At 40.2% G+C, this 71,489-nt stretch overlaps 5 protein-coding genes across 6 annotated transcripts in view; 3 read left to right on the forward strand and 2 right to left on the reverse strand.

Annotated features, from left to right (window-relative positions):
* Window positions 1-10,161: 10,161 nt before the first annotated feature.
* On the forward strand, window positions 10,162-12,905 carry LOC121939706 (urotensin-2 receptor-like). Its single transcript, XM_042482687.1, has 2 exons — window positions 10,162-10,247; window positions 11,670-12,905. Exon 2 carries the CDS (start codon window positions 11,718-11,720, stop codon window positions 12,849-12,851), a length of 1,134 nt encoding a protein of 377 aa, XP_042338621.1. The 5' UTR covers window positions 10,162-10,247; window positions 11,670-11,717; the 3' UTR covers window positions 12,852-12,905.
* An 11,807-nt stretch (window positions 12,906-24,712) lies between these two features.
* On the forward strand, window positions 24,713-34,345 carry LOC121939704 (KH homology domain-containing protein 4-like). Of its 2 annotated transcripts, none has more exons than XR_006105512.1 (14): window positions 24,713-24,848; window positions 25,247-25,430; window positions 26,732-26,857; window positions 26,961-27,040; window positions 27,136-27,188; window positions 27,278-27,456; window positions 27,899-28,110; window positions 28,264-28,324; window positions 29,536-29,596; window positions 29,729-30,060; window positions 30,137-30,280; window positions 30,849-30,930; window positions 31,836-31,921; window positions 33,557-33,569. XR_006105512.1 is itself a non-coding variant. In XM_042482685.1 (14 exons), the coding sequence occupies exons 1-14, from the start codon at window positions 24,820-24,822 to the stop codon at window positions 33,787-33,789; spliced, it is 1,890 nt and encodes a 629-aa protein (XP_042338619.1). In that variant the 5' UTR covers window positions 24,713-24,819; the 3' UTR covers window positions 33,790-34,345. The 2 variants fall into 2 exon arrangements, 1 of the variants encoding a protein (XP_042338619.1); XM_042482685.1 differs by having other exon boundaries at window positions 30,821-30,930; window positions 33,557-34,345.
* LOC121939705 (NADH dehydrogenase [ubiquinone] flavoprotein 1, mitochondrial-like) lies at window positions 33,890-40,006 on the reverse strand. Its single transcript, XM_042482686.1, has 10 exons — window positions 39,781-40,006; window positions 38,873-38,955; window positions 38,616-38,786; window positions 38,330-38,513; window positions 38,059-38,248; window positions 36,112-36,324; window positions 35,851-36,017; window positions 35,669-35,750; window positions 34,970-35,115; window positions 33,890-34,841 (listed from the first exon to the last, which is right to left on the reverse strand). Exons 1-10 carry the CDS (start codon window positions 39,862-39,864, stop codon window positions 34,746-34,748), a joined length of 1,416 nt encoding a protein of 471 aa, XP_042338620.1. The 5' UTR covers window positions 39,865-40,006; the 3' UTR covers window positions 33,890-34,745.
* A 6,579-nt stretch (window positions 40,007-46,585) lies between these two features.
* Window positions 46,586-52,609, reverse strand: LOC121939697 (zinc finger and BTB domain-containing protein 7B-like). The gene is made up of 3 exons (XM_042482679.1): window positions 52,379-52,609; window positions 49,030-50,060; window positions 46,586-47,273 (listed from the first exon to the last, which is right to left on the reverse strand). Exons 1-3 carry the CDS (start codon window positions 52,445-52,447, stop codon window positions 46,643-46,645), a joined length of 1,731 nt encoding a protein of 576 aa, XP_042338613.1. The 5' UTR covers window positions 52,448-52,609; the 3' UTR covers window positions 46,586-46,642.
* Window positions 52,610-71,013: 18,404 nt separating this feature from the next.
* The window catches only part of LOC121939696 (zinc finger and BTB domain-containing protein 7B-like), a 6,024-nt gene continuing 5,548 nt past the window's right edge, over window positions 71,014-71,489 (forward strand). Inside the window, exon 1 of the mRNA XM_042482677.1 lies at window positions 71,014-71,244. Within this exon, the coding sequence (XP_042338611.1) occupies window positions 71,176-71,244 (69 nt within the window). The 5' untranslated portion in view covers window positions 71,014-71,175. The remainder of the gene's footprint in view (window positions 71,245-71,489) is intronic.

A 71,489-nucleotide genomic window follows, 5' to 3' on the forward strand; every position in this document is an offset into this window, starting at 1 on the left:
GGAAGGGGCAGAGAGAAAGTGAGGGAGAAAGTGATGTGGGGAGGGACGATGATGTCATTCACTTAGAGGATGAACAGAAAGACATGAGCTTTAAAAACAGTACCTGCAAATTATATTTTGTTGTTCAATGCACAGAGAATCAGTTTAAACATGGCAGGAAAGTATTCGAATAATGTTTTAAGTGTTTTTGATGATATCAACATGACAACTTAATTTTATTGCTATTTTTTTTAAATGAAAATTTTAGTAGAGTCGCCAGTAGCCAGAATAAAATGCCGGTATCATGTGTTTCAGCAAACCACGGATATGTTACATGTGTTACATTTACACTACTCACTTAACGTAGTTTAGATTAAATGTATATTAGATGAGTTCTGCAGACCGCTGTTTCGAGACCAACAACGACAAAACCGGGTACGGGATGTTGAGAAATTTCTAGCCATGTTTGTGGTGACAAAACTGGGCATTTTTAACAAGACGTCAGGACCTTTCCAACCATGGTCATGGTGACAAAACCAGATTTTTAACGAGACATCAGGACATTTACAGCTTTGATTGTGGCAACAAAACCAGATATTTTTAACCAGATGCTGGGACCTCTCCAACTGTTTTCGTGTGCAAAACTGGATATTTTAAGCCAGAAGTTAAGGTATTTCCAACCGTGTTTGTGGTGACAAAACCAATTTTAATTTTTTTTATAACTATCAATATTTATTGTCATTTTGCCTTTATTTGATAGGAAAGGATGTGCGCTTGAAAGGGGCAAGAGAGAGGGGATAACGCAGCAAAGGGCCACGAGCCGGAAGCAAACTCGCAGCCACTGCAACAAGGACATTGCCTTTGTACATGGGGCACCCACTCTACCCACTGAGCCACCTGGCGCCCCAAAACCAGGTATTTTTAATAAGACATCAGGCATCTCAAACCATGTTTGTGGCAATAAAACAGGGCATTTTTAAAGAGATGTCAGGCGTTTCTGGTCGGTTTTTGGGTTTAAACAAAACAAGTACTTTAACTCATCTGCTACATACGAATCAAATTTAACATATTAAACGTACAAATGTATATTTGTGGTTTAAGAACCAGGCAATGCCAACAATTATTCTGGCGATTTGTCGTTACCAGAGTCGTCCCTTTAGGGGTTTAAGGTGCTGACCATGAACTGTAATGTCCCTTGTTCAAATGCAGTCTGAGACCCTTGTTTCATGTCCCTCTCCATCTAAAGTAACCTGTACTGGCATACAAATGTATACTTTTATACTTTTTTTACTTCCAGATTTTATTACCATCTCTCTCTTTCTGTTCTTTCTGCCTTTCTCTCTGCTATAAATCCTCCAACGAAAGGCAAAAAAACATTTAAAATGTGGTCATCTGTGTTTACCGTGACTGGATGTTCTTGTCTTATTTAAACAGTGTTTGACTTGATTTGATTGTGGTAAACCGTTGGAGCCAATGCAGCTTAAAATAAACAATGAGAAATGTTCATCTGGGACCAAACGTTCCTTTTTACTTATTTGACTGGTAATGAAGCATAAAAACACCAGCGGCGCTCGTTTCTAACAGCTCAACAGTGAGCCCACATTTCCACTATTTAGCTTCAGTCGTGGCTTCTTTACAGAGTGGCATTTACAATGAATCATTTAATGTGCTGCAGTCATTTGGAAACTTGATATGAAGCTTTCTTGACTTTGGTTTCATCATTTAACAGGAATATTTGCAGCAGGGTGGCAAAGTGAGGAAGGGGATTATCCTTGCAGACTCTAGATTCAAGCCAGTGTGTGGCCTCACTTGAGCACTGCAGTAATTAGTTCATTGTTATTACTGGATGAGTATGTGGGGATGCAATACTGATGCTGAGCCACCAGTGGGCAGATTAAAACAATTTTTGGCATCCGTGAGTGAGCCAGCAGTTAATGTTAAGGACTTAAAAGTTTTCATTCTAAACTGGTGATTAGCTAATCTGCAGATTGACCTGAGGCTACACACCTGGTTACTGAGGGCCTAATTACAAGCCAAGATTTGAAACCAGCAGCTGTGCAGACATTAAAGGACCACAACTTCACACCTTAGGGTGTTTTACGACTTAAAAGATGCTAAACAGGGACGACATGAGAGAAACAATGCCTGCTTGCACATTTGGTTTTATAGACGAGGTTAAAGTGGTTCGTGAAGCATGCAACACGTGTCTTTAGTGTTAATGGGAGTTTCTTATGAATAAAAGAAGTGTTTTAAGATTTAAAAGTTGATTTCATTACTTAGTTTTGACAAGTATTCAGAATAAAACATGGGAAGAGCATTACTAAACTGTCCTGCTTAGTGAGCAGAGTCGATTCCCCTGCTGGCTGCAGTGATAACGTTTCATGTGCCGCCTGTGGAAGGCTGATATGATTTCTGCAGATGGAGCAGCAAAGTCAGGCTCAGTGTCCTGTAACAGGTTCCAGATTTTGTCATGGTCACACGAGGTCCAAATCTAATGCACCGTGATTTCAGGGATAAGCGCATATTGGTTCAATGTGTGGTGCCTGCCCTCTGCAGACTCACTTCAGGGACCGACGCAGATCACAGATCCCCTGCACATCAGACGAGGCGTCAGGAGACTTGCACTCGCTAAAAACTAGATATCAAGCTCAAAGTGTGCGCAGGTCAACAGATCCTCTCAGGTCAAGAATACTGCTGAATCAAAGGAAAAGGGCCAACCGGACCTAAAATGAGATCAGTTGTTTTTGTCATTATTGATTTCAACTGCTGATTATTTTCTTGAATAATCATTTAAATATTTGTTTGATCGATAGAATACCGCCAAATAGCAAAAAATGCCCATCACAATTTTTTAAAAGCCTGTGGCAACATCCCAATATGTCCTATTTTATTCAAACCACAGTCTAAAACCCACAGATATTCACTTCACTGTATTCACTGTCATTTAAAACTCAGAGAACGAGAAAATATTTACATCTGAGAAGCTTGAAACAGTTACTCTTCTTGAAAATTAAGCTGTGATTATCAAAATAGCTGACAATTTTCTCTGTCGACTAATCATTTAAAGCTGGGGTTGGCAGAACTCTGGAAATATAACCTCCTCCTGCAGTTCTCCCTTCTCCGTCCTAAGCCCCTCCCACCAGACGACCACGGTAATATGCACATGCTTCATACAGTAAGCCAGTGTTTCCCATACAGTGATTTATTCAATCTTATTTCACTGATTTTTTTAATCTTATTTCATTAGGCTGGTTTCAATGAACCCTCAAATGGTGCAAATTGAAACTGCGGATATAAAATATGCCTAGTGAAAACAGTCTGGCTGCGTCATACGCGTTCTTGTATTTATACTTGCCTCTGCGTGATGTGTGTTACTGGAGAATACCTCTAGAGGGCACACAAGAGAGCTCAGGCCATATACAAGTGCCGGATGTGTGGGATTTAAACAACAGGTGTTGCAAACACTAGAGGAGGTTACTATCATGTTAACGCTGAGATCAAGGCTGAAAAAGTGGCATCATTGTCAGTGGTACTGACAGGACTTTAAATCAATGGGACAATGGGGAGTACGTGTCTCTCGTGTTGTTTACTATGTCATATCCGCTCGGCGTCCACACTGCCCCTGCTGTTTACATACATACTGCATCTCGCGTTCACGTTGCGTTACTCTTGAGGACGTACAGAGCCGACGCACCAAACCAACGCAGGGGACGCATGGCAGCCATCAAGCATAGTCAACAGCAACCATATCTCCAGCCTAATGAGTCCAAAAACCCGCAAATAAGTTTGCATTTCAGCACCAATTTCTTCGTCTCAAAGTCGGTGAGTTTTTCGAATGGGTTTTTGGTTAGAAGCCTTAAATAAGGGCTGTGATTAACACAAGCTGAATGGACTTTCGCGTTTTGTTCTGCGACATAAAATACGTCAGGAAATACCCCTACTCGCGAAATTTGACACTTTTATGTGTCCTTAAAAAAGCTAACAAGCAGCTAAATGAGACTACAGAACGTCATCACACCAAACACGGCTTTACTGCCTCGAAGCGGTGGCATCGTGCCCAAAGTGTAGTTCGCTTTACTCTAGCATTAGCTTTTTACTTCTGGTGATTACATTACGGCTTAAAAAATCCTGAAGATGGTTTTGTTAAGATTATCTAGCTGAACCAAATGTGCGAGTATGAGAATTGTTGGTTTGCCGCAGAGCTTATTTTCTGCAAGAATCCAAAATCCAATGGAAATCCCGTAGGCTTTTTCACGAAGGAACCAGGGCGACAGTAGCCTCCAGGTCCTTCCTTCATAAAAACACCTCTCCTTCGGCACTCTGTAGGACAGCCCTCTCTCTGAAATAAGCTGCGATTGGCCAAAGTCTCCCTTACAGCCTACAGTTTACAAAGCCTGAAAACAGAACCAAAAGGAGCTGCATAAGTTGAATTTGACCACTTGAAACTACAATATGGTCAAAGTTTGTCATGAGATGTTTGCCCAATGATACCTAGAATAAAACTGCTTAAAATCACCATTCAAACAATCACATTTTACTTATTTTACTTCAAAAAGCAGATGGAAGCATGTAAATTATGTCTTAAATATATTTGTTACAAAGCAATGTATGAAAAAAAAGGACAGGACGAATGACTTGAGGTAAATGTGGGTGCATAACCACCTTAAATCTCTCCATGTACTCACACAGTACAAACTCTTGGCTTGAGGGAGGAGGGGGATCAATAACTCATCACAAGTTGTGAATCAGCCTGGTCCAACAACCATTTGTCACACACGAGAAAATGTCCGCCCATTTAATCAAGACAACGATACCGAGGACGAAATTGGGTAAGTTAATTAATGAAATGAATGGAGAAAGCAAGGACGGCCAGGAAAAGGTTAGGGAGCTGTTAATGTTTACGCGTTGGGGCATTCGTCAAGCTGTGACTACCCACTGATTGGACATGTTACGGCCCCTTCATTTGGGTGGGCTGCATAAATAGATGAAGATATACAGAATAATAAAGACTGTTTTTTTGGGGGAGTGTGAGTGTGATCTCAAGCTCCATTTTGTTTTTACAAGCTCAACCTCTTGTGAACTCCCAGTAGCACAAAGACACCTCAGGGAAGCTTTGGCCTCATGATGTCCTGACAGTTCAAGTGCAGAAACCACAGAATTCACAATATGTGGTATAAAACATTTCTATCTGACAAGAACACAATTAGTATAATGAAATGCGCCAATTAGACTCCGGTGTAATCCATTCACTGTCATAGTCACGTTGTTACAGGTTTCAACTGCGATACTGCAGCTGCTGCTGTCTATATAACGAGGCTGAATTGATTCATTGATTAGTTGATCAACAGAAAAATAACTGTCATTGTCAAAGTCATTTTCCAAGCAGGAATGCTTCGGCTATGTGTGTTTTGTCAAAGTAAACAGAGTAATTGAGGGTTTTAGACTGTTGTTTTGACAATTGTAAATGGATATTGGGTTTTTTAAAAACTATTTTCTTACATGTTATAAACTAAACAAATAATAAAGAAAATAATCAGAAGTTAATTGCCAATAGATATTTATAGTCCCTGTATGTAGTGAATATCTGATGGGGCTGATTATATTTTGCAGAGTAGAAACACACAGATCGTCACACCAAGTAGCTCCTGTTGAAAGGCTTTTAAAGCTGTGATGTCTTTTGTGAGCTCTTCCTCACACTAATGAAAAAATCACCAAAATGTCGACTCGAAATCCTTTAAACTGAAGCTACTTATGTGCAGATCTATTTGTTTCTTCTCTGCATGATATTTCATCTATCAAGCACCCACTTCATTGGATTCTGGGATGTATGCGTTTTTCTGCTGATGATATCTTAGCAAACAAATATTAAAGGGGCTCTAAATTCAGAGCGTATGAGTTGTCGGCACACAACACGGAGGTGGCTGGGTTTGCAGCTAGCAGCCAATGGTGCTAACTCCATAAACAGAGCTAACATGGTTAATCAGGAACTCGAGGGTGGATGCTATGCTTCCAAAATGACGCCATCCCGATACTGACGATAACCACTGTATGAGCATAGTGCAAATTGGAGGCACAGTCAGTGCCAGTCACATGCAGCCTGATCAGATTACCACAACAAACCACAGAGAAGCTCCAATTACAACACACACAGACATAGCATGATTTCATTCTCTGCTCAAGATGTCTCACACACCACTATACCTTTACATAGCAGACAGTGTTTTGCAGGTAATAATGGTCTGAATGTCACATACAGACATAGGCATATACTTTCTATAGAAAGAACATGTGCATTTGACCTCCAGGAAAAACTTAAAAACAGGGGACTTTTATTTTGACAAAATTAAGGACAATTACACCATAAATTGATGCAGAAAAGGTACAAATGTGTGCACATACTTTCACCAGAGTGCAGGAAATTAGGTTTTTAATGCTGAAAATCTTTCTGTTGGAGGTGACTCAAACGTACCATTTCATGTGTCCCTGCAATGTTGAAATAAAACCTACAGCCTTGCATACAGAACCGTAAATAATAGTTACAGTCAGTGATATAATCAGTTATAAGCCTGGTTATATTTTTAAAAAATGACTACATACACAAAATTAACCATACTGCACTTAAGGGCAGACTATTGGCAGGAAATACTCATTTAACAACCTAAAATGCAAACAAAAAATTGAATTAATCAAATAAACCACCAATACTGTTATAGCAATACAGTTTATCATGTTGGCAATTAATAAACTACACAGCCGATCCTTTTGAATACAAGTATAATCACCGACTATGTCCTCATTTTAAAAGTCATTCATAATCACCACAGGAAAGTGAATGAGTAATTTTTCTATGCTTTCATCTCCTATATTTGCATACTAAAGATGGATGCAGAATAATTAAGTGGGAAAACACAAGCAGTGCAGGTCAGAGCGCCACAACAAAGCCCATAGCTCAGGTAAATGTAATTAGAAATTATATAAAGTGTCTGCACGGACTGAGATTGATGTGTTCTGACAAAGACAAATAAACAGCACAGCGCTCAGACTTCTTTCAGTCTCTGTTCCACTCCACTCCTGTTTTTCCATGTTAAAGTTAAGCAATATCCGTTCCCAAATGTCACGGTACATACTGTTTCTCCTTTTTTCCACTCCTATAAATGTGAGACGTACAGAGCACCTGATATCACTTCATCAAATCTTTTTTTGCCACCTTGGCACTAAAGCCTCCCTCTCAATTTCCATCTAATAAGTTGTTCTACCTGTCTGTGTCCTTGTGCGAGGGAGCCTCGGCTCCTAATACCTCCACGCTCCTCTCCCCCCTCTCCTATTTTGGCATGCCTGTGCCAGGTATTTGTTCAAATTCCTCACACCCCGTGGGGATAGGTATGTCCCCCCCTTCCACCCGTCCCTCTCTCATCTTTACAGCCTGTCTCTGTCTATCTTATGTACGCCAGCACATGTATGAAGCAGACAACGTGGACTCCCCGCCACCAACATGAGGCGTACAGCCGACACATTTTACTGGCTAGTCACAACTGAATCATTTCCAAGTTGTTCAGCCCCTTGAAGCTGGCAAACCGCAGCTGTGGGTTTGACGACGGCCGGGCCAAAAACAACTCGGCGGATAACAGGCAACTGTAAGTTGCTTTTGATAACTGCTGAAAGACCCGTTTATGTTGTCAGAGCTTTAAGTCAGAGCACTTATTAGATCTACCAGTTAGACTTTTCTCTGACATGGAAAAATGTTGATACAGGCAAGTGTGCTGGATAATTAATTTCCTCTATAATTTAAACACCAAATCATCGTATAAATCCCCGGTGGGGGTGCGAGGCGCCTTGTGTTTGAACATGAGCTGATGTGGTATTGACATTGGGTCAAAGTTGAAGTGCATTAGTTATTGCAGTGCGTCATGAAAGGACAGCAAACCAGTGATATGCTGGCTCGGTCCGTTCGTCTCTCTGCCCGTCCCACAGAGAGTCTAAACTCTGCAGAGTCAAACTCAATCTCACTGTTAGACTAAACGGTGCAGTTTCATATTCGTGCTTACATTTTTCGGGTATCAAACAGAAATCGAGATCTCTGTACACACAAGGTCATGTCCAAGACAATCTGCCATGGCTCTTGACTGACCTGTTTCTCTTACGGGGGAGTAACCTCACGACCTTCGGGTGACAGAGGTGGTTTCTATTACCACTAATCCAATAAATATTCCCTGACCCACTCTTTGTGTTTATCAAGAATTTAGGTTGTAGATTAAAGAAAAACACTCCAGAGTCCAAAAGGGAACCACAGATCACGTGTTATTCTTTTACTGATAGAACCGTTCAGGTTTTAACCCATTAAGGGGAATACCAAATAAAGGCTGAGGAAAGTCAGTATTTGTGAACATGCGCTTCTCTCTCCCAAAGCTAGAAACCATAAAAATATGTCTCAAAACTGTGATGTCATAGGGTAAAAATCTGGAACTGCTTCATAGAAAATCAGAGCGTTTACAACGACATGAATAACCCGTTTATGATCCGGTTTTTGGAGTACTCTGTTTATGTGTTTAAGCATGTAAACGGCAAATTCTGTTTATGAGAGACAAAGCTTGGGCGAAGTGCTCTGAAAGAAACGGAGATGTATACGCGGATGTGAATAACTCAATTTCTCTGTCCTCATATAAACACCATATCCCAAATATGATCATAACCAGAATAAGCCTCAGAAACAGATTAATCGTGTCCATATAACCGCAGTCAATGAATGGGAGACTGCTGTCGTGGACGCAGCTGAAATCAATTGCCAGTTGTCTACCCAGAAGTAATTGTAATTAGCGCAATGTAACGGTAATTCATCAATCGTTCTCAGTTATGAAAGAGAAAAAACACCCATAAACTCACAAAACTCACCTGTGTGCTCTGAGGGTTATCTACAACATCTTTCCCCATTCACTGTCTACGGAGCAGCTCTATACTTTATACACCACAACAACAGAAATTTAAATTACAGTTCTCTAGGTTATGAATTTCAGATTTGTTCATGTGTGCTAATACTATTTGAATGTTTTTGACCACAGGAAGAACAAACATAGCTTTTGAAAATAGGTGAACTTTCCCTTTAAATGGCCCTTTATCCACTTTCGCACTATTATCAAGGGTCACAGGAGCTCAGAGTGTGATTCTTTAAATCGCCATTTGGATCTGCATTATGGACGACCATAAACACGTCATTTTGATTTTAATGCCACTGGCAATAACAACAAGGTTTACCTTATTGCTGAGCGACTAAAAAAGAAGCAATAGAAGTCATTTAAAAAAAAGACTTTCATTTACTTATGTATTCTATAGTTTATCTTTTACATTCTTTAAAGTATACATAAAAGTACATTAACAGTGTTGTTACTGAATAAAGCAAAGTTTTGTAAATCCATCATAATAAATTTTAAATGGCAGTGGCCATGTCTTTGACTTATACAGCAATGGATTATTTGCCAAAAAAATGATGTTACAATACCATTTATGGGCTTGACTTTGGTGGAAGTGAGTTCACTGGGAGATTTATGCCTGGCTCAAAGGTATTATAACCATTACAGAGTCATCAAAGTGTGATCAAACTTACTGTAAATCCCCTCAAACATGGCTATAAACTATAAGAATTTAAAAACACACACTAATATTAGCTTTATCTGCATGTTAAATTCTTCTGCCGCTAGTCAGAGCAGCTGCGGGCTGAGCAGTGGTCATAAATTAAAGCAATGGAAAGGGGCTGTAATTATGATAAGTTTTAAATGCCTTTAACATTGATTCTGTATTATTTTAATGACAAGCTGATTTCAACCGCAAACCTCATTTAAAATGGCAAAATAGACTCTTCCTGTTATTGCTCCCTACATCAATTGCTGAAGAGTGAAATACATGATTAGGGAGGTCATTGTCATATATTCTGTTGCTGCTCTGTACTAAATGAATGTAAACTTGGGGTCTCCCTGGACCCCTGTTCATATTAATATTCATTACCCCTCACTCAGCACCACATCCCACCCCCTTTCCACTCACACACACTCCTCTCCCCCTTCACGCAGACACATGAAAGACTGCAGTGAGCAGGGCAGACAGCAGAGAAGTTTGCAGGCTGAATGTCACCATATATTCTCCTCCTGATGCAGATAAATAATCCTCATCTAAAGACTCAAGAATTCAGAGGATCTTTCAAAATGGGAACTGAGTTTTTCCACCAAACAAATCCATGGGATGTTATTTTTACAGCGCCTGGAATCAAACTCTTTTAGGTAAGTTTTTATAAAATAATGACAATAAAAATAAAAGATTATTGTGCGGTCATGCATGTGATTAGATCTATAGAAATATGGATTATTGTCTATATTGCAGGTTTTTCTTTAGCGCCGATTAGGGCCAAAACATAGGCCGATATGAAACAATAAAGTGTTTCTCATGCATTAAAATATGAATAACGAATCGCAGTATTTACAGCGTGAAACTATTCTATTTCTAATCGCCTAAAACTGTTTATTGCTTACAGCGCGGTCTAGCCAAATTTATGCTGAATCGGCTTTCCTGTGGATTTATGTAGCTCTTGGGTTGCAAGGTTTTTTTTAAGGAAAATATTCAATAAAAATGCATGCAAACAGTTGCATTTAGCAGTTTAAAGACAATCTGATTTAATGTTAATGCCCTGTCCTGAATGGGCCTCTAGCACAGCTGTTATTTAAAGAGAGCCGGTAACGTATGGAGGCGCGCGACTCCGCGGGGGTTCGGCTGCTCCTCCGCAGTTCAACAGTAGCTCTTAACCCCGGTGCAGGCCGGGTCACCATGTGTCAAAAAGGCCGTTTCTGTCAGGCACCCCGCGTCTGCTTTGATCTCTCTGATTGCATTTCTGCAGAAAATCATCAGTCATCGTCTAAAAGTATGAAGCATGTCTCAAAACTGACAAAATCATATCACAAAAAGGCATCGTAAGATACAATCCCGCTGTCATCTTCTGGGGCAAACGGAAACTGTCAAAAATGTGAGTTTCCTTTGAAATTAAAATATAGAAAATAAAGTTAAAACTTGTCCGTCCGCCTCGTTGTACCATCCACTGACTCGGCAGATTTTCACGCACCGCTCCACATCCAAACCACCGGTGCGCAAATACGCACAACATGAACCCAGATATATAAACTAAAACATAACCATTTAAGATTTGTTTACACGGGAAAAAAAGTCACTCTTCAGTGTTTCTCAATTATCCTAATTGTTGTCCAAATGCTGACCTCCAGGAGGAACAGGCTTCTGAGGTTTGAAGATTTACAGCCTTCAGTTGGAGCCCTCCTCCTCTGAAAATCCAATTATTTTACTAAAACCATGACAGCCTCGCCTGGCTCCCTGTGAAACTATAAAACTGTAAAGGCTGTGCCAACCGGAGCAGGTTTCTGCTAAAACATAAACCATCCTGGTTTTGCTGACATTTTCATTTCGGCTACATGTTTATATGACTTTATTTTCTTTATCTGGTGTCATGATTCACGTTAAAATCCCTCAGAGATCCACATCAGTTTTAGCTTTGCTTTGCTTATTTAACAAATAAAAAATCTACAAAGAAGAAGAGAAAAGTATTGATGAAACTAACAAAATATCTTTTTGTTCTTACTTTTGACCCACCCCACCTCCCTTCTCTCTATCTCCACATCTTTCTCTTTGCACTTTAAAAGACAATATTCACTGACTGCAAATTTTCAAAACTTTTAACAATTCACATCATGGAGCTCTCAGGCTCTTTGCCCCCACCCTCCCCATACACCTTCCCTATCATCCCCAATTTCTCTGCTCCCTCCTCCTCTCCCTCCGTCTCTCCGTCACCCAGCGTGGCGTCCACAGCTCTCTTCTGCTCCTTCCTCTCCCTCCTCTCCTTGCTGGGCATCACAGGAAATCTGTACACTCTGGGCCTCCTCCTGAGGCGCAGGAGAAGCAGGAGAAGACGAGCAGGACCAACCTGCTGCCTAATGACAGTACCCGTACCATCCTGCCTCGCCAACTCCTCCTCCCCTTCCTCCTCTCCCATCTCCTCTTCCTCCCCCTCCTCCTCTCTCTACCTCCAGGTGCTGAGCCTCGCTCTCGCTGATCTGCTCTACCTTTTCACCGCCCCCTTCATCGTGTACGATAGCCTGGCGTCCGGCTGGGCCTTCGGTGAGCTCGGCTGCCGCCTCCTCCTGAGCCTCGACCTCCTCACCATGCACGCCTCTATCTTCACTCTCACCATCATGAGTCTGGACCGCTACCGAGCTGTGGCCCATCCTCTGCACACCTCCTCTTCTAACTCCTCTGGCCTGCTGCGAGTGGGCCTGGCCTGGGGCCTGGCTGTGGCTCTCAGTCTGCCCATGATGATCACGCTGCACCTGGAGGATGGGGAGAACCAGGAGGGCCAGCTGTGTGTGCCCGCGTGGGACGAGCAGAGCTCCAAAGCGTACCTGAGCGTGCTCTTCTGCACCAGCATTCTTGGTCCCGGGCTGGCCATCGGAGCACTTTATGCAACTCTCGGTCGCCTTTACTGGGTGTCTCAGACCAGGCCGGCTTGGGCCAGCGGGAGCAGCACTGCTCCCCGAGCCCCCAAACCCAAAGTCCTGCTCCTCATCCTGGGTATCGTCCTGGCCTTCTGGGCCTGCTTCCTCCCTTTTTGGATCTGGCAGCTGCTGCCTCTCTACCAGCCCGACCTGCTGCGGACAGTTCCAGTGGGGACGCAGGTGACAGTGAATCGTATCCTCACAGGACTGACATATGGAAACTCTTGCGTGAATCCGTTCTTTTACACACTATTGACTGGAAAACGAAAACGCAGCCGGCAGACGCTGACATCAGCAAATCAGCTCAGCCGCAAGAGCAGTCCGCTGCAGTAGTGTTTCTGTCTCCAACAGTCGAGACAATGTTAGTGTGTACATATATGTGTGAAAAGGTACTGTATATGAACGTTTCATGATTTCTATAATAGGCACCAAAGATCATCGATTTAGACTTTGCCTGCAAACTAAGGTCAGAGAACAATGCTAAGCTAATGATAGCACTTTGTATAAATGCGTTGTGACAGAGCTTCCTGTTCAGAGACAATCAAAAAGACAATCTCTGTAAGACGTGTCATCTAATTAACGCTTGAACTAAAAATCTTTCCCAAACTTAAGTGGTCATATCAAAAAGTGTTCCTTTTATTGCCAAGTTTACATATCGATAATTTGATTTTAGATTTTTTTTCAGTATTTCAATGATATAAAGAGAGTCTTCACATTAAACTAGGCCGTCTCTGTGAAGAAAGACACAAATGCTTTGAAATTTGTGCTACATGATCAGAGAAAACAGAGAAAAGGGACACTTGCTTAATAAGTAGAAAACCTACAACTACCAGAATGCATTGCTCCTGCTGATGGATGACATCACAAACAATGGCGGCGGATCTCGTATTACAGTTAAACAGAAAGCTCAAACATGTTTTTAAAAACATCTGAGGTGAGAAATAGGCAACTTTGTAACAAAATCTTGGTTTATATTTTATCAGCTCTGCTTAGTTTGACCGATTGTTCTCCATTTTTTCAGCCGCTGCGTTCACTGTGCATGACGCAGTGTGGCGCCCACTTCCTGTTCCCAAAGTCTTGCTATTACAGCTAAACACATCAATCATATTAGGAAAGAAACAGGCAGTACAGCAACAGAATCTTGATTTATATTCGATCAGCACTGCCTAATTTTATTGTCTGATCGTATTTCAGTCTTAGTTTGACAGAGAGGGGCGGGTAACTCTCTTGATCGGCTGTATACTCTTTGTTTCTGCTGCAGCAGCAGGGTGGTGGGCAATACAAAAATTCAGAATTACAGCCTGTAGGTCGAGCAACAGCGCGAGAGCCAGGAAAATACCATCATTTGGGGGGATATGTAGGCTATGATTAGACTGAGGGAAGTTTACCACAGTTCATCTCCACACACGAAAATCTGCAAAGTATCCTGTTAATGATAGTGTCCGTCACCATGGATAAAATTTGTGTCTATGGTAAATCAATACAATGGCATTTTTTAAAATGAGCAGTTACAACAGTCATTAACCCAAATCAAATAAAAAAAAAATTGTTAAAAAAAACAAAACAACAATATCTCAAATCAATCAAGTCTTTGGCTTCTTTGTGGTTTGAGCATTTTGATTGGCTGTTAAACACTACAGGAAACAGTGATGTCACCACAAAAATAAGACAACAAATCACCCTCTCTGTCTCAGTGAAACAGATGCAGTAAAAACTGAATCAGACGTTTTCTAAAAATCCAAAGCTGTAGTTGTATAACTTGTGCTGTCTTCTGGGATTTTGTTGCCATTTTGTTGCCATGATACTCATTTGAGTCATTGCACTGTAAAACGAGATTATTTGTTGAAGTTAAAAAAGTTAGTGTCCAGGCTGCCATTTTTTTTATTTGACTGAATTTGAGAAGACAAGTTGACATTATAAAAATTACCTCAACTTGTCTTCCCAAATTCAAGAAACTTCAAATTTTAAGGCAGCTTCGTCTCTAACTTCTTTAAGCTAAAAAAAATTAGTTTCTTTTTACACTGTGTGCTTTTAAATTCCTATAAAATCAAATCAAAAATCAAATTAATGGAGAGGAATGATGCATACAGTCAGCAGAGAACCTGTACTGTTTACAGTATTATGAGGAGAGTAGAGTTTATGCCGTATTTTGCGCATACATGAGCATTTCCAGTAAAAACCCTGATGCACTTCTGCTTGTTTTCCAAGAACTATCAAAGAAAATGTTTGTTTTTGAACAACCGGCTGTATCTGGTTGGGCCCACGTCGGGACATTTTTCTGAGGCATTGTTTATTGACTTAATGAATTATGTTTGAACGAGTCAACAGTCTTTTGTTTGCTTCCCCTGAACCCTAAAATATCCAAAACAACTGACTTTTTTATAATCATGACCTGCATGTTGGGTTTGAAAATGTACTTATTATTTTTGAATCATGCATCGCTCTGCATGGCGTCAGCGTGTGTTGATGATGTTTATAATGATTACATAATATATAGCCTTGAATAAAGAGTATGCTTTGTGTATTTCACTGTGTGATTGGATCTTTAACTGGGGTGAAAAGGGGGAGAAAGTAACTATTCTGGTCATGCAAAAAAAAAACATAACTGAAGTTTACTCAAAAAAACTGGAAAACAATTCAATAGTGGCAGAAGAAGCAGGTGTTAAAGGTGCGTACGCTTAAAAAAAACAAAAAGACAATGATTCCTAGCGGAGAAAATTCCTTGAGTTGTGTTCATACTTTTGTTTGTGTGTCTGTGTCAGCATGTCAGTGACTCTGGAAGGTCTTCCCCGTTCTTGTGTATACACTCGCTGGCTGGTGTCTGCGTGTCTCCCTGTAGCAGCGGCCCGTCTCTGTCTGTCTGACTCAAAGGCTGCACTGTGCTGTATCGCAGACCCTGCTGCTCTTTGACGCAGATGAGCAAATATTGTTGTTTAACAGAAAGGGAGTGAGGAAAAAGGGGGCGGGGTGGTATCATACAAGCATGGCGCTCTGGTCAGAAACATGGTGTTATTTTGGGGGGGGGCGTCTTTGAGGTCGAGGGGTCAGAGATGCTGGCCATGTGATTGTAAGGGCCCCGGTTCCAAGTCCAACAGGGGACTATTGTTACATCATCTCCAATATTTCTACATTATTTGTTAATTTCCTGCTTTATTCTGCTTATTTCTATTGAAAATTAAAAGGCTTTAAAAAGGGACAGCCGAGGATTAAGGAAAAATGTTCACTAAAATACAGGCAGCAGCTTCAGAATAAAAGGTCAGGACAGATTTGAGAAGAGCTGCAATGAATCATCGATAAGTCGTCCACTATTAAATTAATCAGCGACTAATTTGATAATAAATTCATTGGTTTCCATATTTTTTATGAGAAAAAATAAATAAATTTTCTAAATTCAAGTTTCTTAAATATGAATATTCTCAGGTTTCTTTACTCCTCTATGAGAGTAAACAGAATATCTTTAAGTTGTGGACAAAACAAATTATTTGTGGACATAATTTTGGGTTTATAGAACCACTGATCAGAATTGCAACAGAAAATAATCAACAGATTGACAGTAAAAATAATCGTTAGCTGCAGCCCTAAATTTGACATATTGTAGAACTGTAAGAATAACATTGGCACAGTGTAACTTACAGCAGATGTAGGGCTGAGGCAAAATATAGATATGATATTGATATTGTGATATAAGAATGGATATCGTCTTAGATTTTGGATATCGTTATATAATAAAGCTGTAATTTCCTGAACTTACCAGACTGTCCTGGTAACAGTTGGAACTTCTCTATTGTTTGCATTCACCCACGATATCAACATTACTGATGGTTAATTGTTAAAAAAGCTCATTGTGTAAAGCATTTATAGTCAACCGTACGATATCATCACAAAAGTGATATTGAGGAATTTGGTTAAAAATATTGTGATATTTGATTTTCTCTCTCTTTAAAAAAAAAATCTGTTTCAATCCTTTCTAAAGTTTACAGCATGTTTGCATCTTTCCCTCAAATAGTGCAAACCTCTTTACGAATGAGTAAACAAACCCATGAATAAATCAACCATTAATAAAACATGAGCCTAAATTGGCCAAATTGTTCCATTAAACAATTTCATGAGGAGGCTTTTTTCTTTACATTTAGATTTAAAATTCATTTAAATTTGCACTGCAGAAAACCCAAGACAAGTTTATACAAAACAAATCAACTGCTGTGTATTATTAATACAAAAATAAAACTTCAAATCAACACGTTTTAAATCTGCACTACCGCCCTCCAAGAGAAGCGATTCTGAAAAATATTTCAGGCCTGGATGAAATGTTGATACAGAGTACGGGGAGAGCAGATAAAGAAGTGGCAGTGACTGTTTAATTTTTAATTAAATTTAATGGTGTTTTTCTTTGTGCACCCAAATCATACAGAAGGACCATTAAGCTCTATTAACTGTTTAACTGTGTTTTGACTTGACATGCAATAACTTCTGTGTGATTCCATGTTAAATGAGACCTGAATTGTGTAAGGAAAACTAAAAAAGAGGGTTTATTTATTTGCACATAAAGTGCAAACATGCAGAACCATTAACTGAGAAGAAGAAACCCCCGAGGGCTGCAGCAGAAGCTGCGTTGGTAATACCAACAGGTTACGGAGACACATACCAAAAGCATTTGCAGGCAGCTTGTGCGTTTCTCTGCACTGTGATGCCGTTATTTCTGAAGCCTTCTGTAGTCTATACTGCCCACCATGTGTTTCCATTTACCTGTGCTGGCTACCTCTGAGCATAACGTTCCCACTGCAGTTATTATCCGGAGCCCTGTGCGGTCACACCACAGGAGGCGCTTCTGTTGTGAAGTTAATGTAATATCCATCCACCTTCCACAGACAACTGAGGCCCTCTCAGCACATTTGTCCATTTAAATGGAATTTCTTGCGGACAAAGCGCCAGCTCCGAATACATTTGAAATTGTGAGCCCTCACATGAGACTTGGTGATTTTTTGGACCCCTGGGTCATACCAAAATGACAAAAGATGGAGGGTGTAGCTTGAGCAGTAATGAAACTTTTCCAAAAAGGACACTTAGCAGCAGTGTGGATATTAAAGCACAGAGAGCTTGTTGTTCAGTTTTCAGATTCTGCACCGTGGACGGGTTTTGGGTGTCCGTGTGTTCTAAAACTCAATATATGAGATGATTAAGTCCTCCCTCAGGTCTGCGGGGATGACTGAGTGTTTGATAAACTTCAAATACATGGTGTTTGGTCAAGCCAACCAAATGGATGGAAAATATTGTCTCAGTTGGCAGGCTGGTCGATCTATAAACTTTGTGTTATTTATGTTGGTGGTTGCCAGCGCCGGCCGACTTGCTCCAATCATAACTTTTGTTCTCCTGCGCAACAGAAGTTTTTGATTTCATCCTGAGATTGCGGCTCTACTCTATAGTTCACGGGGGGAAAACACCAGGACGAATATTTTCGTTCGCGAGCGTCGCTCTGTTCTACCTGAGGATTTCATGAATCCAGCACATGTCCGTTTCCTGGAACCACCAAGCATCTTTCCATCCCGGCACCCCTCGCCCCGCCTCTCCTCTTGACCAGTGTTTGAGGCTGCTGCAGGTGCCCCTCCCCTGGGCAGCCCACTCAGGAAAGCACCCCGCTGTGTAGACGAGACGGGCCCGCAGCCCGGGCCAAATTCACGCTGTGAGGCGTATAAGAGGCTCCCATTCTCTCCAGACATACACAAAAAAGATTCCCTTCGCACTCCTCCTCCGCCTGCTCTCCTCTAAAATTCAATCTCCCCATCTGTTTTCCCTCTCTCAATCACTTCTTGTCCCCTCCACTCTTTCTGCCTACGGTCTTATTCCTCTTTATGGCCTCACCTTATATGACGTTAGCGTTTATGACTTTCACAACAAGTTTTTGCAAGAAGATGAACTCTCAGGTCTTACTAAAACATCCCAGAATTACCTTCAAACCATGACTTCCAGCTTTCAACATCTGTAACATCAGCGTATATATAAAAGAAAAACTAGGCCTGGGCAATTTGGCGATATTATATGCACTAACACCCACTAAGATCTAGTTTTTGTATTTAGTGGGAAAGGTAACAATCAGCATTTGCGTCACATGACTCTGCAGTGGTCGTGGGTATTTATCAGCAGTGATGGAAATACAACACCTGGTTGAACGCTCTTATTTCAGCCCCTTGCCAGCGAGATGCAATAACGGGCCACCACCATATACCGTCCGTCTCTGTCGAAGTAGCGCTCAAACAGACGGAATAAGTAACATATAAAAAAGCAGTAAGTGCCATAACATTTTCACTGGCCTCCATGCTGCTTTCTACTGTTCACTAACCCCTTTTTCGGTGTTGTGTCTTATCCCGTCCGAACGTGACACAGAAGTAAAAAAAACAAAAAAAAAAGGTATACTGGTCTGCTGCAAGAGGAACAGATTCTACAGCCTACTTTTAGTAGGTTTGGCTGTGTTTAAAAAACCCTGCTGATTTTAGTTTAAAAAAGAGTATTAGTCATTATATCCACACTACTGATGAGTATTCATCAAAAAACTCATAGTGTTAATTTTATGAGGGCACCAATAGTCTGCCACAATATTGACACATAACGATATGAAGGTATTCGGTCCAAAATGTTGTCATATTTGATTTTCTCCCTATCGCCCAGCCCTAAAACAAACGTATTCAAGTTTTATGACACCCGCACATGTAGTCAACACAGTATTAAAAAAACTGTTTGTAATTGCTGGTTTGACAGCAAACACTGAAACCTCGGAGCTCACAGGGTTTCTTTGTTCAACCCATGGCAGCCCCACCATGAGGCGCCCTCCTCCTCATCACGTCCCCTGCCTTCACACCTCTGTGTCAGCCGCCATGATCAGGCGAGACCTGGGATTGTGTGCCTTGAGGGCCGGAGGTTACATCAACCGACATACACATTACGGTTCACACATGGGCTCTTACTAGGAAAGACAGTAAATATGGCATGTCTGCCCCTCTCGCTCCTTCTCCCTCTGCCTGTGTTTCACCGTGTCTCTTTGCTCCCCTGCTGCCGCCTCCACCTCGCTGACCGTAAACAGTCATCCGTGTCAGGCGTCAAAGCTCCCCCGACCTCTGACCCTATCACACTTTACTTATCTGAACCCCATGGTTTGTCCACACACTAAGATCATGGCTGAGGAAGGACATTGTGAATTTCCATGACAATAGTCAGAATTGGAACAAAAGCCATTGATAACGATTATGTATAAGTAAATATAAGTACATAATTAAAATAATTATATTAAAATAAGCTTTAACTATTTTAAATGTTCCCTTTTTACACTGCAAACATATTTTAAACTTGATTTTGTATTATTTTAATTTTTTTTTTTTATCTTTGCATCGCTCATCTGCACTTTTTCTATTTTCAATGGTGCTTTTTATTTTTTTAATTTTTAATTAATTTCGTGATCAACTTTACCTTTTATATTTTATCTCTTTACTCTTTTATTGTAAATCTGTATCTTTTATTATGTTTTTATATTTTCATGCATTTTATATTCTGCTCTGTAAAGCACTTTGAATTGCCCTGTTAAATAAAATGTGCTATACAAATAAAGCTGCCCTACCTTGCCTATTTTCTTTCAAGAAAAAAAATAATCATTACCCACTTCAAGCTCTTCAAATGTGAAAACTTTTGTTGGTCCTGTGTAATCAGAAACTTAATATTTTGGGGTTCTGGACTGTTGTCAGACAAAACAAGACATTTTAAAGTACTATATAAAAAGAAATCAACTCAACATAATTTCTGTCATTAGAAAATGTTATTTTTTTCACATTTACTGACACTTTTTAAACTATGAAATTTATCGAAAAATCCTGTTTTAAAAATACAGATTAAACAATAATCAAAATAACTGTTAGTTGCAGCCCCGTTATGTATTTTAATACTAACAAACTAGTATCTGGATGGATTACCTGCTTGCTGTGCCAAACATGCATTTCTTTCATTCAGTAGTGTCAAAGTAAAAAGCCAAGTTTAGGTAGTTCAGTCAAGGCCTTAAGAATAAACTGGTTTGGCCCAACAGTTACAAATGCAGATGTAGCATCACAATCTCTTCCTTATCTGAGAATAAAGGCTGAGCCTGTGTTTAGAATTAGAGCGCCACCTGGAGGTGAAATATAGGAACAAACTTCATATTCTAAACCAACCACTGCTACTTCTGCCACGTTCAACTCCACTTCAGACAGTTTGTTGTCACAAATCTGCCTTTCTGTTCCTCACAACTCCACATTAAAGAATAAAGCAAAGCATTTTCAAAAAAATAAACACTCAGTCTCATAATAATGCCAATTAACCAAAGACAGAAGGAGGACGGTACCCACAGACAAGCCTTAACATTTGATACAAGGGTTCAATATCTATTGTCCAGACTCATAATTATATTCTGACAGCTGTGCTGTATGTGTTCACAGGTGACAGCAATGAGTTTTGGCTATTCTTGTTCCACATATCAGTGTGCAGAACAATCACAAATGTAATAACTAAAATCTATAAACACCTATATCCTGCTGTAAATTAAAATGTCATGCCTAGACAATTTAAATTCTTTCTCCAGTGTCAATAAAGCTACAGTTGTTAACTCAAAATAACTTTTTCTCATATTTGCTGAAACTACATCCATACAGATGAACCGTCTTCAGATAGGCAGCGCTGATCTAATATGAATCCAGATTCTGTTACTGCATTGCCTATTTCTCGTCTTAATATTTTTTCAGAAACTGCTGTTTAGCTGTTAAATAAAGTTGTTTTATCCTCCTTCCATGTGAAAACAGTTGCTGCTAAAACCGGCTGCACGTGTCCGTCTTTGTACCGGCTGAACTTCCAGCTCAGGTGGCTCAGTAACTGACCCATCCCCAGAGGGGAGGACACCTCCCGTCCTGAGGGCTCAACGTTGTAAAAAAGCTCACCAGCCCTATTAAGAGTTTTAATTTGATGAGTGCTAGAAATATTAATTCAAAGTCCCACACAACTGTAACTTAATTAATACTTTGTCTTATCATAAAATCTACTTAGAATTAAATGAGATTTAAAATACTTGAAAGAGAAAGTTCAAACTAGATGATTGTAAAGGTGAAATACAAAGTTTTAAAGAACTCAAAAGTCATGACTTGTAAACAAAACTTATGAATTACTGCACAGCTGAGTGACTGTTCAAGTGGTCAAGTCACAAGGTGCAATAAGTAAAATCAGAAAATGAAGCGACAAAAAGTAAAGTTTAGAACAATCTGGGTATTACTGGATAAACGGTAATTAATTTGAAATTTAAAAATCTAAATGACCAAAAAAGAAAATGCTTTAAACTTGTACTGCTTACTGAAATTGTCTTCAAAATGATCAAATCCCTTAAATCAACTACATAATTGCAAACCATTAAATATATTCACGAGGGGGCAGCTTAATTTCCGTACAAAAACTGAAAATAATCCGTTTCTTCCACTTCTGAATTAGAAAAAAAAAAACCAAAAAAAAAAACCACTCAGTCCTAATAGATGAGCACGAACAAAGCCGGTGTTGTGATTGAAAACGAATGCCGAGCCTTTTAGAAGAAGGCATTTCCTCTCTCGTGTACAACAAACCTCGATCCTAATCAAACGTTTTGCAGACTGCTGTCAACACTCCACAACAAAGAACAAAAGAAATTCAACGAGGGCTGCTGGTTGTTCAATCTATTGATCCATGTCGCCCCCACACGGCGTTCTCACCTTCCACAGTAACCTGCACCTCCTGGCCGTGTCTCCGAGCTCCTGGGTGGTCAGTAACTGAACACCTGTACCTGAGTGCACAGTGACTCTGTGAAACCCAGAACATCAGAACAGCCTGGGAGCCAACAGGCACGACGCTGCGGTCCGTATCTGCACAGGATGTTGGGTTAACGTTAAGGCGAGGTTGTATCGCAAAGAATACTGCAAGCGTACAACTTGGGCAACCTTCAACCACCTTTAGTTGAACGGTTAATAGGTTTGTAGTCTTGTTAAAGGTGACCAACAGATCAAAAGAAAGCCTGCAAGTCACATTAAAATGCTGTGAATCAATCATTATGTATACTGGCCCTATTAAAGTTTGTCATTTTGGCCCAGAAAATTGTTGTTTTTCTTTGTTTGACTTCCTAGTGTCGTGATGAGCTAAACTTGCCAAAATACATCTATCTTCCAACAAGTCAACATTAAGAGTGGAAATCACCAGAGAATAAATTAGACTAGATTAGATATTATTGTTTCTCTTAGGAGAAATCTGTCTTGAACATTCGAGGGAAGGCGACACAAACATGTGCACTCAAACTAAAATTAACATACAGTATAACTCCCAGATCTATACTGCAAGAGCACTGCACGATGCCCTGGAAAAGGTATGTCCAAAGTCTAGTCTGGGGGCCAGTCTGGGGTTGAATATCTGTTGTCCAGACTCATAATTATATTCTGACAGCTGTGCTGCATGTTTTCTCAGGTGACAGCAATGAGTTTTGGCTATTCTTGTTCCACATACTGGTGTGCAGCACCATCACAAATGAAATGACTGAAATCTATAAATACCTATATCCTGCTGTAAATTAACATTTCATGTCTAGACAATTTAAATTCTTTCTCCAGTAGCAATAAAGCTTCAGTTGTTAACTTTTATCAAAATAACTTTTTCTCATATTTGCTGAAATTGTCATTACATCCATATAGACAGATAATTTGTGAAAAATCAAGTCAGTCAAGTCTGAGGGCCAATTTTGGCCCTCAGACTGGCCCTTGGCTTGTCTGTCAAAACATACTGCAAGTGGCCCACCACATGATACTGGTTTATCAAGATCGCTCAGCATTTAGTAGAAACTACGCAGAACTAGTGTGTTTTCATAAAGAGACCATAAACAAGCAGTCAATCAAATAAGGAGCGTAACATCTTCAACAACGAGGGCCGCCACTTTCAGAGGTTTCAAATTTGTTCAACTGAATTTGAAACGATTGCATTTGTCTAAGCTGTATGTCATTATTTTAATCAGTAACCTATATAATGCAAGAAGCAACTGGCACCCACTCAAAAAGGTTTGGACATCCCTACAAAAGTCCTATACAAAATTACTGCACAAGTGCCCTCCACATAGTAACTGCACAGATGCCCTACACAGGGTTACTGCACAAATGCCTTACATCACATTATTTCACAAAAGTCCTACAAAGGTCCCAAAATACGATATTATAACGATACTTAAGTCACAAAACAGTATTACTGCATTTTTAAACATTCTGTGATATGTTGAGTATTGTAAAAATTTATGATGTTATATATTTTAACATATTGCCCTTTTTTAAGCTCAAAATTATGTCCCTAAAGGAAAACTTTAACTTTTGTTTTATCCAAGATGACTTTTTTTTTTAAGTTTCTGACTTCAGTCATTTTTATTTCAGCTAACTGAATCTAGCTGACTGCAAAAACAGCTGATTTCTTATTCTTGTAGGCTGCCAACATTTGAAGTTTTAATAATCTGTCTAAAGAAAAGTCAATAGTGGGCAAAATTGCCAAACAAAATATCGCGATACTATGCTGTATTGATTGTTTTCCCCTCCTCCGCGTCAACACGCTGTTTGTGATGACTCCCTGAATGATTGAGAAAGCCCTTTAAAAAGAGATTTTTGTATGATTAAACAAACTATGTCGCCTACATTAAGTCCAAAGGTAAATAGTGGGTTACCTCAGCTTCAGACGGGTTGTAAAACCTAAAAAAAAACATGGCATCATGCAGTCAAACTAGCTAAAAGCTAGCTTGCATTTGAGTGGCACAATCAATAAAACCCGTGTGTCAAAAACGTCAGGAGTCTCAGCACAAATCAACATACAAACACAATCCTAACGTGCTTTAAAAGTTACACGAGACAAAACTTTGTGCATTGTTAAAGACATTTTAACTTTTCTCGGACTTACCTGTCCTGAAGCACGTCCTGCAGCTAAAGACGTCTTCCTCCTCTGGAGACTTTGATGCCTCCTCCGGAGAAACTCGCCAAGGGTGGCACGGGAGTGATGAAAGGTGGGACAGGTGAGGCAGCGGCACCACACCTGAACCTTTCTGATGCCCATGATGAGAAATGTGTGCTGGTATGTGGCGCCGCCGTGTGGTTTTACCGCCAGGAAACAACATTAACCGGAGGCGGAAACAGAGACGGACGTACAGTAGCAGCAGAGGCTAGCAACCAGTACAGCCTACTGTGCCGAAGTCAAGGGAGGTTTTTCCACAATTATTTTAACACTGAGAGGAAATTTTCTGTTTGACAAGATATTGATGTCATTTTGTGGAACCCAAAACGGCGGGTGAGTGTGTGAAAATTGGCTGTTTTGCATCTTTATAGTGGTTTTTAAGCTAGAAGCCTTCTGTTAGCCGGCTAGCTAACTCCCGTTAGCTAGTTTATGCAATCATGGCGGAGTGTTATCGAGCTGCTCCGTGTTGTTATTACATGTAATAAGCTAACAGTATAAGATATTTAAAAAAAAACTGTGGCCTAACATTGTGTGGACGTTACACGAATTATCACAATATACTAAAACCATATGATAAAAACGTAAAAGTCCCAGCATTACTTCTTGCTCAATACCTAAAACACCAACAATAAGTGTTAATGCCAATAAAACCAAAAGTTTACTTCAGTTCTCCTTTATTGCACTTATTCGTGATATATTTATCTTTTATGTTTTTTTTTCGGTTGTCCCAGCCGCCGCAGTAAATGGGACCAGCCCGGCCCGGGCAATGGCTCCGGTGGGATGGGGGAGGCTGAGGCTGCACCCACCGGGGCTCTGGATGCTGCAGCTGCCGTGGCTGCGAAGATCAATGCTATGTTGGTCGCTAAAGGCAAACTCAAACCCTCGCAGATAGGCACCCCGGGACCTCCTGACAAGGTAATAAGGAGCGTATTAAATGCATGGTTAGTCTCTAATGAAGTCATCGTTTTGAACTCCATTAGCTCTGATGCAGGACCATCATAGTATTTTAGTAGAGGCGGGTAATATGTCGATATATACTGTACTGTGATCCATTTAACATCTCAGGATGTATTATGTCTGTGTTGTAAAACAATCTTGATCCAGATTGCCACACCTTCTCGATCTTTGTATTGAAATCAATACAATAAAAATCCACATGATGTAACACATTTGATCATTTTCTGATATGTGACATTAGTGCAATTGTTGAAACCTGTATGTTTCAACAGTATCATTAAAGCATAAGGCACAGTTTTACATTTTACAAACTTGACACACTCAGCACATTATCCATATTATAATTTAAATATTCACATAGTAATGTTAATAGCCGATTACCGTATTTATTACATTTATATTTTACACTTACATACGCAGCATATTTACATACTTTATTATAAATATTTACATACTGTGTTAATTGTTTACTTTGACTGTATTAATATTTTCTGTTTTTCATATTCCTGCTTGCTATAATTCTGTTTGCTGGCATCAGAGCAACTGTAACAAACAACAGTTTCTCCCTGGGATCAATAAAGTGGTTCTGATTCTGAACTGCTTAGTTAGCAAATGCCAAATGCTGGTAAAATATACAAGTAGCTGCTAGATTTTCTACACTCACCAGCCAAAAACAAAAAGGTAATCTGTTGAGTGGCAGGTGGAGTTTGAAATGCACCAGCCACAGTGGCAGGTGAACAAAAATGTTATTTTCCAGCAACACTTCAAGCATTTCTGATAACAGCCTGGGAGAAATTTGACTGCATCATTTATTGTGATTAAAAAGTATTTCTCCACAGTAATGCTGATAGTAAGGATGGTGCAGTATCTCCCACTCTCTTAAGATTAAATATTTACAAGAGTCAGCACTATTTTGTTGCACACAAAGCTATTTGTTGCAGGTTCTTTGTGTCTATAAGCACAAATAATATGCAGGACAAAATGCAAAAGGTGTACTTCTGTCACATATTACAGTAAATTTACCACAAGCTTTGACATTTTCACATGTATGTCCCTTCTCTGTGCACCTTGGTAGTAGGTGAAGTTGTGCCAGAAACCCTAACCCTGCTTCAATGAGTTTTTTTCATGTTTCTTTAACAGAATCACCATTTATATTATGAAAAATGAAACCGTGTTTATCACATTGGTTTTAGTTTAGTCTCTTGCCCCAGTTTAGTAACATTGGCCTCACTCATCTCTCGACTCCCCTCCTCTCTCAGGTTGTAGGTGTGAAGCCTCCAGTGTCAACAAAGGCAAAGGATGACCTGGTTGTAGCCGAGGTGGAGATCAATGACGTCCCGATCACCTGTCGGAATCTGCTGACACGTGGACAAACGCAAGATGAGGTCAGTTGCAATACAGACAATCATACCTCATAAAATAAAGGTTATCAAAAGCTTCGTGGAGGACTCACTGACGTGCACTCTGCCTTGTTTGGTTTGTCTGCAGATCAGTAAAGTGAGCGGTGCTGCGGTTTCAACCAGAGGCCGCTACATGACGGCAGAGGAGAAGGGCAAAGCGTTACCAGGGTGACCTCTCTCGCCTCTGATTTCAGATACTGATCATAAGTCATTGCTGCTTTTATTAGTTTAAATTAAACAATTATTCTGCTCTTTGCACACAGGGATCGGCCTCTATATCTGCACGTCCAAGGACAATCTAGAGAGCTCGTCGACAGTCAGTATCTTTTATTCTAAGTAAGTCATGATTGTATTTCTTTATATATTTTGTGATTAGACTGATGGTTTCTTTCCCTCCTTCTCCAGGGGCAGTTAATAGAATCAAGGAGATCATAACTAACGGTGTGGTGAAGGCTGCGACTGCCTCATCAACTTCTTCACCCTTCACCCCGAGTGGAGCTTCAGTCACAGTTTACCAACAGCACAACCCCCCTCCTCCCTCTCTGCCCCCCATCACACACCACAAACCACATTTTCAGTCCGGGGTAGGACTCTTTACTTTCCTCTTTTACGTCTCATGAAATATGATACTAACATGTAGTGTTTTCACAATACTGAAATTTTAAACTTAAAATACCTTGAAAAGTTAAGAAATTTGATACCATTTCAAGTACCATTTGGAAACTTTGAGATTGAGGACATGCAAGTTTGTATAAAAAGATAAATATAACAAGGCTGTAACATGAAAATGGCAACTTTTTTTGGTTAGTGGCAGAGAACAACACAAAGACTGTAGGGAACATTAATATTAAGAAAGAGTGAGTGCAGTTAGTACAGGTTCATAGATACTGCGGAAAATGAATAATGAAATTGTTTCTCATGATCAGAATCAATATGCATTGATTAACTGAACACGAATACCATTAAAAGCTTATTTTACACTTTGTGCGGATGTTTGTATTAACTTCTTTGTCTGTCTCCTCTCAGATGCATTATGTTCAAGATAAAATCTTTGTGGGACTAGAGCACGCTATCCCGGGGTTTGTGGTCAAAGAGCGGGTCGAGGGCCCCGGCTGTTCGTACCTGCAGCACATTCAGGCGGAGACGGGGGCCAAAGTCTTCCTGCGAGGAAAAGGGTCAGGCTGTTTAGAGCCCGCCTCTGGGCGAGAGGCCTTTGAACCCATGTACATCTACATCAGGTGGGTGCTGTCCTGTAAATTAAGAAAGATTAAGAAGTTATGGTGCATCTCAGACATGTTTCCTGCTTGTGCAAAAATATAACCTAGCCACAGAGTTTTCTTCTGCAGCGTTGTGTGCTCAGTAAAACTAAATGTAGTCTGTTTTATCTGCAGTCATCCTAAACCAGAAGGACTCGCAGCGGCAAAAACCTTGTGTGAAAACCTGCTACAGACAGTGAGTAATTTCCTGTTATTGTTAAATTTCTTTTTATTTCCATTTTTATTACAATTGATATTCATTAAAAGATTATGAAACTCTAAACTACATGCGTTTTTGGAGGTCTAGCTGTCAAAACACCTGCACAGATTGAAGCAAACTCAGGGATGTACATCAACTTTGGTACAATATATCCTTAGCCAAAAATGGTCTATCATTTATTATCAATAATATCGCTACCAGACACGTCTGAAATTTGAAACCATGCAACTCTCTCAAACACATTGCTAACCGACTCTGGCAAACAAAGCTAAAAGTGAGTATCAAAAATAAGCGGAAAAAAATGCACTTCCTTGTGGTCAGAATGGCATCAGTGGTGTGAGCTTTTACAGATGTGCCACTGAGATAAAAAATATCAGCACACATTAAATAAAAAAACTGTATGTATTCTCTACACTACAAATTTAGACCACGTTTGACTGAAATTATCTTCATACAGCTTCCTTAAAAAAATACACCAAAAAGGTAGAAACTGAAAAGTATTTGCTTCCACAAGGATGAATGCTCTTAAATAATTTGTATTGAAATTGGAACTAATCTGTACCAAAATATCAATACTGCTGATACTTGGCATTTTGCCAAATATCTGTGTTTTATTTTAATGATAGTCGATTAAATTAATTAATTAAAAAGTGCAAAGAAAGTGTCAGCATGGGAGGAACTTTTACGTCATAAAACCTCAGGGAGCAATTTTAAATAATTATTTTTTTATTTTAATTTTCACTTGACTTTACAAAAAAAAGTTGCCAGGAACTTGCTGTATATGACGTTGAAAGTCTCAGTTTTTATTAAACAGTGGCTAAAGGCATTGAAATAAAGTTTTGTGTTGGAGGTTGTCATATTACACATTGTAAATATTGACAGAAAGACTTTCATTTTTATTGTAAATGCATATCGGTTCCAAATATCGGGTATCAGTCTTATAAACTAGTAAGAATTTGTATCAGCCCTGAAAAACCAATATCGGTCGACCCCTTTTGCAACCCCTACTTATTAGTTCTAATTATTATATAGCAGGTTTATACAACATTCTCTCCCATAACGCAGTGACATGTTACACTTTTGTTTTTACTGTTGTCTTAATATGATTAATGTGCAATTGTACATTTTCTTATTTCAGTTTCTTAAAGTACAAACAAGCCTTGCTCACAGTGTTTCTTTTTGTCCAGGTCCATGCAGAGTATTCTCGCTTCCTCAATCAAATGAGCTCTATGATGCCAACACAACAAGGTACCGTACAGCCGCCTGTCCCTCTGTGGTTCAGATTCATCGCTTGATTTGGCAAAACACAGCTGTTTGAATAGAGATGTATTTGAAGTCATTGGAAAAGCCTGACCTGATCCCTTTGTCTCCCTCCTCCAGGCTTTGCACAGCCCCCAATGGTGAACGGGATGCCTCCGCAGCCTTCTTACTACCCTCCTGCAGGATACCAGCCAGGCTACGCCATGCCTGTACCACCACCTCAGCCACAACCCGTCTCTCTACCTTACACTGTCCCACCTCCTATACACCCAGCAGCACCTACAGGAGTGCCTCCTCAGTATTCTCTCCCCCCTGTCCCTGTCCCTGTCCCTACCCCTGTCCCTGCTCCTGCTCCTGCCCACACCCTCGCTCCAGCTCCAGCTCCGGTGCCAGCCCCAGCACCGGCTCCTGCCCCTGTTCCTGCTCCTGCTTCGGGCACTATGCCACCACAGGTAGGACCGAGCCATCAAAACCACACTCTTAAAGAATGCAAAGTACTTACTCAAAATATGTTTTCCTTCTCTGCAGACTCTTCCCCCTGTACCTTTTCCTCCATCAGCTTCAGCGCCGCCCAAAGCGCCACTTCCTGCTGCTCCAGCCAACCCGCCGCAGAAGAGACGCTTCACGGAGGAGGTCCCAGACGAGAGGAACAGCGGTCTGCTTGGATACCAGGTGATAAACAGATCTTCCACATTTCCAACGCCTCATAAGTCTGCTGGCTTTTATTTTTTTTAACCCTTGTGACCCGCTTGTTTATTTTTGCCTTTTTTTTTTTGTTCGTCTACACTTTTACCCGAGTGCACTGTGTGTGTCACTTAGTTTCATCAGCCAGTCATATTCAGTCCTTGTCATTATCTGCTCTGTTACTTCACTGTCTGTGATTTATCCACCATTTCATCCTTCCTCTCTTCAAATGCTCAGCGTACATTGGTTTAGATGGCATGGCGTGCTGTTTCCTGTTGTTCACTTGCCTGTGTCTTTCTTCTGGTAATAAGGAGTTTGAGTAAAAGGTATTATTAATACTGATAAGCTTTAAGCATCTTTCATAGTGTCTGGGAAAAAGTTAAGAGTAATCAGACTTGTGGTAAGCTATTCACAAATACAGATTTTTTTATTGTTCTACTTATTATTTTATTAGCCATATTAGCATGTCAGGACAGGGTTTAGTAGAGGATGTCTGCTAATCGCGCCTGTGTGTTTTTCTGCTCATAGCATGGACCCATTCATATGACTAATTTAGGTGCAGGCTTCCCCGTGGGCAACCCAGAGAGTACAGGACCCCCACCACAGAGTTCCTCCGGCCCACCGAGTGAGAGGGACAGGTAATCCAGAGTTGTATTATTAAAGACTGAATATCTTTATTGTCATTGTACATTTTATTAAAGGGGACCTGTTTTGCTCATTTTCAGGATCATATTTGTATTTTTGGGTTTTGGACTGTCGCTAACTCTGGTTGATGCTGTATTTACCATGAGTTTTTCAAAGCATAGTTGTCAAACACGGCTTTTAAAAATAATTGAAATGTAGAACGGCACTGCTAACGCTCAGTAATTTCACTGCAGTTTATCACAAAACTGATAACCTTTTCATTTCTTATCTAAAATTCTCCATTTTGGCACTTTTCTCTTAAAGCCCCCCCTCTTGAAAAAGCCCAGTTAGCTCTGCCTGGTCACTTTTTACTGGTCTTCCGCATCTTTCAGCAGGAAAAAAACTGTAATGAAGTTTAGCAGCACTTTTTTCACCATAAAAAAATCACCTGTAAAATCTTAGTAACACAGCTGAACACAGTCAGCAGGAATACGATCCAAAATTGGGAGAAATTACCAACATCAGGGACCAAGATCACGTGTTTCCCGAGAGTATAGCGGCACTTTTGCCTGTTAAAAATTTCAACAGGAATATGATCAGTAATCGGGAGAAAAAACAATATGGGAAAAAGCTACAGGTTTCCATGACGTTTGCATTTAGGTACTGATTGATTGTAATGTAACGCACCTGTAGCAAATGACCATATCCATAAATCTGTCAAGAGCTGAGCTCAACTTGTCACGAAAGTAGAAATATTCATACCTCATTACTTGAGACTTTGGCCACGTTAACTATGAACCTCCATCGCTGTAACTGGTGGAAAAGCAAAAGCATAAATAGGTCCCCTTTAATGAAACGTTAATCGTGTGTGAAGGCCAGCAGGCGTCGTTAACTCACCATTTCTCTTTGTGTTCTCCAGTCGGCAGCTAATGCCTCCGCCTCTGCTGCCTGTGAATGGAGTGAGACCCAAGATGGAGGAGAGAAGGGCACCGCAAGGCCCCGTGGGTAAGGGCATTATCCTGTGGACTGACAAATCCCTGCCCAAATCCAAATCCACAGTTCCTGACTGTGGACTGCACTCTTTATAAGCTCAGCCTGGATCTGTTCACAGCCTTAATGCAGAGCTGCAGCAAGTAAATGTAAATCCTCTCCCGGGCCACTAGACTGTGTCTGAATTTGTATTTACTTTAGTGACATAAAGCCAGAGCAGATGTATCGAGACACAAAGTTGGCCCAAAATGCTTGTATGTCTTTGGATTTGAATAATGAAGTTTTCATGGCAGATTAGACCAGCAGTGGACTGTAACTAAGTACATTTACTCAAGCGCTGTGCTTTAGAACAAATTTGAGGTACTCATACTTTACTTGAATATTTTCTGTTCATGCCACTTTATACTTTTACTCCACTACATTTCAGAGGGAAATATTGTACTTTCTACTTCATTACATTTATCTGACAGCTTTTGTTACTTTACAAATTAAGATTTTCACCTAAAAACCTAAAAAGGCTTCATTAAATATGTTGTTTTACCAAACAGTTTATACAAGAACATCTGAATGAGAAGATGATTTATCAATTATCTAATTGTCAGAAAATTCATTGGCAACTATTTTTTCCAAACATTTAAGTAATTTTCTTTTCTTTTTTTTCAATTTTGAGCTTTGAATTTGCTTTTGTTTTTCTGTGTTTTTTCCCCCTATTTTTTGTAAATAATTTAGAGTTGGGTTTCTTTTTTTTTTATAATTTAAGGGTGTGGAGATGTATTTTTTTCTCAACTTTTAAAAAATAATTTTCAGTTTTTTGGGTGTTTCTTTTTAATTCTCTACATTAGGTGCTTTTAATTTTTAGTATTTTAAGTATTTCTTTTCTTCTTTTGATTATACTTACTTCTGCTTAAGTGCCATTTTACTGTTACAAGTAAAAGTGCAGGACTTTAACAGAGTATTTTCACAGTGTGGTATTAGTACGTCTACTAAAGTAAAGAAACTGAATACTTCTTCCACCACTGTATTAGGCGAATACTGACCTGAATTGGGCCGTATGCTCACTGTGATTCTTGCAGGATTCTGCTGCTGTGACTAGAAAACACCACATAGTGAGGCGGAGCTATGACTCGTCTTTTTTTGTGCATGGCTCAGTCCTTTTGTAAAGATAAATCGAGTCGACCTTACCGTCCCGTTCTGATGACATCATCAGTCTGGGGTTGTCTGCAGTTGGTCTGCTTTCCTCGCTAACGAGAATCTCTCCTGTTTTTGTGTTTTTCTCTTTTTCTCTGTGTTTTTCTTCTCTTCCATGTATCTCTGGGGTGATGCTGGATTCTGATTGGGGGTGGGGCACGACTCGTCCTGTGACGCTGTCCTGCCGCTCGATCGGACGGCCCTAACACTGTCGCTCCCCACCAACCAATGGGGGCTTTCGAATGGCTGCCCCCCCCTCCTCTACTCTGCTGACAAACTATGATTTAAATCTATTAACTATTTGTTTCTCCCAAAATGTGTTTGGAATAATCAACCTGTCCTGTTTGAAACATGTTGCCGCTGTTGTTTGGTTTTGTTTTTTTTCTCTCCTTGTATTTCTCTCCCTTTCTCCCAAAATGTGCGTGCTCTCCCTCTCTTCCACCTCCCCTCTTCCTTTTTCAGATCCCCCAGTGAAGAGATTGAAAACAGGTTTGGTGGCGTACGCCGGCGACTCCTCTGACGAAGAGGAAGACCACTCAACCTCAAAAGCCTCTGGGACAGGTAACCCTGGAGCTGCACCCCCCACCTCCACCTCCTCAGGCTGGACACCGGGCTATCGCTGCCCGCCTCCGCCACCCCCTCGCCCTAAAACGCAGCCACAGCAGCAGTCTATGCCTTTTTGGATGGCACCCTAAAAACAGGAAAAAAATCCCTCAGTGCTTTGTGCCGAGTCTTACGGGATGTTCACCCAAACTGAGCCTGTCTTTTCCATCACCCTTCATCACACCGATGACTCTTAACAGCTACATGTTGGTTGCAGCGTTATTTTAGTACTTGGGTCCAAACGGACGTGCTAATGTTTTGGAAAAGTGTTTCTTTTGGTGCGCACATTATAGTTTGAAGATTTGCAGGACTGAAACTCCAAACTATTTTGTGGATGTATAGCTGGTCAGATTTCTGCCTCCAGTGTTATTTTGGAATGATTTTACGCCAGGTGAATATAAAATAATATCACAAGGCAATGATGTTGCACGTCACTGACCACTTTTCTTTCTTTTTTTTTTTTATCCCAAAGTACAGCTTTTTGTACTTTGTCACCTCCTTTCCTTTCCTTTCTCCCTGTCCAAGTCACTGACTCCGTTCTTTCCTATTCTGGTCTTTTTGTACAGATTATGTCGGACTAATATGTAGTAAACCTATTGAATTTATTTCATGCTTTTATGAAATAAATAAACTTAATTTATTGCCGTGTTTGAGCTTGTGATTTTTCATGACGTGTATTTTCCTCATTAGTCTGTTCTGCCACATTTAATCAGAAAGCAAGTCCATCACATCTGCCAATTAGCTGTCCACAGTTCTGCCTGCCAAAATAAATTCACTGCTTCAACTTGCTGCAGAATTTATAGTACAAAAATAGACCACCCATCCTCACACGAAAACCCTGGAAAAACATGTCGCCCGTGAAGGATTTGCAATGATGATAACTTTAAAACTTGGAGGAAATTTCATTTTAAGGAGAAGAACATGCAATTTTCTTTATCAGTACAGAATTACCATTATTTTAAAATCTATGTTAAAAATATTATAGACAATGTTGTATAGTATAATGTGATGTTACTTAGTTACTGTTAAAATGGACCTCTGCACAGTTTCACATCATCTCAATCCCGGTCTCTCTTGGAGGGTTTTTCTTGTTATACTGAGCGATGCGGCTCTCCATGACGGGACGGAAGTGGCGGATCAGTCCCTGCAGATAACAGTGAGAGGGATAGAGGGTGAAATGTACCTGCTAAAATATAAATTAGTGCTTGTTTGAACTTCAGTCAGTGTTTCATTAGCAGCTTCCTGTGTTGGCAGGGTCGAGAAAACACTCACCTGCACAGGCCAGGCGGCTCCGTCTCCCAGAGCACAGATGGTGTGTCCCTCTATCTGCTTGCTCAGCTCCCAGATCATGTCGATCTCTGAAGCTGCCGCTTCTCCTTTAACAAACCTCCACATGATCTTATCCATCCAGTCGACTCCTGAGGGAGGAGACAAAGAAAACGGGATGATTAATATAAAAGTACTCAAAAAGAGATCAGAGCAACCTAAACTTTGAACAATGTTTCGACCAAACACAGGTCTTCCTCTGACAAATATCCACATGAAGAGAATTCATCAGTACTTTACTCTTTACTCTTTAGGTTTTAGGGTTATGTTTAAGTTTTGTTTTTTGCACAATTGTCAGTGTGTAATTAGCTGAATCAGTCGATTGACAAAAAATGATTGCCAACAATATTGATAAACATTTAAGCCTTCTCTTTTAAATAACTGAGTTTTGGAGGTAGTTTTGGTTTTACTTACTTTACTTACTGTTTTCTTCTATTTATTTTTATTTTTAATTTTTTTTTAATTAAAAAAATCATTTGAATTAATCATCTTTTTTTTTTCAATGTTCCTAATAATTCTGAACTTTGACGTTTTTTTTTAGGTTTCCTTTTTCTAAAAGAAATTTGAGTTATTTGGTTGTTTTTTTTTTTTTTTTTAAAATAGTAACGTTGAATATCGTGTTAAATACAGTGTGCGGTTTCTTACCCTCCCTGCATGGGGTGCACTGGCCGCAGCTCTCATGTTTGTAGAACTCAACCAGACGAGCGATGGCTCGGATCACATCAGTCTAAAGTAAAAGTACAATTCTCAGATTATCATTCCAAAGTAAAATCACTGAAGGTGCTGTGTATTTTTTTTATTAGTACATTATTCACAAATCTGTTTACCGATTTATCCATGACTATGATGGCAGCGGTTCCCAGTGCCGTCTCTGCACGGACCAGGTCGTCAAAATCCATCAAGACATCATCACACACGTGCCGAGGGATGATGGGAGTGGAGGACCCCCCTGGGATTATTCCTAATAGATTGTCCCAGCCGCCCCTCACTCCCCCTGCACCAATCACACAAGAGGAGAGAGGAAGTCATGTCAGCATCTCGTACAGTAAACCAACATCAACACAGAGGGGAGCTGTACACACACACACCTGCGTGTCTCTCTATTAGCTCCCTCAGAGGAATAGACATCTCTTCCTCCACCGTACACGGCGTGTTCACGTGACCGGAGATGTTGAACAGCTTTGTCCCAGAGTTCCTCTCCCTCCCAAAGCTGGCGAACCAAGCTCCACCTCGACGACAGATCGCTGGTGCCACAGCAACCGTCTCCACGTTGGAAACTGTCGTCGGGCATCCAAACACCCCTGAAAGGAGAGAGATGATGTAGTGAATAATAACTTAAGGGCTGTGATTACCATATAGCTTTCTTTAGCTGTTTCCTAAACCACAATTAACTCCAGCAGGAAACTAGTGATGGGCAAAAATGGACAAATTAATCTTTTTGAACAACTCGTTTGTCTCTGATATGTAGGCCTACTAGGTCAGCCTGTCAAACGTCCAAGTTCTCATGAAACTCCGACTCTTCCCTCTCACTATAATCGCAGGGAACACCTCATACTGCCTGATTTGGCGAGTGGAAAAGGAAGCAATTATGTCAGACTCGAGGTAAAACCTCTCAGCCAGACTGTATATAATGCAGGGGTCGACCGATATTGGTTTTTCAGGGCCGATACCAATACCAATTATACATAGTTAATGAGAACGATAACCAAAATGCATTTACAATAAAAAAAAAAAATTTTTCTGTCAATATAAAACACAAAACTTTCTTCAAATGTCTTTAGCAAATATTGAATCAAAACTGAAACGTTCAACATCATACAGAGAAAGTTTCCAACTTTTTTTTCCTGAATTAAGTCAAATGAAAATTGAAATAAAAAATAAATAAATAAAGATGGCTCCTTGAGGTTTTACAAAGTAAAAGTTCCACTCCGGCCGAACTGCCTCCTCCCAGTTTGGCGCTTCACTAACTTTAAAGGGGATAAATTCATTCAATCGTGGGGCCCCTCTAGACTTTCCAAATATTATCAGACCAAATGGATCAATCCCGATGGTGAAGCTTATCATGATATGGAGGTTGTGGCGCTCAAATATCCAACATGTAGCTGTATCCACTAATTTACAGACATCTCATTTGCCATGCAAGTCAATGGAAAAAAGTTTTTTTGGGCTCAATGGGACGGCACAATTCCACTGTTCAGCCACTATGAAAATTGACTTCAAAGCCCCGCCCACTTCCTGTGGGCCTGACAAATACAAGGCTGTTCAAAAGAGGCTGGGACACGCTCCTTGACCTCATGGGAGCTTTGGGTTATGACACATGCACAATGTAACTGGAACTGCGATGTCAGGTGCTGTTTGGGTGCACTATTTTCAGCTTTCTGAGGTGAGATTGGCCTGACAAAACTTTGGGTACACTCAAATTGATGGTGGCCGATATATATACACAGAGCATTTACATATAGAAAGTTGCAAGCCTTTGTTTATGGTTTCTATCACATATTTTTAATTCTATGATAGTGTACGAGCTATTTAGCCTTCTGGAAAGTGCAGACCAGATTTCACTTTGCATGTATTGTACCCCAATAATGACTTTTTTATTTTATTTTAATTTCTTTTTATCTTTATTTTTTATTTCTTTTACCTTTTTAATTTATGTTTTATTTATTTTATTTTATTTGTGGTTCTATTGTTTTTGTTCTGTTGTTGTTGTTAAATGTTGTTGTTTATTTCTTTGTTTCATTTTATACTGACACATTGCATTATTTGTCCTCTTGATTTAATTTTATCCAAACTCTTCCCTACTTTCGTCTTTGCTTGTGTTCAGTAGGACTGATTGGCTTTCTATTGTTGTATTGCAGTCTATGTATTGTTTTTTAAAGCACTTTGTAAGCTCTGCTTTTAAAAGGTGCTATATAAATAAAGTTATTGTTGCTTAATTTTAAATAACTAACCCAATAATCTGACATAATTTAAGGCTGTTATTTCTCCTCTGGACAGTAAACATAATGTGGGAGGCTGTGAAGCTTTGACCTTACCGATGTCTGCAGGGAACGGTGGTTTGAGCCTGGGTTTCCCCTGTTTGCCCTCAAGAGACTCGATGAGGGCCGTCTCCTCACCGCAGATGTAGGCTCCAGCGCCCCGCATCACAAACACGTCAAAGTCAAACCCAGAGCCACAGGCGTTCTTCCCTATCAGCCCTGCTTTGTACGCCTCAATGATAGCCACCTGTTTGAAGAGCAGACACAAACACTTAGATGAATCACACAGCATCGATAGATTGATGATCCCATCCTTGCCTCTGTGTACCTGCAGATTTGACGACTCGTTGTAAAACTCTCCTCTGATGTAGATGTATGCAGCTCGAGCGCCCATGGCTCTCCCAGCGATCAGGCAGCCTTCTATTAGTTTATGCGGGTCGTGACGCATTATTTCACGGTCTTTACACGTCCCTGGCTCCCCTTCATCAGCATTCACCACCAGGTACTTTGGCCTGAAGACACGGGAAATAAGAAGAAAACACTCATTCACTAATCTACCTCCGGAGTCTCATTACGGGTGTGGACAGTGACGCTTAAGTGTCTCCTGTTCCTACCTGCCATCGCTGGGTTTATTCATGAAGCTCCACTTCATGCCGGTGGGGAAGCCCGCTCCTCCTCTGCCTCTGAGCCCGGAGATTTTCACCTCATTTAGGATCCAGTCTGCTCCCTTCAGTATGATCTCCTTAGTCTTGTACCAGTCTCCTCGTTTGAGTGATCCCTTGAGTCTGATAGACAAAAGTGAGAGAGACATACAAGTGAGATTCAGGTCATTGCAGACTGGGAGAAATGGTTTTGCCTTTTAGGTTTTTACCTCCAGTCATGGCGGCCATATAAGTTGGTGAATATCCGGTCTTCATCATTCAGAGGGCCAAATTTGGTCTTTTTTGGTTTCACCTGGTGACAGAGAGAATGAGGAATGAAACGAAGTAGATGTGTTTAATGCCTTAAGTGGATGATCATGTAAAAGGCCTCACATATATTTTGTTTCGCATTCCAATACATGCACATTTTTATTCCGAGTTTGAAAATGTGCATCTTTAATTAACATGTGAATTAGTACAGGCTATTTCTGTGAATTGTTTAAATTTGGAGAATTAAAAACGCATTCTTTTAAAAATAAACTGTTACAATTTCAACATTGCAAAAAAATTTAAAAACACTTTGTGACAACATCACAGTTACCAAACATACCTAGTAAAACAAAATTCTGAAAAATCAAATTAATTTAATTAATTGTGGGACTCACATTTGGTAATACGCCAACACTTTACAGTACGTGAAATGTGGAAATAACTGGTATATTCTGCAACTTCATAAAAATATTATATAATATTTAAGTCCAGCAAACATTTAAATACATTATCATCAGATATACCTCTTTTATAATCTGTGATCATATATAACAATATGTTACAAAAAAGAATTATCAAAAATAATTATGCCCCAAAACAAATGAATCCAAAATTGCTAATTAAAAATAGTTTTGTAGTTCTGCTGGATAATCTACTTATGTGACCCAAAAACTCGTACTGGAACTACTTGTTCCAAACACTTGCATGGCTGTCTGAAAGTAGGATTGTAGGCCAGTGTGCTGAGTTTCACAGTATATTGCAGCATGTATATTACAGTCTGTGTGTTGCAGCATGTATACTGTAGTGTTTGTGTTTGTTTGTTTGTTTGTTTGTTTGTGTGTGTGTGTGTGTGTGCGTGCAGGCCTACCTGCGGCTGTGCTGCAGTGCTGTAGGTCAGACGTGGAGCGACCTGCCGCGCCACCGCGCTCCACAGCATCCGGTGAGGCAGCATCCTGCACGAGACAAAGACCTTCTCCAACTCTCTTCAAACTGTTTGACGGCTCAAAGTTTGTCCTCCCAGAGCTTCTGTTTGACTTCTCATTCAAGCAAATCGATTTCTGAAACCTCCGCTGTCACAGGAGCCGCAGAGAGGGGCCTGCTGGTTCAGCTAATTAAACTAAGAGGATTAACCGACTACGTCACATCCTTTCCCAGCTGCCTCTGCGGCGCCCTACAGGTGCCTGATCTTTCCAGGTGCGTGCGCGTGCACACGCGAACTGACAGTTAATTGAGTATCAGGGTTAAAAACGGATCGATAATGTCTATAAACAGCCATTGAGTGAAGGCACAGGTGTTGCTGATAACATTAAGGATGGATCTTTTGCACTCAGGTGTCCCAGTAAACCATGTCAGTGTGACAGTAAGTCAGCATATGCAGTACTGACATCCTGAAACTGAATCAATTAATTTAAACGTAGCCAGTTATTTTGTTAATTGACTCACCTGTGCTTTTCTACTGTGGTGTGTAAAAATGTATGCCAAGAAAAAGACCTTTTCACTCAAGCCCTTTCTACACATATACAGATATATATTTTTCTCTTTTGGCGTTTCGTTTAAACACAAACAGCTTTGTGTCACCAAAATTTCAATTAAAAAAAAAAAGCCCTCCAAAGCCTCATTCCCACTGCAAAAAAAGGGAACACCTGGCATTTTAATGCAATCACAATGTGTTTGACACTGAGGTCAAACAACTCTGCAGTAGGCAAAGGTTTTTATCAGTTCTGGCCCCAATCGGCTTTGATGGGAACATAATACCAAGGTAAATGAAGTAATTCCGGTTTCTTAACTGACATGCAATGATGTGCAATCACTAATTAGGCTATCATCCGTCTCCTCCTAAACACAAAAAGCTGATGGGTAGGCAGACTCCTGTGCTCCAGTGGTGTATTCACTTGCAGTGGGAATGAAACCAATCACCTACATTTAGCAGGTTTACCCGTGTTTGCAAAACCCACATGCACACGCTAATTTTGGTGGGAAAGGAGTAAAAGATTCACATTTATCAAAACTTTGGCTGTGCTTTATCTGTGTGTGGCATCATTTCAATTTGCGCAGTCCAATAGTTACTTAAATGAGCATACTCTAAAAACAACAACAATGGCAGGCTACCACTTTTTCTAAGATTTGGTTAGCACTTCCTGGTCTAATGACTAAGTAAAGTTAATCGCTGCGCCAAAGAGGTATCCCAAGAGGCTGAAAAATGAAGTGCAGAGGACTGGAGTTTCTTGAATGGCAACTTGCGGCCGGCTCAAAAAGCAAGTCTTTCTCTATGAGACTCAGATTCAGCCGTTTGCTCATTCACAGCTCCACTGTCTTGTCCAAATATAACCTCTTTTGGCTCCAGAAAAACTAATGATGACAGCCAAAATGCTGAACGCCAAGCTTCAAAACGGGAGTTCACACACCCATGGGTGACGTCACAGTGGCTTCATCTATTTTTTATACACTCGATGACTTCACCACTTCATGGACTAACAGAGGCATCTACTACACCCAATGTTTTCGCTTCATCTCTGGTTTTATATTCTGCCACATTTGATGGTTTTGGATCAGGCCCAGTCAAACCAGCAGATGGTGGGACACTTTCCAGAGTGGGATTGTTGTCGATGAGAAATGACAGAAAACTTCAGCATGTCCAGAATTTCACTCCTATCGTTGAGTGAGCTCCTTCAACCTTAGATTGAAGGTGAATCCATGCTGATTAGATCTGTAGGTGTTTTGAAAAAGACAACGTTAATCTTTCCCGCCTTTGTGACGAGGTAGATTGCTGGAGACAACTAACGCTGGCGTGCGGTTGGAGTCATTTTTGCATGCTAGTGTGAGTAGAGGTGTTTTGTAAGACAAAGGTCATGTGGTGCAATTATTTTTTATTGGGGGGGGGGGGGGGGTTATTTGTTTAAAAACATAAACTTGTACATGTAGACAGGGCAGAAATCACATTTCTATTTACAGAGAAGATGACGACAAGTCATTTAATAATGTGTTTAAGATTGAGGAAGTGGCAGTAGGCAGGAAATGAGCAGTCAAAAAACTAAAGGGTATTTTAAGATGATTTCTAAAAAAAACCCTGAATGTATTATTCTTTCATGGGGTACTGGCATTAATTAAGATGTATACAGATGTTTTTAAAGAAAATTTGTTCCAAAGTGTCATGTTACCATAAGTTACCGATGGAGCTTGACTAATAAATCAGTGGGCTGATATTATTGTACAACCTTAGATCATCACATATGTTGGAATATATATGTATCAGCCATCTGTTCCTTATATATGAGAGAGGAGGGGCGGTGCAAACGGGGGGAGGCACTTTAAACATTTTTATTAGCACTGAGGCGGAAGTTATGTTTTTTGATTTGACTTAGGAAAGGGACAATTAACTGTAAATGGCCATGTTAAGTAATTATTTTAAATATCCCCAGGACCCCAAAACCTGCAAGCAGGTTTGAAAGTCATGTTTTCCTTAAAAATCTCTAAAATCATACCATTTATTATAGCCAGAAACTGTGAAATTTGGTTATTTATGGTGATGGATATATTACAATTTTTCCCACGGTCATGCAGGGAAGTTCAAGAAAAAAATATGAAAAAATTAAAAATTAAAAAATAAATAAAAAAGAGGTCCAACCCCAGCCACCCTCTACTCTGATAAAATACAGTCCCTAACTAGAGATGTCAAAATGGCACATTTTAAGTATTTTTAAACAGTGACAGAGTTTGTCCACCAGAGAGCACAAGTCAACTGTAATACTCCACTCAGCACACATCTTTGCCACAACTCTAAAATCACCAAATTTACTACATTTTACTTTTCACTTAAGGCCTTCAAGGGTTGTTGTGTGATATAAATCAATACCAGGAAAACAGAAAAGATCAAGCTTAGATATGTTTATTTATTTTCTTTACAATAACTGAAACAAATGATGGGAAAATGAATTCATATCTCTGAGAAGGTTCCACTAAAAACTGAAAGACAAAAATGTATCCCTGATAGCGGGGTCCCTAAGCAGACCGGACCCCATGTCCCTTCACCAAAGCCAAGAAAACAAACAGCTCACATAGAAACACACACTTCACAGCTGGCATCAGTTAACCCTCATTCATTCACAGCGCTCCGACCGGGAGCACCAACACCCTTCATGAACGGGACCAACTGTCATACTGTCTTTCCAGTAGGACTGGTTCCAATAAGGCCAGTAGTTTCCAGTCATCATTTCCTTATTTTTATCTCACAATAGGTTTAGTTTGGTTTTCAACCGTCAAATGATACAAAAACTCTAATTTTGAAACAACTGGCCTTACACACTTGCATGAAGAGCATCAATCGCCCTACAGCACCAAACAACTTCTTCCCATTTTATGTTTTGTATAATCACTTAGTGCATTGCTCAAGATTTCCTGAGAGTAGTTGCAGCACAAAAAAAATCTAAGGCAAATTCATCCCAATATATATTATATTGACTATAACTCTGTACTATTATGCAGGAGGAAGAGTACTCAATGTATGATGGATTTAAAGAAGTATTTCAATCACAATCTTAAATGGTATCGAGTGAGTTAATGGACTAGATATTCATGTTCAGACAAAAAAGGCTTGAAGCTCTCAAATCTCATAGTGCAAATTAAAAAAAAGAAAAAAAAAAGATTTACGACACAACAAGAAGCGGATAGTGCACACAAGGTCAGACCAGCACGACTGCTACAGCAGGTTCTGACAACATGGATTTCAAAAGAATTGGAAATAAAAAGACAACCGCTGTTGTTTAAAGCCATTAAAGATTGCATTACACCCTGCAGAAGGCCTGAACTGGTCCAAGGAAAGCATCATTAAAACAGGAAGGTTTTTGGTCAAGGATAGATAAAGGGTAACTTCATTTTTTAACCTGGAACTTATTTTCTGATGTTTTTGTGTCTGATTCAAAGATGTGAAAAACAATTTTTGAAATTGGTTTAGTATTTAGAGAGAGAGGGCTGTCACTGGGCTTCCATTAAAAGAGAGTATTTTTTCCACAGACAGGCTTAGATTGTTATTATAACTGTCTGAAGTGTCTCTTCAACTTTTGTTTGATCTGGTCTATTCGTTTTTGTGTCCAAGTGTCTCAAGGATAAGTTGCTCCGAAATGTCACAAGACGTATTCTCCGGCTCAAAAAAAAAAGAAAAAAAGAAAAAAAAGAAATACGGGCGCTCATCAAAATCAAAGGCCTTGTCCACATTAAGTGCCCCAAAGATGACGTTTTTCAGTAGGCCATCATGGAAGCTAGTGTCGCCCTGGATCTCTTGTCAAAAAGCCTATGGGATTTTTCCATTAGATTTTTGGATTACTATAGAAAATAAGCTCTGTGCCAAACAAACATTTATGATACTTGCATGTTTTGTTCAGCAAGATAATCTTCACAAATGAACACCACTTTATGATTTTTGGAGTGTGAATTTAATCGCCAGAAGTAAAAAGCTAACATGAGGCTAGAAACATATCACGGTTGTATGAGTAACGTCACCACATCGAGGCTGTAAAGCTGTGTTCGGTCTGATGACGTTCTTTAGTCTCATTGAGCCTCTTGTTAGCAACCGCTTTTTTTAAGACACGTTAAGGCTTCAAAATTTGCGAGTGGGGTATTTACTGACATATTTCATGTAGTAGAACAAAATGTGTAAGTCTCTTAAGCTAGTGTTAGCTACAGACCTTATTAAGGCTTCAAACCAAAACCCATTAAAAACAAAAAACAACTGACTTTGAGACAAGGTAAGCGGAGGTTACTTTCAGGACAAATACTTACTAATTTTGGGGTTTTAGGACTAATTTCTTATTTATTGACAGAATTAGCTGAATAATGATCCATAACACTAAAAATATTTTAGATAATAATAAGCTAAACCTTCTGTACGCCAACAAAACACACTATCCTCTCTCACTGGTGTTTTTCCAGCGTTGTCTTCCTGCAACAAGTCACATCTTGTGAGATTTTAGAACGAGATTTCTTCTTGAGCAACAAAATGACAAATTAAGCAAAAGGTAGGAACAGTTAAGAAACTCGTAACATGTCTTTCTGTAGTAAAATAACCACTTTTAATGGTGACGTGCACAATTGCTCGTTCTAGTTACATTACAGGCGTTGCGTGGCTGCTGCCCTCTCTGTCAATACTGGATCAAATAGTTGTTCAGATCAGTCACTTTGACACAAAAACATGGGAAAATGGTTTCCAGGTTGAAAAACGCTGAAGTTACCCTTTAACTCAAAAGATAATGGCCCCTTTAGACACAGCGGTGGCCGATCTACGCCATGATAACATGTGATACAGTACTATACATGTTAAATTAACAACAGAGAAGCGTGCGTAAAATGTCAAACAGCACAGTCATTTTGTGTTCCATCTGCATCGAAGGTTTTAAACCCTCTGACTTCTTCTTTGTTCTGTTCCCTTCTCTCTACCCCGGAGGATGGAATGTGTCTGTATTATTGCAGTACCTGACGGGGTTAAATGTGCAAAGAATGCATTCGAGGAAGAATCGCCAAAAGAAGACACGCAGCCCATTAAAAAAAAAAAAAAGGCGTTAAGTTACAGGGAGAGTCAAAATCTTTAGCTCAATGCGGCTCTAAGTCTTGTAAGACTTGTGATCTGTGTCCCACCCTTGGATTTGGTCTCACTAAAGAGTTTCAGCAGAAGAACCATAATAAATAACAATAAATAAATAAGTACAGAAAAAAAGGGGAATGCCGTCTCATACATCCCCTCACCTTTTTCCCCTTTAATTTTTTTTTTTCCAAACAAGGAACCCAAATGAGTGCATTGGAAGACTGAAATCCACAGCCTTTGGGAAAAGAAGAATCATTTTCAACATGATCAACTCATTGACCCAGACTTTGTCTCTTTTGGTCAGGCATTAAACACAGAGCTCCGAGGCTCTGAAACACTCAAGCATGGAAGTAGACTCTTTCTCATGGCTATCAAAACAGTTGGGAAGAGTCTTCTCTTCAAACCCAACATTGGCTACAATTCACCTCTCTCCTCTCCTGTTTAAGAAAACCGTTCAACTAAAAATCTTTGGTTTAAGCACCAAAATCAAAGCAGAGATTCTACCACTAACGAGAAAAGACACAACGAACATTATTGCTTACAATGTACAGGAGTTTGATTAATTCGACTGCATTTCCACCGATGACCACCAGGGGAAACCAGGCATACAAACTCTTTCTTGTGATCTAGGTGATATGACTCTGAATGCACCTGAATCAATACATTTATGTCGTAACTAAAAATAAACCTCTTCAAATATCCCTTCATGTTGCAGCTCTGGATTTTAGTTTGCATAGTGATAAGCGTCCCCACACTCTCGACACACATATGTCCGGCTACAAAAATCCAATCAAACAGCTCAAACCTGACACACATAAAATTAAACAGCAAACGAGAAATTAAATCTAAAAGACAAATCAAAATGCCAAGAGCCAGAAGACAAACATTTAAAATATCCAAGAAACCCGTTTTCCTTTTTTTTCTTTTAACATCATTTAGTTGTTTTTATTTTTTAAGCGCTCTCTATATGGGAGCAGCAGGTCATTAGTCCAGCCACCTGAGTGAGATTTTTTTTACTGTGTATGCTTTACCACACACACACACACACACACAAACACGCGCGCACACACACACACACACACACACACACACAAACACGCGCGCACACACAAACACGCGCGCACACACACACACACACACACACGCTCTCTTTTCACTATTCCTCTTCCTCCGCTTCCTCTTCTCCAATTTCCTCTTCGACTTCATCAGCCCATCGGTCACGCTGCACAACCGGTGAGCGGGTTCCTCCTGGATCTTCTCCCTCGGCCTCTCTGCCCCCTCGCAGCTCCAGACCTCGCAGGAAGAGCTCAGGGTACCCGGCCAGCCTGTGAGGCCCGAGATGAGCCAGAGCCTGAAGGGCGAGAGACCGCTCCCTCTCGACATCACCTGGAAACATCAGCTGTGGGCCGCCGCCAGGTCCACTCCCAGCATCCAGCACCGTGTGAGGGAGGAACGCTGAGGCGTGGGCCTGTAGGGCCAGAGCCTCCAGAGGGTTGGACGGCTCCCTCCCGCCTCCTTCCCCTCTCCCATCTTCCCCGAGCTCGGCCCCACGTCTGGGCCGGCGTGTGCGCAGCTCCAGGCAGCTGTGTCCCTTGCGGTGACGCTGGAGGTGGTCCTCTCGGGCGAAGGCCTTGTGACAGAGCGGGCACTCGAAGGGCCTCGCCCCGCTGTGGAGGGACAGGTGGTTTTTGAGGTCATATGAGTGGAGAAAACGGGCAGGGCAGTGCGGGCAGGGGTAAGGACGCTCCCCTGTGTGTTTCCTCATGTGGATCTTCAACTTATCATTCCTATTGAAGGGGAGAAAGGGAAGATAAAGAGTTAAAAAAGAAAGGGAGGAGCATTGAACATTAGGCTTGGGCAGTATCATGGTATACCAGGGTCAAGGCTTCCCCTTGAAAGTCGAGTATTCGAATAATCATTCTTTTTTTTCCTTCTTGACAGTGTGCTGTGCAGTGTACTGCTGGGACGTTTTGGTCCCCAAGATTTTGCTGCGGAGGGAGCGCTCTTGACTCTCAGGCTTCTCTGTAGCAGCAGCTGCATGCATGATGCAGCGGCACAGAGGAGGAAGAGACTCTGCACCTTGAGCTCCTAAATAATATTATCTTATCTCTGCGACACATTCTCTGGCTTTTGCTTGATATCTAGTGCAAAAAATGTTGCGCATATCTGATCCGTCCTTAGCTTGTTTACATGAATGCCACTGTCACACTGAATATCCCGCTGGACCAGTTCAAACTTTAAAAATTTTATAAAAACGAATTGTTGAATATTCGTATTGAACAGCTGAATCTGATTTGACTGACATAATTCTGAGTTGGGAACAGCCTTCATCAAAAAAAGGATGTTTTTCAATACCATCATAAATAGGTGGTAATAAGGTGTTCCTCTTTCTATTAAATTCATTATATGTAGTACACAGCACGCACCACCAGAGCTCAGTCTCCCAATCTCTACTGGTGGAAAACAGGCAGCTGAGCTGAAAGACAGCACAGGACCTTGTAGTGCAGTAAGAAGTTACAGGACTGTAAACAGCCGGCAGCCAGCAACAGCAGAGAGAGACGTGGGGAATAACATCATGTTTATCTAACTTGGTGAATTGAGGATTTATTTTCACCAAATGGGAGTTTGTGATTGTTGAAACAGTGCACTTACCATCTAGATTACTAGCAAGCTTAACAGTTTGGGTGAGTTTGAATGAAGTCTGTTTTATGATGAGTAAACATCAAATGAAACAAAACAACAAAAACAAATTAGGCCTCGTCAGTCTTCCGTGCACGAGAGAAAGTTTGATTCAAAAGGATTTTCATTGTATTTTTCTGTTTAAGTCTCGCCACTACAAGGGGGAAAAACAATCCATCACTCTCCATTGACTTTGTATCGCCTGAAGGTGCCTTCTTGATATTTCCTTCTGCTAGCAAATAACAGAAAAATGTCTAAAAGCCCTTGCATGATGCAATGCACTACCAACAGTGTAAAGATCCAAGAACTACGTTTTTATAAGCTGCTGAACTAAAAAACTGAACTTTTAAGAGGACAAAAGTGGAAACAGAAGTGAGGGACCAGCAAAGAGACTGAGAAACTGAGAAATCATGACACTTAATGCACTGTGAGCAGCAAGTATTTTGCTAATTTGACCAGACAAACTGTAGAGGTTCAAGTTAACCATTACGTTTCCTCTCTGGTAGACATAAGGTGCTAAAATAATCTTTTGGCACACTGCACAATTATATCTAATGTTTTGAGCTAGCTACAGGCATTTTGTTGGCATTGTTTGTATGGAGTGGGTGAGCGTGGTTTTCTTCAGGGTATGACGTGCTGCACTGAAAAGCTGAAAAAACTGCACTCACCTTTGGAAAGATGAGGTGGGTGTTAGTGTCTCACAGTACTTTTATATAGCGTATACCCCAGACAAATTTCAGGAAGGTATGAAATATAAATATAATGTAAATATTACATAGTGCCCAAGCCTAATAAACATGTTTAAAAGCTTTGATTTGGCCACAACAAATCAAACCATTTTGTGCATGTGTGCGGTTCCTGTACCGGGTGAAACGGACTCCGCAGGCCGAACACTGGAAGGGCTTCTCTCCGGTGTGTGTCCTCATGTGTCGGGGCAGTTTTCCTGCTCCATGGATGATCTTCTGACAGACAGGGCACTGCTGGGGCGTCTGAGATTTCCTCTTCCTACCTCCTCCCGCTGCTGACGCCACCGCTCCTCGATCGGCTACAGAGGTAGGTATGGAGGTGCTTTCGTCTCCAAAACCATCCTCATCCTCTGACAGCTTGTCATTCAAAGGCGGGACAGGAGGCGGGTGGGCGATACGAGGGCGATCATGCAGCCAGTGAAGCTGCCCTCCGTTTAGTGTGGCCCCTCGGTCTGGATTTCCGATCGCCCTTCGATCTCCATTCTGCCCAGGTTTGAGGAGCTCCTCTTGTTCGGGGCTGGGAGGCTGGGTGGACGGCAGGGAGCGGAAGCTGTCGGATGAAGGTGATGGATGCGAGACGGGAGAAGCAGGCGGTGGGTTCAAAACTAATGAGTTGATGTGATGCAGCCCCACTTTTTTCACCTTCTTTCTGTCCGTTTTTCTTCGGGACCCTCTCATCCCGCTCTCTTCCCCAGTCGCTGTGTGTTGCACTCTCTGCTCCTCTACTGTCTCCACCTCTGCTTTCTCCCCCAGGATGTCTCTGCACGCGTCTGCCACACATTGGATGCCCAGAAGCTGAGCCCCTCGCAGCACATCTCTCATCCCGGAGCTGGGGATGGTCAGGGTGGCAGTGTAGGCGAAATCCAGCAGGGCGTCCAGGGCGTCAGGGGCCACGCAGTCCAGCTGGCACACGCTGAAACCTCCTCCGCCCTCACCGCCGCCCTCCTCTGCCCCAAACAGCCGGCGGAAGTAGAGACTGACGGCGGCCATGACAGAGCGGTGAGTCGGGTAGCGTGCCCCCCTGGACGTCAGAGTGAGGTCACACAGGAGTCCTGTCCTCCTCTGGTCATTTAGGTGCGATAAGAGCTCGTTGCTATGCTCCGGGAAGGGGATCCCAATCAGACCGTCCTCTCCTGGAGACATCGCCACCTGCGTGAAAGAAAAGGAAATTCAAGTTAGTGGTTTGTGACGTTTTGCACTTGTCATGATCTGCCTTTAAAGGATAGCTCAGATTTTTTAAAGTGGGGCTGTATGAGGTACTTATCCATAGACAATATATCACAAACACTAGATATCAGTCAGCATGTCCCCAGTTTTAAGAAGCAGGCTGTAGTCTGACATCGTCACACAATAAAACAAACTGGGGATGCACGATAATATCACCATCAGTATCGGCAGATATTGGCTTTATGCTGATTTCTGCAGATATCACAAACCGATATATGTTTTAAATTTACAAAGTGAACATGTACAAAACATCAACCCTGAGTTAAAATATTTTATTTATTTTGCACAATGAATAAATATCACATACACTGAAAAGCATTGTATTTTATGTGCTGCTCGGCCATCACGATAAGAGTAGGCATGATATATTAATTCCACTGCAGAAGAGACTTGATAGTCGCCAGAACTTGTGGAAAAAAGTAGATCTATCGATATCAGTATCGGTTATCTGCAAAGTGACTTGTTATGTATCGGCATATTGTATATCAGCAAAAAAAACAATATCCTAAATCCCAAACACTGACTAACTGATTGAAGCAGCGGCAGATTAGCAGCTCCGGTATTGTGAGATAAAATTTCTGAGAGTTGGAGTTCGGTGGGTTTTACGAGAGGACAGAAGGGGAGCTCTGTCTAAACCGGCTTTCTCATGGAAAGGTAAAGCAGTGAAAATACTCTAAATATAGCATACATTTAATCTGATTTTATTTGATTTTTTTTAGGTGGGCCTTTTCGGTGGGTAAAATATGTTTTGTTGCCGACTCTCATCCACTACATTGTTTAGCTTTCATGCTGGACTCCAGCCTGCGTCTCCAAACTTTCCCTTTAATATAAAAATAATTTATTTCTTTTTCTATGATTTTTATTATTCATTTTATTCTATCTTTGCAGTTTCCCACATTAAAACCTCGTTCTTCTTTTGGAGAGCCAGAAATGTACCTAAAAGTAAATCTTCCCTAGCGTGACTGACACAAGGAGTTTCTTTCACGTGAGGGACAATTTAAACCGGGCTTAACAACTCTACCCCCCTTATCCTCCCCTCCCTACCCCCCCTTGTACTTTCTCTCCAGATTACTAAATCAAGAGGCGGCGATTTTGGCCAGCGAGATGGGGGTTGAGGCACCAGAGGACGAATGCGATGGAGATAATAGAGCCGTGTGAGCTGTAAAATATAACAGCAAGAAGAAGAAGAAAATCATACAAGCAGAGAGAGTTTTAAAAAACAAAATGATCAATAACAATGACGGGGAAAGGATGCAGGATTATGCAATGCGCTGTATGTGCTGTAACCGAGGGGCAGTAGGTTAATTCCTGTGTGAAACCTTTATAGCATTAGCTGTTTGATTAAAATACCTGGAGAGGAGCGAGAGGGACAAATGGAGGACAGCGAGAAGACGGAAGAGCAAGTGAAGGACAGGGAGGAAGTGACAGTCTAGAGTGGGTGAAAGGGGGAGCACCAGTGAAAGAATGAGGAAGGAAAAAACAACAAGAGAAGAATTACAAGCTATATGAAGACTGGAATAAAAGTACGTCACTAACAAAATGTGGCCAGTTGATAGATTTTATTTATTTCTAGAGAAATTTATCAACACAGAAGTTCGAGTGTTAGACTGAAGGTTAAATACGGTGCTTCAAGTCAAATAAGGACAATATTTATTTCTCTTCGTGAGACCGACACGGCCTGCCTGTAATAAGACCCAACAGTTCCCATCTTCGGCTCCCTAAGCTCGCACCTCACCCTGTCCATACTATACCTGCTCAACAATATCTCTCACACACACCTGAGCAGACCAGATTTTCCACAAACAACCCACCCCCCAGATTCCCCCCTCCCTGCCCTTCGTCTCCCTCCCATAGCAACTGGCAGCCCCCTGGCCATCCAATAACAGTGTTCACACAGTGCCCAGAGGGCTCTGCACAACGACGGTACATCCACCTGACTAACCTGCTCCAAAACACACCCTATTAAACACACACGCACAGGCACAAGAGCACACACACACACAAATAGCGTGCCAATCTGTGGCTCCCCCCACCCACTATTGTTAGATTTAACCTGTTCTGTGATGATCCGAACGCCAGCCTATTTAAAACACATACTTGGATAAATGTACTCCACCCATTCAACGACAAAAAAGTTTGAGTACCTCTCATAATCTACCAACACTATTTAACCCTTCACATCAAGCAAGTTATCACAAAAAACTCCCAAATGTTTCCTTTCTCTTCCCCAGTAATCCTACCTTCCCCGTCTTCATGGGCATGGGTACAGTCAGCTGGAGACGAGGCAGCGTGCGTCTCATGGCATCCATCTTTTTGCTCTTTACAACTCCTCTCCCTCGCCTTCCGTCTCTCTGTCTTTGAAAACCACTTTTTTTTTCTTTTTCCTATTTCCTTCAACCCCGTATTTGAGAAACTTAAAGGTCTGATCTCTCTGTCAGAAGTCGGGGTTCAAGCGTTCATCCTTCGGGACCTCTTTCGCACATTCTGTCACTCACTCTCCTTCCTGTTGTATCAAAAGAGGGTGCACGGTGACGAACGCACATTCAGAGATACCCCTCCCCCCCACCCCCACCGAAGTCGCCTACGCGTCCCCTCTCTCCAAAACCCAACGGCCACATTTTCCGAACACTTTCCGATAAACACCATCTCCTCGTCGACCTCCCCTCGCTCAAAAAGAGGCCAGCAGGTAAACGAGGAGCGGTGTATCTAAGGTCACAGCAGGATGATGTAGAATAAATACCCTTCAGGCTTCGCACCACATGCATTAAATGAACTGGTTTGGCAGGAAGGAAACCAGCTCGTGCAACCAAAACACCCCAGAAATACCAATATTTTTTTAGTCAACTCGCAGGATGTCAAAGTTGAACAATCATGTAAGAACCAAAATCATATTGGCGTTATGAGTCATAAGACACCCAGGAACAAGCATTCAGGTAGGTGCAATATGAGAGTTTAACCATATTATGTCGTACCACAGAGACAAACTGGTGCAGAGAGCTTTTCCTTTGAAACTTGGGCATGGTGAATGACATTTAGTGCACTAAAACAATGCCACGGTGTCTACGGACATATTTCTTGTTATTTTTCATGCCAAAGCGCTTTTATCACAGTTATCTCTGCAACTCAGGGCAACAAGGGCAGCGTGCACCGGGCAGCCGCTGATACAGAAGACTGAGGAAGTTAAGGGGCATGTGTTTGCTTTGTCTCTTGCACACACACATTTTTTTTTTTATAATTACACCATACTAGAGCAGATTTTACAATAATGGATCAACCATTAAAGTAATTTTGCTTAAATGGCTGCAAAGATGGTAAAAATTCTCAGATTACAGCCTCTCAAATGTGAAAATCGGCGATCTGTTTTTCTCAGTTTTATTTCATTGTAAACTGATTATCTTTGGGTTGTGGATAGTGGGTTGGACTTAACAAGACATCTGAAGATGTCAGCTTGTGCTTTATAAAGTTGTGATGGGAGTGATGTCCAAAGGCATGTTTCATACTGATATCGGTATTGAAACAACTTATTTTAAAGGAAAATCTGTAGATAAATCAATACTTGAAGCCGTACATATTATACAGATGTATACTAACATGGAAAAGAAGATTTGCTGACATTTCACAAACGGCTAACATCACACTATTTAATGAAATATTCTTGATGCTCTAAAACAGTAGTTTCCAGTGGCTACAAAGTAGAACTTGATGTGTAGGCTACGGTTTAAGAGTGGCAAAGAAAAGTTGATTTACAGGGAAATTGCCATTTTATCCACATGTAAAACTACTTTAAAGTTTATTTGTAAATAACATGGTACAGTCCGGGCATAGACTTGCGTACTCTCCGACTCCTGATTCAGCATCTTAGAAAGTTTTGGAAGTATTTCCAATACTGGTATCAACATCATATAAAGTCTTATTTTACAAACAAATCAGTAGATGAATCGTTAATTGCAGCCCTACATAACACACGGATTGATATTAACACAAAATTTGCTGTCAGTTTACAAATGGCTAACTTTAAATTATTTCATAAATTCTTCTTCACTGCTTTAAAACTGTTGCCAGTGGCTGCACAATACAACCTGCTGTGTAAGCTATAGTTTTAAAGCAGTGAAGAAGAATTGATTTCTGGGAAGACTGCTGTTTTATCTTGTATATTTATACATAAATTGCGTAGAATCTGATTTGTCCATAGACTCGCCTACTCCCTCATACCCGATTCAGCATTTTAGGCAGCATCAGACGCATTTCCGATGCTGATACTGGTTTCAAAACAGCTCTCATTTTATGGAAAAATCTGTAGATGAATCACTAGTTGCAAACCTACATAACACACAGATGTATACTAACGTAAATAAAAATCTGAAAGTGACCACCTAAGCTTTTGCAGGACAAAGTGTAAAAAAATGCACCCCTTGACCTTGTATGCATAAAGTTCATCTCATTGTAAGTAGAGACGATAACAGACCTGTGTCTTATTTAAGGATCAATATCAAGAGTTCTCATTATTCAAATGCATTGACAGGAAAACAGTTTATATTCATGAATATAAAATAGTTCATGTTCTGCCAAATTTCTGAAATACCCCTCAATTAAGCCAAAGGTTACTTAAACATACCAAAAAAGAAATCTTAAGCAAAGCAGTGCAGACAGACGAGACACAAAGGGGTTTCAGGAGGAGCTCACAACGACGCACGTAAAATTTCCGGCGCAGGGGAGACAGAAAAAAAAAAAGAAGCATCATGGGTGGTTGGTGGTTCGAGCTTGTTATTTTAGGTATATTCCTTAGAACAAAGGCGTGTTCGGAAAATAAGATTGCAAAGAAGTTGCAACGATTCCCATCAATTTTGTCTGTCTGTGAGTCACTTAATAGTGACACATCACGACAAACACACACACACACACGCACACACACACACACACACACACACAGACACACACACAGAGTTCATATCCCCCTCCTTTCCTTCTTGTCACCTTGTTTCTGTTCTTCGTCGCTAACCAAGGACATGACTGCACGAGCGGCTGAATCTCGCAACACATTGAAACTAATGTAAAAAGAGCCCACAGGCAGTTACCACAAACACATTTTGTCTTGTAAACAAAATAATGTTAGTTCACAAACACATATTCGGCTATCATCATCAGTTTATTCATGTTAATTTGTACCTTTAAGTCATATGACTGATATCACTGTTTGCCTTTAGGTGTGTCATTTAAAGTCAAAGTCAGTCTTTCAAAAACATTCAACTGCAAAAACATTTTATCTTGCAAAAATCTGCATTTTTTTTAAAAAACTTTGTGTGCCTTTGTTACAGATGTTAAGATATCACCGTCCAACAATCATCTATTTCTTTCTTTGTTTTTTGTTCTCACCTCCCACTCTTTTGTCGACGGTGGAGGAATTCACCTCCTCTGTAACTCTACGGTTTCCTCATCCCTTGCTTTCATTATGTGTACATTCTTCCTCTCTCTTAACAACAAGGATTTATTGTTACTTGATTAAAAACAAATAAAATACCAAAGATTTTTAAACATTTTTTTCTTTATCTAACTGTCAGGCCAAGCGTCATAAACTAAAAGCTACAACTTTGTTGCACGACCGAACCCTAAAACTAAGTAAAAATCATAAGAGGCACGTATAAAGGGAATCCACCGAGTATTCGTTTTTACTGAAGAGGAAATGGAAACTTAAATCCACCATTACTGTCCACTACCACGACTCGGTGTGACGCCTAAAAAAATTTTTTTTAAAAAAACCTGACACAAATCTGTGTGGAGGCCAGGAAAATTACAGCATCAGGATCGACCAAACCTGCACACAAAGATTTATTCTTCAGTATAAAAGCAGGTTACAGTATCCACCGTCTATATCATGAAATCCCTCGGCAGTGTGTGATGACTGGAACTAGAACTGTTGGTGTTATTTTTATGGGTCTTATTTTCCGTTAAAGGCTGTAAGTTTTCCCAGTCCACCTCAATTATATCGGGCTCCAGCACTAAGGGGGAAAATATGACTTTATACTATTCACAGAAAACTGTGGCTGAGAGGGAGAAGGAGAAATGCTTTTATGAATTCTGATGTCAGATGTTTTCCAAAGTGGCTGTACATGTGTGTGTTTGTGACTGTGTGTGTGTATGCGTATGTTTTTGAATGTGAGTGCGTATAGCTGGTTGCATGAGTTGTGACAGCTTTCTCAGTACTTAAATAACCAGGAATATGGATCATTCTTAGATTTTAACAAAATAAGTTAAAGAAAATGAAAAAAAAATGAAATTTTAAAAGCAGACTTTACTAAACAACTTTTACAAACAAACAACAATACAACAATTTCTAGTGTTTTTCTGTCTAAAATGTTATGTTGCCTGTATTGAGCGTTTATTTAACATTTTAACAGCTCAAATACATTAAAAAATGAATTTATTACAATAAAATGCCCTCAAGTAAAGAGCTGTTGTCCATTCTGCAGAGCAAATGAAACCCTCCTCCACATGCACACACACTGACACATCACACACAGCTACAAGTGTTTTCATTCAGATAAAATCCACTACTTGAGACGTTTTTCAAAACCACAACATAACAAATCATGATGCTAAACGATCGCTGTGCCAGAAAAACAACAAAAGCAGCCAAACACATGGAAAGTAAGATTCAAGCTCATACCGTTTCTCCTCCACTCACTCCGTCTTCCTTTCACCACTTTTCTTCTCTGTGTCACAGACTGATTTTTAAGGGCTAAGAAAGACGTTTTCACCCTCTTTACACCTCACTTATTTGGGGTAGTGAGTGGAGTGTGGTGCTGGGACACCTTCTCTGAGGAAGAGTAGGGGAGGAGGAAATGGGGGGATGAAAAGAGATGCGAGTGCTCACATACACGTCTGCCAAACCAAAGCTGCACACAGCCCATAAATGCACTTTCATAGGACTATCTGTGTGCAAAACTTTAAGCAGCAAAGGTACCCCAAAAGTGCACGAGAAAACACACAAACGGACACATCCAGGTCTTCTAATAATGCAGCTTGTCTCTGCCAGTAGATAAAACACAAGCTCCGCCTGCTCCGCATCCCAACAGTTCCCTGAGGCCTGATCATTTGCATCAAGCAGGAGATATAAAAACACATGCAGCCGGGGAGAATTTGAATCTGCATTTGAATTTGTCAAAGACAAGACGTGAGATAATTAGAATAATTGCACCACGTTGTGACAGGACATGAGGAGGAATTTTTAAAAAAGGAGAAGTCCAGTGAGCTGATGTTACTCTGCAGAAGTTCTGTCTTTTACTCAAGAAAACCCTGCAACCAGCCCTCCGCTGTCCTTACTGTAACTGGGGCATTATATGGTGTGCGTGTGTTTGTGTGTGTGTGTGTGTGTGTGTGAGTGTGTGTGCGTGTGTGGACGCATGCGCACATTGTGGTCTTAGTTCCAAGAACACATTACATTATTCATTTGGCTGGCAGAGCGGAGGCCCTTATCCCCTCGCCCTCACACACCACAAACTCTCCGCTGCAGGCTCCAGCAGCAGCCAGTTTGCATGCCAGACCTGAACACCAGCGTGGATCTGCCCGAGGATTATCAGCTTATCAACACATGGAGACGAGACATTTGGGTGCACATATATGTGCTCTGTCCCCATAATATTCCCCAGCTTCTGGCCTGAAGTAAATGTAAATAAAAAACATTAATGAACTTATTATAAAGGCAACACCGACATCAAATATCACAAAAATTATGAATATATTCCTTAAAATGGCAAATTTTGGGGAAAAATTCAGGGTTTTTTTGGGAAGAAATTTTCTTACAAGTCTGCAAAAACGACTCTATTATTATGACTTTTCGATCCGTGGAGGTTTGATATTTGTTAAACTCTTGTCAAACTAAGAAAAATGATTAAAAAATCATCACAATGTAAACTCTAACAGCCAAGTGCACACTGAGTGAGCGGTGCCAGCAGGAGAAATTTACCTGAAGTTAACGTCACTGAAGGTAACCCTGCAGAGGTACCCCTGGAAGTTAGAAACTTTGGGGGGGGGGGGCATACGCGCCAGCTACAGTAGACTGAATAGGCGCCATCTGTGGTTCTGGTGGCTAGTTATTATACACCTATGTTGCCGAAATATTCACACAGGTGTGTGTGCTGCAGACTCCCAGATTGTAGATGTGTTTAAGTAGCAAGTTTGCTAATGTTAAGAACTACAAGCTCTTTTCCTATATCTATTAAGTTAAAAAAAATAAACGTGCAAAATGCCAAGAAAGAAAAATATTCTTAGAAATATTTTCCTTATTCAACAGACAAATACAACCAAACATCATCTCAATCCAATTTTCCTTTTTTATCAAACTAAGACTAGCGTTAGCTTAATTGCCTTGTTAAATGGATACTTTCCAGTATCCTTGCATCATGTCACCCACCAGCTGGTGCAGCACAGTGCATTCTGGTAGTTGTAGGTTTTCTACCTGTTAAACAAACATGAATGTTTCCCTGTTTTCTCTGCTCACGTAGTACCAATTTCAAAAGAATTTGTCTTTCTACTGCAGAGACAGATCAGTTTTGTGAGAAGACCATCTTTTCAGCAGTGAAATACTTCTTCAACTCATTGTAAAAAAACATTTCATTGAAATCTGAAAGAAACAAAACAAAACTCACTGTCTTGGATGGTCTTCTGACTGTCAGCTCTGGTTTGGTTGAAATAAACTCCTAATTCACAGAGTTGGATGTGAAAATATGCAGACTACGTGTCCAAAACAAACAAACAAAGCAGTGATGTACTGACCCAAACACCAATATATTCATCCACTTGCCCAAACCTGCATCTTGCCTCACATTATAATACAATACATAGATTATATTTTTATACTACCTCGGTTTAATGTGTCACCCAACTGACTGTACCATCAATTTCTAATTTTTTTCTACTTTAAACTAAGTTATTACAACAGATGTGATTAGCATGTTTTAGGTCATTTTTTTTCTCTTGAGGCTGTGTGTTTAATGTTTTTTTTTTAAAATACAAAGTTGGATACATGCATTTGAATTTTTTTGCAGAGATTTTTGCAGGTTTTTAGGTTGTTTTTTTTTTTTTACAATGCAAAGGCATTTCTTTTTCTTTCTTTCTTTTTTTTTAGGTTTCTAATCTGAAGAGTGGGCACTGAAACTGATGATTCAGTAATACGCACGTGATTTCAATATAAAAATAAAGACGTATATATATTTTAGTGCTTATTTTTTTCTGAAAGGAGTGCAATGCGCCACATTTTGGGCTAGTCTGAGAGGAATAGTGAGCAGGAGCAGGAAAAGAAATAAATCTGAGGTTGGAAAGAGGAAAAGATTTGAGAAGAGACAACAAAAGGAACATGAGGGAGGTATGTTTTCTAAAAACACACATGTTCTTAGAAATCACACAAGAAAAAAAGAAGGGTAGGAGGTGGAGAGACACATGAGGGAGAGAGAGAGAGTGAATGGGGAGTGGGTGTTAAAAAAGATAAACTCTGAGAGATAAAGCCGAGAAGAGGGGAGGTTAAGACAGGAAAATCTAGTCCCGGCCTCGAACAATCTGTGTTAGCGAGGAGACATGAAACAAGAGGAGACAGAGTTGAGTTACAAGGGGAGAGGAAGGGGGAGACAGAAAAAGAGAAGGGAGAGCAGCAGTGACATGACGACTGGGAGATAAACAGAGCAAGAGGTGAACACATGCACGCAGCCACAGGAAGTAGCATGAGTCCTTGCAGGTGTGTGTGTGTGTGTGTGTGTGTGTGTGTGTGGGTGAGTGCACAGATGTCGGAGGGAGAGATGTGGTAGCAGCCACCTCTATCATTAGCATCACCAAAAGGGAGTTTCACCCTAAGATGGAGAACACACACAGATGTGAGCGAGGAGGCATGCTGACGGAGTGGTTTCACACTTAACTCTCTCTTACAGCTCCTTATCTGGTCAGCAGTTTCTTCGCCCAAAAACACTCCACAACTGTGAGTGTGTGTGTGTGTCTGTGTGTGTGTGTGTGAACGCTGGAGGTATGTGGCTGATTAACACAGTACACTTCAATTAATAAACAAGAGCAGGAGAGAAACTTTAATTTGCGTGCGGTTTTAATCTTTGAGCTGATGAGCTCAGCCGAGAGGATGAAGTTGAGGAACGTTTCCTCTCTGTTCACACTGCATGTGAGAAACTTAAATGAGAGCAACGAAAGAGCAATAAAATATCATCATCACATTCAAACATACTGTAACTCAGCAGCGTACTTGCTGTAATTCAGCGGGGGTGTTCTAACATGTCGGTCCGCGGTGAAATCAGACGAACTGTGTAGGTGTTTGTCGTGGAGCGGAGCGCCGAGTGCAGGAACTCGGTCTAAAATCAAAAGATATTTTACACCAAGATTAAAGACACTACATTATTTTTTTTTTAATGACCCTGAAGAATATTAATATCCTGTACAGCAGGAATTCTTCATTTTCAACCTGAAACTTTCTTTTCAGTCAGACATCGAGGCCAGTATCACACTCCTTTGAAATCTGCACTAAGAAACAAATAATAGTACATACATAATTGTGTCTAGTTAAATAAAATTAGATGTTTCCAACCTTGTTTTACAACCTTTATGAAGCTATGAAACTAAAGAAGTGGCCACTGAGGAACATTTGGCTTTTTGTCTTATAGACACCAGAAACAAAACAATAAAATATGCCTGTTTAGCTGCACTTAAGTTTGGGCGATATGAAGAAAGTCAAATATAGAGGAAATACCTCTATATTGATGTTGGTGCGATACTGTGCGAGTATTGGTGCTTTCACAAAATATTAACAGAAAATTACATCACTTTACTGTAATGCAGCCTTTAAAACTAGAAAAATACATCACTTCCCATATTATAATTTAAAATCTAAGACTCATCTCATGATATCTATGCACTATCAATAAATCGCTCAGCCTTAGCTGTACTGTCCCTCTAACTTACTTTTTGTGTATGTAGGGTGTATTTCAGGTTATGTATATGAGTGTGTGTGTGTGTTTTGTAAGGATCTGCAATGCAAATAATGAATATATATTTGTTTCATTTATTTAAAAGGTACCAGCAATGTTACTGAGTTAACTGTAAAATGATACCAAATATTTTTAATTTTTAGATTTGTGTCATTTTCTAAAAATGTTTCTGATAGGGATGAGATTTTCGGGGAATAATATCAGTCTCAATTTCATTGTAAACAGTATTACACAATTATTATTTTTATTATTATCTGTAACAATGAGCCTTAAAGAAATAAAAACAGAAGGTTTTTTTATTGAACAAATGCTGCGTTACTACAATTAAAACTATTTTTAAATGGAAGTATGCGTAAAACGTGAGCTGAAACTAACTAAAATAAAGCTGAAATTCTCTGTCCGGTTGCTTTTATTTTCAATAAAAATATATGAGCAAATGTGCACCATATGATAGCTGTCAATTTTCATTCCTCAGTATACTTCCAAAACGATACACCACTGCAACCCTACTTCCTAAATGCTTTGTTTAAAATCTAAATATAATGTGAGTAAGTAATTTATTAAAGAATAGCTGCCCTCATAAAAAAACTTGAAATAAACTTTTTAAGTAGCTTCAGATCTTATTAAATGCATGCATTTGTGCATCTATGTATAGCTGGAACTGAAACATAGCAATGACAATATAATTTACTCTTATATAAGAGTAAATTATATTGTCATTGCTATGTTTCAGTTCCAGCTATACATAGATGCACAAATGCATGCATTTAATAAGATCTGAAGCTACTTAAAAAGTTTATTTCAAGTTTTTTTATGAGGGCAGCTATTCTTTAATAAATTACTTACTCACATTATATTTAGATTTTAAACAAAGCATTTAGGAAGTAGGGTTGCAGTGGTGTATCGTTTTGGAAGTATACTGAGGAATGAAAATTGACAGCTATCATATGGTGCACATTTGCTCATATATTTTTATTGAAAATAAAAGCAACCGGACAGAGAATTTCAGCTTTATTTTAGTTAGTTTCAGCTCACGTTTTACGCATACTTCCATTTAAAAATAGTTTTAATTGTAGTAACGCAGCATTTGTTCAATAAAAAAACCTTCTGTTTTTATTTCTTTAAGGCTCATTGTTACAGATAATAATAAAAATAATAATTGTGTAATACTGTTTACAATGAAATTGAGACTGATATTATTCCCCGAAAATCTCATCCCTATCAGAAACATTTTTAGAAAATGACACAAATCTAAAAATTAAAAATATTTGGTATCATTTTACAGTTAACTCAGTAACATTGCTGGTACCTTTTAAATAAATGAAACAAATATATATTCATTATTTGCATTGCAGATCCTTACAAAACACACACACACACTCATATACATAACCTGAAATACACCCTACATACACAAAAAGTAAGTTAGAGGGACAGTACAGCTAAGGCTGAGCGATTTATTGATAGTGCATAGATATCATGAGATGAGTCTTAGATTTTAAATTATAATATGGGAAGTGATGTATTTTTCTAGTTTTAAAGGCTGCATTACAGTAAAGTGATGTAATTTTCTGTTAATATTTTGTGAAAGCACCAATACTCGCACAGTATCGCACCAACATCAATATAGAGGTATTTCCTCTATATTTGACTTTCTTCATATCGCCCAAACTTAAGTGCAGCTAAACAGGCATATTTTATTGTTTTGTTTCTGGTGTCTATAAGACAAAAAGCCAAATGTTCCTCAGTGGCCACTTCTTTAGTTTCATAGCTTCATAAAGGTTGTAAAACAAGGTTGGAAACATCTAATTTTATTTAACTAGACACAATTATGTATGTACTATTATTTGTTTCTTAGTGCAGATTTCAAAGGAGTGTGATACTGGCCTCGATGTCTGACTGAAAAGAAAGTTTCAGGTTGAAAATGAAGAATTCCTGCTGTACAGGATATTAATATTCTTCAGGGTCATTAAAAAAAAAATAATGTAGTGTCTTTAATCTTGGTGTAAAATATCTTTTGATTTTAGACCGAGTTCCTGCACTCGGCGCTCCGCTCCACGACAAACACCTACACAGTTCGTCTGATTTCACCGCGGACCGACATGTTAGAACACCCCCGCTGAATTACAGCAAGTACGCTGCTGAGTTACAGTATGTTTGAATGTGATGATGATATTTTATTGCTCTTTCGTTGCTCTCATTTAAGTTTCTCACATGCAGTGTGAACAGAGAGGAAACGTTCCTCAACTTCATCCTCTCGGCTGAGCTCATCAGCTCAAAGATTAAAACCGCACGCAAATTAAAGTTTCTCTCCTGCTCTTGTTTATTAATTGAAGTGTACTGTGTTAATCAGCCACATACCTCCAGCGTTCACACACACACACACAGACACACACACACACTCACAGTTGTGGAGTGTTTTTGGGCGAAGAAACTGCTGACCAGATAAGGAGCTGTAAGAGAGAGTTAAGTGTGAAACCACTCCGTCAGCATGCCTCCTCGCTCACATCTGTGTGTGTTCTCCATCTTAGGGTGAAACTCCCTTTTGGTGATGCTAATGATAGAGGTGGCTGCTACCACATCTCTCCCTCCGACATCTGTGCACTCACCCACACACACACACACACACACACACACACACACCTGCAAGGACTCATGCTACTTCCTGTGGCTGCGTGCATGTGTTCACCTCTTGCTCTGTTTATCTCCCAGTCGTCATGTCACTGCTGCTCTCCCTTCTCTTTTTCTGTCTCCCCCTTCCTCTCCCCTTGTAACTCAACTCTGTCTCCTCTTGTTTCATGTCTCCTCGCTAACACAGATTGTTCGAGGCCGGGACTAGATTTTCCTGTCTTAACCTCCCCTCTTCTCGGCTTTATCTCTCAGAGTTTATCTTTTTTAACACCCACTCCCCATTCACTCTCTCTCTCTCCCTCATGTGTCTCTCCACCTCCTACCCTTCTTTTTTTCTTGTGTGATTTCTAAGAACATGTGTGTTTTTAGAAAACATACCTCCCTCATGTTCCTTTTGTTGTCTCTTCTCAAATCTTTTCCTCTTTCCAACCTCAGATTTATTTCTTTTCCTGCTCCTGCTCACTATTCCTCTCAGACTAGCCCAAAATGTGGCGCATTGCACTCCTTTCAGAAAAAAATAAGCACTAAAATATATATACGTCTTTATTTTTATATTGAAATCACGTGCGTATTACTGAATCATCAGTTTCAGTGCCCACTCTTCAGATTAGAAACCTAAAAAAAAAGAAAGAAAGAAAAAGAAATGCCTTTGCATTGTAAAAAAAAAAAAACAACCTAAAAACCTGCAAAAATCTCTGCAAAAAAATTCAAATGCATGTATCCAACTTTGTATTTTAAAAAAAAAACATTAAACACACAGCCTCAAGAGAAAAAAAATGACCTAAAACATGCTAATCACATCTGTTGTAATAACTTAGTTTAAAGTAGAAAAAAATTAGAAATTGATGGTACAGTCAGTTGGGTGACACATTAAACCGAGGTAGTATAAAAATATAATCTATGTATTGTATTATAATGTGAGGCAAGATGCAGGTTTGGGCAAGTGGATGAATATATTGGTGTTTGGGTCAGTACATCACTGCTTTGTTTGTTTGTTTTGGACACGTAGTCTGCATATTTTCACATCCAACTCTGTGAATTAGGAGTTTATTTCAACCAAACCAGAGCTGACAGTCAGAAGACCATCCAAGACAGTGAGTTTTGTTTTGTTTCTTTCAGATTTCAATGAAATGTTTTTTTACAATGAGTTGAAGAAGTATTTCACTGCTGAAAAGATGGTCTTCTCACAAAACTGATCTGTCTCTGCAGTAGAAAGACAAATTCTTTTGAAATTGGTACTACGTGAGCAGAGAAAACAGGGAAACATTCATGTTTGTTTAACAGGTAGAAAACCTACAACTACCAGAATGCACTGTGCTGCACCAGCTGGTGGGTGACATGATGCAAGGATACTGGAAAGTATCCATTTAACAAGGCAATTAAGCTAACGCTAGTCTTAGTTTGATAAAAAAGGAAAATTGGATTGAGATGATGTTTGGTTGTATTTGTCTGTTGAATAAGGAAAATATTTCTAAGAATATTTTTCTTTCTTGGCATTTTGCACGTTTATTTTTTTTAACTTAATAGATATAGGAAAAGAGCTTGTAGTTCTTAACATTAGCAAACTTGCTACTTAAACACATCTACAATCTGGGAGTCTGCAGCACACACACCTGTGTGAATATTTCGGCAACATAGGTGTATAATAACTAGCCACCAGAACCACAGATGGCGCCTATTCAGTCTACTGTAGCTGGCGCGTATGCCCCCCCCCCCCAAAGTTTCTAACTTCCAGGGGTACCTCTGCAGGGTTACCTTCAGTGACGTTAACTTCAGGTAAATTTCTCCTGCTGGCACCGCTCACTCAGTGTGCACTTGGCTGTTAGAGTTTACATTGTGATGATTTTTTAATCATTTTTCTTAGTTTGACAAGAGTTTAACAAATATCAAACCTCCACGGATCGAAAAGTCATAATAATAGAGTCGTTTTTGCAGACTTGTAAGAAAATTTCTTCCCAAAAAAACCCTGAATTTTTCCCCAAAATTTGCCATTTTAAGGAATATATTCATAATTTTTGTGATATTTGATGTCGGTGTTGCCTTTATAATAAGTTCATTAATGTTTTTTATTTACATTTACTTCAGGCCAGAAGCTGGGGAATATTATGGGGACAGAGCACATATATGTGCACCCAAATGTCTCGTCTCCATGTGTTGATAAGCTGATAATCCTCGGGCAGATCCACGCTGGTGTTCAGGTCTGGCATGCAAACTGGCTGCTGCTGGAGCCTGCAGCGGAGAGTTTGTGGTGTGTGAGGGCGAGGGGATAAGGGCCTCCGCTCTGCCAGCCAAATGAATAATGTAATGTGTTCTTGGAACTAAGACCACAATGTGCGCATGCGTCCACACACGCACACACACTCACACACACACACACACACACACAAACACACGCACACCATATAATGCCCCAGTTACAGTAAGGACAGCGGAGGGCTGGTTGCAGGGTTTTCTTGAGTAAAAGACAGAACTTCTGCAGAGTAACATCAGCTCACTGGACTTCTCCTTTTTTAAAAATTCCTCCTCATGTCCTGTCACAACGTGGTGCAATTATTCTAATTATCTCACGTCTTGTCTTTGACAAATTCAAATGCAGATTCAAATTCTCCCCGGCTGCATGTGTTTTTATATCTCCTGCTTGATGCAAATGATCAGGCCTCAGGGAACTGTTGGGATGCGGAGCAGGCGGAGCTTGTGTTTTATCTACTGGCAGAGACAAGCTGCATTATTAGAAGACCTGGATGTGTCCGTTTGTGTGTTTTCTCGTGCACTTTTGGGGTACCTTTGCTGCTTAAAGTTTTGCACACAGATAGTCCTATGAAAGTGCATTTATGGGCTGTGTGCAGCTTTGGTTTGGCAGACGTGTATGTGAGCACTCGCATCTCTTTTCATCCCCCCATTTCCTCCTCCCCTACTCTTCCTCAGAGAAGGTGTCCCAGCACCACACTCCACTCACTACCCCAAATAAGTGAGGTGTAAAGAGGGTGAAAACGTCTTTCTTAGCCCTTAAAAATCAGTCTGTGACACAGAGAAGAAAAGTGGTGAAAGGAAGACGGAGTGAGTGGAGGAGAAACGGTATGAGCTTGAATCTTACTTTCCATGTGTTTGGCTGCTTTTGTTGTTTTTCTGGCACAGCGATCGTTTAGCATCATGATTTGTTATGTTGTGGTTTTGAAAAACGTCTCAAGTAGTGGATTTTATCTGAATGAAAACACTTGTAGCTGTGTGTGATGTGTCAGTGTGTGTGCATGTGGAGGAGGGTTTCATTTGCTCTGCAGAATGGACAACAGCTCTTTACTTGAGGGCATTTTATTGTAATAAATTCATTTTTTAATGTATTTGAGCTGTTAAAATGTTAAATAAACGCTCAATACAGGCAACATAACATTTTAGACAGAAAAACACTAGAAATTGTTGTATTGTTGTTTGTTTGTAAAAGTTGTTTAGTAAAGTCTGCTTTTAAAATTTCATTTTTTTTTCATTTTCTTTAACTTATTTTGTTAAAATCTAAGAATGATCCATATTCCTGGTTATTTAAGTACTGAGAAAGCTGTCACAACTCATGCAACCAGCTATACGCACTCACATTCAAAAACATACGCATACACACACACAGTCACAAACACACACATGTACAGCCACTTTGGAAAACATCTGACATCAGAATTCATAAAAGCATTTCTCCTTCTCCCTCTCAGCCACAGTTTTCTGTGAATAGTATAAAGTCATATTTTCCCCCTTAGTGCTGGAGCCCGATATAATTGAGGTGGACTGGGAAAACTTACAGCCTTTAACGGAAAATAAGACCCATAAAAATAACACCAACAGTTCTAGTTCCAGTCATCACACACTGCCGAGGGATTTCATGATATAGACGGTGGATACTGTAACCTGCTTTTATACTGAAGAATAAATCTTTGTGTGCAGGTTTGGTCGATCCTGATGCTGTAATTTTCCTGGCCTCCACACAGATTTGTGTCAGGTTTTTTTAAAAAAAATTTTTTTAGGCGTCACACCGAGTCGTGGTAGTGGACAGTAATGGTGGATTTAAGTTTCCATTTCCTCTTCAGTAAAAACGAATACTCGGTGGATTCCCTTTATACGTGCCTCTTATGATTTTTACTTAGTTTTAGGGTTCGGTCGTGCAACAAAGTTGTAGCTTTTAGTTTATGACGCTTGGCCTGACAGTTAGATAAAGAAAAAAATGTTTAAAAATCTTTGGTATTTTATTTGTTTTTAATCAAGTAACAATAAATCCTTGTTGTTAAGAGAGAGGAAGAATGTACACATAATGAAAGCAAGGGATGAGGAAACCGTAGAGTTACAGAGGAGGTGAATTCCTCCACCGTCGACAAAAGAGTGGGAGGTGAGAACAAAAAACAAAGAAAGAAATAGATGATTGTTGGACGGTGATATCTTAACATCTGTAACAAAGGCACACAAAGTTTTTTAAAAAAAATGCAGATTTTTGCAAGATAAAATGTTTTTGCAGTTGAATGTTTTTGAAAGACTGACTTTGACTTTAAATGACACACCTAAAGGCAAACAGTGATATCAGTCATATGACTTAAAGGTACAAATTAACATGAATAAACTGATGATGATAGCCGAATATGTGTTTGTGAACTAACATTATTTTGTTTACAAGACAAAATGTGTTTGTGGTAACTGCCTGTGGGCTCTTTTTACATTAGTTTCAATGTGTTGCGAGATTCAGCCGCTCGTGCAGTCATGTCCTTGGTTAGCGACGAAGAACAGAAACAAGGTGACAAGAAGGAAAGGAGGGGGATATGAACTCTGTGTGTGTGTCTGTGTGTGTGTGTGTGTGTGTGTGTGCGTGTGTGTGTGTGTGTTTGTCGTGATGTGTCACTATTAAGTGACTCACAGACAGACAAAATTGATGGGAATCGTTGCAACTTCTTTGCAATCTTATTTTCCGAACACGCCTTTGTTCTAAGGAATATACCTAAAATAACAAGCTCGAACCACCAACCACCCATGATGCTTCTTTTTTTTTTTCTGTCTCCCCTGCGCCGGAAATTTTACGTGCGTCGTTGTGAGCTCCTCCTGAAACCCCTTTGTGTCTCGTCTGTCTGCACTGCTTTGCTTAAGATTTCTTTTTTGGTATGTTTAAGTAACCTTTGGCTTAATTGAGGGGTATTTCAGAAATTTGGCAGAACATGAACTATTTTATATTCATGAATATAAACTGTTTTCCTGTCAATGCATTTGAATAATGAGAACTCTTGATATTGATCCTTAAATAAGACACAGGTCTGTTATCGTCTCTACTTACAATGAGATGAACTTTATGCATACAAGGTCAAGGGGTGCATTTTTTTACACTTTGTCCTGCAAAAGCTTAGGTGGTCACTTTCAGATTTTTATTTACGTTAGTATACATCTGTGTGTTATGTAGGTTTGCAACTAGTGATTCATCTACAGATTTTTCCATAAAATGAGAGCTGTTTTGAAACCAGTATCAGCATCGGAAATGCGTCTGATGCTGCCTAAAATGCTGAATCGGGTATGAGGGAGTAGGCGAGTCTATGGACAAATCAGATTCTACGCAATTTATGTATAAATATACAAGATAAAACAGCAGTCTTCCCAGAAATCAATTCTTCTTCACTGCTTTAAAACTATAGCTTACACAGCAGGTTGTATTGTGCAGCCACTGGCAACAGTTTTAAAGCAGTGAAGAAGAATTTATGAAATAATTTAAAGTTAGCCATTTGTAAACTGACAGCAAATTTTGTGTTAATATCAATCCGTGTGTTATGTAGGGCTGCAATTAACGATTCATCTACTGATTTGTTTGTAAAATAAGACTTTATATGATGTTGATACCAGTATTGGAAATACTTCCAAAACTTTCTAAGATGCTGAATCAGGAGTCGGAGAGTACGCAAGTCTATGCCCGGACTGTACCATGTTATTTACAAATAAACTTTAAAGTAGTTTTACATGTGGATAAAATGGCAATTTCCCTGTAAATCAACTTTTCTTTGCCACTCTTAAACCGTAGCCTACACATCAAGTTCTACTTTGTAGCCACTGGAAACTACTGTTTTAGAGCATCAAGAATATTTCATTAAATAGTGTGATGTTAGCCGTTTGTGAAATGTCAGCAAATCTTCTTTTCCATGTTAGTATACATCTGTATAATATGTACGGCTTCAAGTATTGATTTATCTACAGATTTTCCTTTAAAATAAGTTGTTTCAATACCGATATCAGTATGAAACATGCCTTTGGACATCACTCCCATCACAACTTTATAAAGCACAAGCTGACATCTTCAGATGTCTTGTTAAGTCCAACCCACTATCCACAACCCAAAGATAATCAGTTTACAATGAAATAAAACTGAGAAAAACAGATCGCCGATTTTCACATTTGAGAGGCTGTAATCTGAGAATTTTTACCATCTTTGCAGCCATTTAAGCAAAATTACTTTAATGGTTGATCCATTATTGTAAAATCTGCTCTAGTATGGTGTAATTATAAAAAAAAAAATGTGTGTGTGCAAGAGACAAAGCAAACACATGCCCCTTAACTTCCTCAGTCTTCTGTATCAGCGGCTGCCCGGTGCACGCTGCCCTTGTTGCCCTGAGTTGCAGAGATAACTGTGATAAAAGCGCTTTGGCATGAAAAATAACAAGAAATATGTCCGTAGACACCGTGGCATTGTTTTAGTGCACTAAATGTCATTCACCATGCCCAAGTTTCAAAGGAAAAGCTCTCTGCACCAGTTTGTCTCTGTGGTACGACATAATATGGTTAAACTCTCATATTGCACCTACCTGAATGCTTGTTCCTGGGTGTCTTATGACTCATAACGCCAATATGATTTTGGTTCTTACATGATTGTTCAACTTTGACATCCTGCGAGTTGACTAAAAAAATATTGGTATTTCTGGGGTGTTTTGGTTGCACGAGCTGGTTTCCTTCCTGCCAAACCAGTTCATTTAATGCATGTGGTGCGAAGCCTGAAGGGTATTTATTCTACATCATCCTGCTGTGACCTTAGATACACCGCTCCTCGTTTACCTGCTGGCCTCTTTTTGAGCGAGGGGAGGTCGACGAGGAGATGGTGTTTATCGGAAAGTGTTCGGAAAATGTGGCCGTTGGGTTTTGGAGAGAGGGGACGCGTAGGCGACTTCGGTGGGGGTGGGGGGGAGGGGTATCTCTGAATGTGCGTTCGTCACCGTGCACCCTCTTTTGATACAACAGGAAGGAGAGTGAGTGACAGAATGTGCGAAAGAGGTCCCGAAGGATGAACGCTTGAACCCCGACTTCTGACAGAGAGATCAGACCTTTAAGTTTCTCAAATACGGGGTTGAAGGAAATAGGAAAAAGAAAAAAAAAGTGGTTTTCAAAGACAGAGAGACGGAAGGCGAGGGAGAGGAGTTGTAAAGAGCAAAAAGATGGATGCCATGAGACGCACGCTGCCTCGTCTCCAGCTGACTGTACCCATGCCCATGAAGACGGGGAAGGTAGGATTACTGGGGAAGAGAAAGGAAACATTTGGGAGTTTTTTGTGATAACTTGCTTGATGTGAAGGGTTAAATAGTGTTGGTAGATTATGAGAGGTACTCAAACTTTTTTGTCGTTGAATGGGTGGAGTACATTTATCCAAGTATGTGTTTTAAATAGGCTGGCGTTCGGATCATCACAGAACAGGTTAAATCTAACAATAGTGGGTGGGGGGAGCCACAGATTGGCACGCTATTTGTGTGTG

This window comes from Plectropomus leopardus, unplaced genomic scaffold, assembly GCF_008729295.1.
Source record: "Plectropomus leopardus isolate mb unplaced genomic scaffold, YSFRI_Pleo_2.0 unplaced_scaffold57, whole genome shotgun sequence".
Taxonomy (NCBI): domain Eukaryota; kingdom Metazoa; phylum Chordata; class Actinopteri; order Perciformes; family Serranidae; genus Plectropomus; species Plectropomus leopardus.

Excerpts from the sequence above, each read along its gene's own strand:
- LOC121939706 (XM_042482687.1), top strand. The coding sequence starts at position 11,718 with ATGGAGCTCTCAGGCTCTTTGCCCCCACCCTCCCCATACACCTTCCCT.
- LOC121939704 (XM_042482685.1), top strand. The coding sequence starts at position 24,820 with ATGTCATTTTGTGGAACCCAAAACGGCGG. Across the intron at positions 25,431-26,731 it reads CCCCGGGACCTCCTGACAAG|GTTGTAGGTGTGAAGCCTCC; the intron begins GTAATAAGGAGC and ends CTCCTCTCTCAG. Across the intron at positions 28,325-29,535 it reads GTGAAAACCTGCTACAGACA|GTCCATGCAGAGTATTCTCG; the intron begins GTGAGTAATTTC and ends CTTTTTGTCCAG.
- LOC121939705 (XM_042482686.1), bottom strand. The coding sequence starts at position 39,864 with ATGCTGCCTCACCGGATGCTGTGGAGCGCGGTGGCGCGGCAGGTCGCT. Across the intron at positions 35,116-35,668 it reads GTGCACCCCATGCAGGGAGG|GAGTCGACTGGATGGATAAG; the intron begins GTAAGAAACCGC and ends CTCCTCCCTCAG. Across the intron at positions 34,842-34,969 it reads GAGCCGCCTGGCCTGTGCAG|GGACTGATCCGCCACTTCCG; the intron begins GTGAGTGTTTTC and ends TGTTATCTGCAG.
- LOC121939697 (XM_042482679.1), bottom strand. The coding sequence starts at position 52,447 with ATGGATGCCATGAGACGCACGCTGCCTCGTCTCCAGCTGACTGTACCC. Across the intron at positions 50,061-52,378 it reads TGCCCATGAAGACGGGGAAG|GTGGCGATGTCTCCAGGAGA; the intron begins GTAGGATTACTG and ends TCTTTCACGCAG. Across the intron at positions 47,274-49,029 it reads TGCGGAGTCCGTTTCACCCG|GAATGATAAGTTGAAGATCC; the intron begins GTACAGGAACCG and ends CCCCTTCAATAG.